The sequence below is a fragment of the Haliotis rubra genome, unplaced genomic scaffold (genome assembly GCF_003918875.1).
Source record: "Haliotis rubra isolate DU_JTF1 unplaced genomic scaffold, ASM391887v1 Scf387, whole genome shotgun sequence".
Classification (NCBI taxonomy): domain Eukaryota; kingdom Metazoa; phylum Mollusca; class Gastropoda; order Lepetellida; family Haliotidae; genus Haliotis; species Haliotis rubra.
The window spans coordinates 9,138-80,471 of NW_025767065.1; the positions used below are offsets into that span (position 1 = coordinate 9,138).

At 41.1% G+C, this 71,334-nt stretch overlaps 2 protein-coding genes across 2 annotated transcripts; both read right to left on the minus strand.

Annotated features, from left to right (window-relative positions):
• Positions 1-24,381: 24,381 nt before the first annotated feature.
• Positions 24,382-38,941, minus strand: LOC124286574. The gene is made up of 12 exons (XM_046722942.1): positions 38,887-38,941; positions 37,659-37,709; positions 37,125-37,210; positions 36,837-37,057; positions 35,865-36,041; positions 35,181-35,306; positions 32,171-32,222; positions 31,758-31,898; positions 31,280-31,360; positions 27,712-27,796; positions 25,903-25,994; positions 24,382-24,907 (listed from the first exon to the last, which is right to left on the minus strand). Exons 1-12 carry the CDS (start codon positions 38,939-38,941, stop codon positions 24,731-24,733), a joined length of 1,344 nt encoding a protein of 447 aa, XP_046578898.1. The 3' UTR covers positions 24,382-24,730.
• Positions 38,942-54,330: 15,389 nt separating this feature from the next.
• On the minus strand, positions 54,331-57,885 carry LOC124286575 (X-box-binding protein 1-like). The gene is given in 5 exon segments (XM_046722943.1): positions 54,331-54,768; positions 54,869-55,133; positions 55,136-55,268; positions 56,032-56,373; positions 57,582-57,885. Coding segments are annotated over 5 exon segments (1,152 nt in total). The 5' UTR covers positions 57,743-57,885; the 3' UTR covers positions 54,331-54,517.
• Between the last annotated feature and the right edge of the window lie 13,449 nt (positions 57,886-71,334).

Sequence of the window (71,334 nt, forward strand, 5' to 3'; positions counted from 1 at the left end):
AGCGGACCGATATGACATTGCCGCCAGACAGAGTGGCGAGCGTCTCAAGACCATGTCCGACCCAAACAGCGCGTGGGTGCTGGAGCCAATACAGTATCAAGTAACAGAGGAGCAGACGGACTTTTGTTTGTATTGGGACAGCACTATAATTGCCATTGGTTTGGCACAAGGTCAAATAAGGCAATAGCTTCGTTCCTCCTATACCGTATATCCCTACTCGCCCCTGTCAGATCGTCTCTATATATACTGCATCACCCAAATCTGTGTCATTCTCTTCTGTCTCTGACGAAATGTCAAGGGATACTTTGTGTCACGTTTCAAAGCATATCTGAGATAAACGTGCTCACGCTCCAGTTCTCTTGAAACATGCCGTCGAATATCCACAGTCTTCCACGTTGGACCAGACCGCCGTACTTCCAGGTCGTACGCGGTGACGCTGTGGGGGTTGAGGATCTTCTGGAGCAACACGACTGCGGTGCGATGTCCAGGTGCTCCGTCTGACACTTGGCGTCACTTCCTGGATCTGGAAAGAAGCTGAATCAATAAGTATCCATGCAAGTGTGTACTTATATATCATCTGAATTCATGCTTTTACCAAAATATCCAACAACAGACCCCGTAAGTCATGAGAGCAGTGACCCCTGTGATAATCCCAGTTAGAAGTGGTCTTCGGCAACCCATGCTTGTCGTAAGAGGCGGCTAACTTGATTAAAACACCACTAAACGTCAAACGATACTTTACCCTCCTACCTTTATGAATTACTGAAAAACTATCAAAGATATGTTAGAAGGTATTAGTTTACAAGAAAGCTTAACAACACAGGTTTATTCAAATCACGAAAAGAAATTCTCAAACGCATTCATATTTAAGTGAAATGTATCTTTTTCAGAAGAGTTAAATTGTCCTATTTTTCGACCTTGCCGAAATAAACCAATAACAGTGATTTAGATGTACAAAAGAAAGGTTGAAATAAAATTCTGCTTTGAGACAAAGATAAACCATTAAAAGTCACCATTTTTCAACTACATGTATTAAAACAAAGAAACAACTGTTGTAGAGTGTGTAAAATTGTAAAAGAATCGTTTCTAGGATTCCAGTTTTAAAGACATTTTCTCCTGAATTGCATAAGTGAAAACAAGTAAAACGTGTCTTTGATATTGTGAAAAAGTGTTTAGGAGCACCTAGAATTATCTTTGTTAACATTTTTGCTTTGCAAAGTAACATTTTCCATTTCTGTTTACACATAGCAATATCAATCATAAAACGTAGCAATATTCAAGCGAGTATTTGCATCAATTTCATCTGTAGAATGATTCTATAGGGTATAAAGAGGCCTAGAATGCATGATATGATACACAGAAGTACGAAATATGCCACGATGAACAACTGAAGAGAGGGAAAGAGCCATTGGGATGTTGCAGATGGGGTCGACATACAATGCTGTTGCCAGTTAAACCCTCGGATGCCACCGTATCACGGTTATAAGACTTATTCAGCGCTACGAGACAGACAAACAGACCAAGAAGTGGACGTCCACGCATCACAATGCAGCGAGACAGTTTCATCTTCACTTGAGTAGATTTTAAGACATTCATTAAGGAAGGAGAGTAATTTCTGTTGGCGTTTTAGTGTATGTCATCGTATACCATTCGATCGGTGCTCATGCTGTTGATCATTGTATTGTCTGGTCCAGACTCGATTATTCACAAACCGCCATCATATAGCTGGAATATTGCTGAGTACGGCGTTAAACAACAAACAAACAAACAAACATGTGAACCGCGAGTCTCTGGTTCTGGCAATTCACTGGCGTCAACAAGACTACTACTCGCGCCAACAGGACTGCACTGTGTGAAGCCAACCTTCCATGATATGGTTGGATATTGCATACCAGCGTAAACGCATTCACTCGTAATAACATGGCTTGGCGATAAATAATGTATATACAAGTGATTTATGCCGCTTTAGCAAAAAACCAAAAGCAAAAGCAAGTGGCAGAACCGGCGTAAACTATATTCAGTCATAATAAGACATGACGTTTTGTGCATACTCTTTAAAAAAGTAGGGGAACTTCATGTTAAATTTACGATTGAAAAAGTCTGAGATATATATCAATCAATGTTGATATGATTATAATGAATGTTTTGAGAGTGCATCACCACTTATAATGCATGATGATTGTCAAAATTAATGGTTTACAGTGATTTATCGACCTTCTTGAAAACCGTCAACATCAAGAATGACACCCCATGCACGTGTCTGGGGCTACTGCCTAGTGCACGTGCATTACATGCGTTGTGTTTAGGGGTGATAAAGTGAAATGGTTTTGCATTCATAAGATACCTGTCTGCCAACTGAAAAGTTCGTTAACGCTTATAGTTCCTATCAAAATTGAAAGCTGAGGTTCCCCTACTTTTTTATATGAGGTATATTCATTCAGTCGTAATAAGACACTGACGTTTTAATATGTAAAGTTGCTGCAAGTCTTTCAGCGAATCCGCCGTTTTGTGTATTACCACAAACCAAAGATCAAAACCAGGGTGGATACAGGAATCAAACTCTTTACCAGCTTTAACGTCGTACTTGAGAATATTTCGCCCATGTGACGACGACCAGCATGCGTGTGTATGTGTATGTGCGGCTGCTTGTACCTAGCCCAGACTGAAGCTGGTTTTATAGTGCTAGCCCACTGAGATGCCATGCCGCAGTGAAGCATGAATACCCCACTCAGACACATTATGCTGACTCCGAGCCGACCAGTCCTTGATGTACCTATTAATGCCGAGCGCCAGGCAGGGACCAACAAATTACATTATTTTAACGTATTTTGGTATGACGCGGTTGGGGATCAGAACCCGCGTCCTTGCGCTCGCCGGGCGGACGCTCTAACCACTACACCACGGAGGCGGTCTTGAGCGCGGTAGCTCACTGAGATACCATGGCACAGTTTACGTGGATATTTCTCTGCCAGAAACAGTAGACTGACTGTCCTTGTTATATCGCCAGGTAGGGAGACAACAAAGTACCATCTGTTAAGGTCTTTATTATGGCTCGACCGAGTATCAAACCACCGCCTTTCCGCTCTCCAGGTAGAAGCTCCATCCACTAGACCAAAGGGGGTTGGTGGGGTAGCCTCGTGGTTAAAAGCGCTAGACCCTGGTTCGATCCACATGGGTACTATGTGTGTGAAGCCCATTTCTGGTGTCCCCGGCCGTGATATTGCTGGAATATTGCTAAAAGCGGCGTAAAACCATACTCACTCACTCACTCACCACTGGACCAGGGATCTCATCACTACTGTCGGAGAATATAAATGGTCTCTGCACAGAAAAACCTTCTACTCAAACTATCATCTCCCAAGACGAACACATGATAATAAAATATCAAAATATCACTTCTACAGCCCCTGGAAGCCAAATGTAGCGTCAGTTTATTATTATACATCTGGGGCCTGCTGGCATGGACCAATAACGGTAATCTAATTGCTTATGGGAATGAAAGTTAAAAGGACAGGTGAAATTGACGAGCTGTACCGAAATAGAGTATTTTTGCCCTGGTCACAAAGACTAAGATGAAATATTGAACGATTTATCTTTTTGGCAAAGAGTCCGTTTGAAAAACGTTTAACCTTCTAGTGAGTGATTATGGTTTTACGCCGCTTTTAGCAATATTCCAGCAATATCACGGCGGGGGACACCAGAAATGGGCTTCACACATTGTACCCATGTTTAACATTCAAAGGAAGGCGGGTGTGTTGTTACATTTGCCATTTCCCCTTCAATAACACAATAGGAAGCAAACAAATGTCTCTATCTGCAATTCCATCAGACAATCGTCTTCAAAATATTGTCTCTGAGAACCGAGCTAAGGCCTTATCGTTATATAAACATGACAGCGGAAGTAAATGAGATTTTGTGCTGATGGGGCGGTAAATATCAATATCTTGATTTGTAATGGGTCCGTTATCTGTAATTGATTTAGTCAGTGCCGATCTATAAAAGGATACACTACAGCAATCGCTGTCGTAACTCCCAACATGAATTTAGTAAACTACCCTAACACCACAAAAGTTGACTTAACGGTATATGGAATTAGCCAGAGACGTTCCTTACACACAAGTTGACCCATTGCACACAAGAAATCCCAGTTCCAAAACAGAAGAAAAGACAGATCACTGTACTGAATAGTAATAAATATGACTAGGTATTTCGAAGAGACACGCATATCTGCACAGCGAATTGGAACCCTGTGTTTGCCAAAGGCTTTCATTTAGTGAATGAGTATGCTTTTAAACCGCTTTTAAACCTATCCCAGGGCCCGTATTTTCAAAACTTTCGTAGGCTTAAGAATTCTTAGCTTTGATCGTAGCCAATGTGTTAAGAATGGGATTAAGAAGTCCGTAGGGGCTACAAACCTTTCCAGAATAAGAGCCCAGGGTATCTCGGGACGCACGAAGTGGGCTTAACACATTGTACCATTGTGGGAAATCAGATCCGGGTCTTTGCACTGACAAGCAGATGCTTTAACCTCTAGGCCACCACACCAGACCGACTTTATAACAATATGATGAAACACACGTTATTATTCGGGGTTACGCTTTTTCAGTGAATGTACAGATTCTGGCACGTTTTAGGGCTTGGTTGACATAATTATGTCATCGTATCCCAATACTCATGAGGTTAATCAATGAATTGTCAGGTCAGACTCAATTATTTACAGACCACCGTCATATAGCTGGAATATTGCTGGGTACGGCTGTTATCAACAAACAAAAAGGTTCTTTTAGGGTTGAGTCCAATGTCGGATTCGACCCACACTCTCTGAGTATGGCGAAAGTTCGAAGACTAAAACTCCTCTGTAAGGTAAGATGATGAAACAGTACCTACCACAGCTCGGCAGTATCCTGGGCGCGGGACGTAGTAGCTCCCTGGAGACTCTGATGGTGGTGGAGATTGCGCTCCGCTAATATCACCAGATCGGCTTCATGGAGTCTGATTTACAGATGGCATTGACAGCCCATCATATTGTAATCGACGCCACTTATCCGTCGTGTTAGAACATGAGATGGTCATATGTCTCGCAATAACAGCCCGTTGTTAATGTTTGCACAAGTTCTTGATGTCGTCTGCTGCCGAGCAAATTGAAGAGAGCAAACGACTGGATCGGCACGTGCGACGCGCGTGAAATAGTGTTTTGTGTTTGTCTTTGGCAGTTATAGTTCCAAAGATGACAGGGAGTGTATTTTGTAAGCAGTCAGGTGTCGGTAATTGAATTCTTGGGCTCTCGCTAAGAACCTCATGAGTAACGTCTTTTAAATAAACTCGACGCGTGGTTTAAGAGTTAACCGGTCTTAGGCAATCGATCACGTTTCTATATAAAGAGGTTGCTCATTTACTGATGTGAATGTTGTTTGAAACAAGTCAACATTTTTTATCCAAGGTGCCCGTAAATAAATCGAGTCTGAATGAGACATACCAGTGGTTGATAGACGGAGCAACGGTCCTTGACGTCGTGTCGTATGACAATAAGGAGTATAAGGGTCTGTTCTGTGAACGGATACATGGAAGTGACGCGGGAATCTTTTCTGTCACTAAATGCCGCTGGAAGGCAAACGTTACCAGAGGCTGTACATGGATCTAGTTTCTGCCGGTATCCCAAAAGTGAGTGAGTTTAGTTTTACGCCGCACTCAGCAATATTCCAACTATATGGCGGCGGACAGTAAATGATCGAGTCTGGACCAAACAATCCTGTGATCATCAGCATGAGCATCGATCTACGCAATTGGGATACGATGACATGTGTCAACCAAGTCAGCGAGCCTGACCACCCGATCCCGTTAGTCGCCTCTTACGACAAGCATGGGTTGCCGAAGACCAATTCTTCCTCGGATCTTCGTGGGTCGGTATCCCAAAAGGACGCAAAAGTCATCAGTGGGAACTAGGGATATATTCTGTTCCGGTGTCTTCATATATATAGGGACTATAGGGACCTATTTTACCCCCGAAATCGACAGTTCTGTACAAACCCGAATTATATCAGAAGTTAGAAGAGCTCGACTGACCAATATGAGAGGAATCGACATACGGTTCCCCATTGGTAAATGCATGTTTCAACACAGTACAGTGGAAAAATGCGGGGTTTTCACGAAATGTATAGAGTATTTTATTTGTAGGAGCTCATCTGTTGTAATTTGTGGATCTATCAGTAAAATAGAAAAATCAGTCTAATAATTAGGTTACATTTCAGTATGGGAACATTTTGATGGTGTTGGGTTTAGGGGCTTCTATCTATCAACTCGTCATCTACAGCTGTCGGTCGGTTGGTCGGCCCTTAACTACACGCTGACAACACGTTGTAGGAAGATAGTATCGCTTGCCGTCCACGATCACTGTTATGACATAAGGCATGTCACACAACTCATTGTAGCTATTGTCCATCATGGACTCCTATAGTTATCATCAAGATGACTTCATGGATGCCAGGTCAATCGCGACCTCGGGGTTGTATGCGGTGACTCACTCTCCCAGTATAGTATGACCAGAAATTATTGAGAATTTTAGGAATATGTTCAATTGGTTTTCTAGTATAAACAACCTTGACCAGCTATCAAGTGCTTGGTTTCATTCAAGAGAGACAACTCCGTTAATCCTTTTTCATTTGTTTGTGAAGAGTTATCCCCCTTTGTTTACTTGCTAGCAGACGACATTTTCAGTGATCCTCAGTATGGATGATTTAAAGAAGAGGAAGTTGATTTTAGAGTATTATAACAAGGACATCAGATCAGCTAAAGTGATTTCAAGTAGAACAGGCATCCCTTTGTCCACTGTTTATCGTGTTTTGAAAAATATTGCAAATGGATATGGCATTGAGCACCAGGAAGGCGCGGGTAGGCCCAGAAAATTGACTGTCGGTGACAGGAGGCGGCTTGGTATTCTTGTTTCTAAAAGCAAACGAAGGAGTTTAGAAAACTTAAGGCTGGATATGATTGATAGAGGAATTGTGGCTGTCTGTAGGGAGACAATTAGAACTGAGCTGCATGCAATGGGTTGGCAGAAAAGTCGAGGAATTCCATTACCGATCGCGATAATGAAACCCTGAACAAAAGGAGCGAAGGTTGAACTGGTGTTTACAGCATAGAAATTTTAACTGGGACAATGTGATTTTCTAAGATGAAAGTTCTGTGTGGCTGTTTCCTAAAACACTGAAATTCTGGACCAAACAAACTGAAAACCTTTGTATCAGCGCCCAAAGTACAGTCCGAAATTTAACGTGTGGGGTGGCATATCTGTGTTAGGGGCAACGCCCCTCTGTGTATTTGAAGGGAATATGAACAGTGAGCGGTACACAGATATTCTCGAGGGACATTTACTTCCATCTGCTCACGTGTTCTATGGAAATTTTTGGATTTTCCAGAAGGACAACGACCCAAAACATTGTTCAAAGCATTCACAGGCCTGGTTTCGGACCAAAATATGACATTATTAAATTGGCCAAGCTATAAGCTGACCTAAATCCAATAGAAAATGTTTGGGGACTTATGAAGGAAAGTGTCAATAAGGAAAAATCTGACAAATATTGCTGAAAGGAAAGAAGAGGTGGTCCGATATTGGGACAGCATGGACCACGACTTTCTAACTTCTTTGATCAGTAGTATACGTAACACAAATTCCTGAAAAGGCATTTAAGTATTATTCTATTCTATTCTATTCTATTCTATTCTATTCTATTTCTATTCTATTCTATTCTATTCTATTCTATTCTATTCTATTTCTATTCTATTCTATTCTATTCTATTCTATTCTATTCTATTCTATTCTATTCTATTTTACCCCGCCGCATCAGAAGCCTGCATTGCTGCCCATGGTGACTTGACAAAATACTAACTGTTCACCTGTCTTTGAATCTGGGTTATGTTCTGCTAATATTCACATTTAATACGTCAGTAATGAGTGAAAAAAAGGAATTTACAATCTTTAAATTCTCAATAATTTCTGGTTGTACTGTATTCTGTAGAAAGGGGCGTTCTGTTAAACCTTACTTTGTCTGCTAGCACTAAACTTAATGGCAGAGAGAAAATGTCACGTTACTCACAGGGCAACAACCTTGAGACAGGACTGTGGGTCAAAGTCAGTCCACAACTATATATACTACTTACACTTTGATAAGGATCACAAAAATTCACAACTTTACTTAAACGTAGATCTTTAATTTGAAATTGTATCCATTTAAAATGGATAAATAATGATATGGTAACCCCTCTTTAGGCAAGCAGCCACTTTAGTCTAACCTTATGCACTTGATATATGAGTAACCATAAAAATGGTTTTCATGGTACCAACCAACCATTTTGCAAATCATGGAACGAGTCATTGACAAGTACACAACACCTGTCAATAGCAGGTATGGATCCACAAGATGCAATGACAAACTGAAACATAGGATCCATGCTTACAATAAACTTAGATATTTAAACCAACTTTGACCCCACATCATAGTTTTCTGTTAATCCATGATTTGATCCTTAGCAAAGTGTGAATAGTATATTTATATGGAACAACATTAAGCTTTATGCCAGCATTAGGATCCTTCAGTTGTATGCCCCATCGTATGACCCGCACTGCTCTGTGAAATCAGCAACTTTTCCCGATTCGCCAAGGCATCGTAACTCCCATACTTTAACATAGACTTACGACTGTCGTAGCACTACGATCGCTTTAGGGACCAGGGCCTAGATTTACGAGCTCTCTTAGCGCTAAGATAGTCGTAAGTGCCATAAATTAACATTAACTTACGACTATCGTAGCGCTACGATCGCTTTGAGGGCCCAGGTGTCATCGTCGATTTTTAGTGGTCCATTCATGTAACTTTCACTGCTATTTTGTCCTTCGTGTCAAATTGATTTTGTCTTGCACTTGCGTTACATATATTCATTCCTTTTAACTGACAACGGGGCGGTGTGGTAGCCTGGTGGTAAAAGCGTCCGCTCGTCACGCCGAAGACCCGGGTTCGATCCTGTTGAATCCCATTGCTGGTGTCCTCCGCGTGATTTTGCTGAAATACTAAACTCACCCACTCAACTGAAAGCGCTCTTACAACCTTCAAATCATGACCCTCTTCGACCCTTTAACTGCAAGACCCGTCTTCGGCTGTACGAGGCTTCAACTGGCATAGACCAACAGAAGATTTAAATATTCTAACATAGCCGAACTCGACAACTATGGAGGAGCATCAAACTTGATCGTGGGTTGGATCGGTATACCTGGTATCCGACTTCAACGTCATGGGCGATAACACACGGTCACATTGTACCCGAGTAGTTGTTTCATACTTAGGACCTTGGGAGACCTTGGACTGAATAAGAGTTGCACATATGGAACGAGCTGCAGGTTGCCTTCACACGATGCCAGGTGTTTCCAGAAAGTGAGGTGAGGTGAAATTGGGTTTTACGTCGTGTTCCAGAAAGTCCACAGGAACTCGGCAACGCTCTTACTGAAGAGTGGAACAATCTCTCTTTGGCAGCCACCCAGACACTTCCTGGGAGCTTTACACAACTCTGCCATTGTGTGATCGCATCACAAACCTGCTACTGAGAACTGAGAACAATTGGATTACATATACCAGGACTGAACTACTTCATATTGGGCTAAGGATCTATCAATACCAAGCTGCTGATCTACTCTCACCAATTTATTTCATCAAACCTCCCAATCACAGACACCGCCGTCCTTTCAGGCGAGGGACAAGGGCAGGTAGAAATAAACAACGACCAATCAGTGTGATTAGTGAGTATCCCAGATGCAAGTCAACCAATCAGAGGTCGATGAATGCAAATAATCTGATCTACATCACGCCCCCTAAGATACCAACAAACATTAAAGTGTCCATACTCAATATACGCTCGGCGTGCAATAAATGTGAAGAAATATCTGACAGAGATATTGACGTTTTGGTTTTAACTGAGACGTGGCTCCGACCATCAGGACATGAATCCAAAATAGCCTCAGCGACACCATCAGGCTATGAACTTAAACACAAGTCACGTCCATCACGTGGTGGGGGCGTGGCCATTGTTTACAAGTCGCATCTCGACGTGAAAATACTTGACGATGCTTCTTCAGTCTTCTCTTTTGAAAGTATTGATTTTGTCGGCTGGCAAAACTGCAACAAATGTTGTTGCCTTGTATCGACCACCTCCCTCTTCCAGAAATAAACTTTCCTTTCAACAATTCTATGACGAATTCTCCGTATTGCTGGAAACAAAGTGTATCACGCATTCAAGATTCATTGCCCTTGGAGATTTTAATGTTGACTTTAATAATGAAGGCAATGTGCAATGCCTCAAAAGGAGAAAACTCCAAGAATCCCTGCAGTGCATACAGTTGGTAACAGTTCCAACCCACAAGAGTGGGCACAATCTGGATTGGGTTGTGTCCATTAAGGATGTGCGCTGTGTTGTGGACACAATTGTAATTGACCTCCAAATATCTGACCACTATCTGGTTTCCTTCTTCTTGGACACAGTGAAGCCTCCTCTTCCAAAGAAGCTCATAAAGTACAGAAACATAAAGGGTATTGACCACTCAGCTTTCAGTGGTGATTTATCGGCCGGCAGCCTCGTGCTGTGTCCGCCCACTGATCCGAATGAACTCGCAAATCTGTACAACTCTGTGCTTTGTGAGACCTTGGATAAACATGCACCAGTTAAGGACAAATGGATAACAGACAGACCTGTTATGCCATGGACGATGACAACAGAAGTACTAGCTGTTAACAGAGGCGTCGCCGTGCTGAGAGAGCTTGGAGACGTTCACGCCTTGAAGTGGACAGGCAAATATTTGGTGAAGCCAGAAACAAGGTCACCTCTGAAATATGGCGAGCTAAACAAGCATCCCTCAATAGTGAAATCACTGCATCAATGCACGATTCTAAATCATTACACAGACTTATGTCCCGTCTTCTTGGCAAGGTTTCCACGCACCCTCTTCCGTCATCTCATGCCCCTGAGGCTCTTCCACAGCGCTTCCAGCAGTTTTTCATGAACAAAATCCAAAAGATCCGTGACTCTATAGCAGATGGAAACAACATGTCTGTGTCTGACCCTAGTGAAGTTGATCTTGAAGCTATCAGTCGGTCCAGAGACAGTAGTGTTTGTAATCAGCAGAAGCTCACTAAATTCAGATCTTTCAGTGAGGAGGAAGTACACAAGCTGATCAAGAGATATAAACCCACATCATGTGCTCTATGCACTCATTGCAATAAAGAAGTTGACTTTCCTTCATCTTCACAACTTCTAAAATGCCTCTCAAAGAACCAAAATCTCCAGTCTGCATATCGTGGTCACCACAGCACTGATACGGCACTAGTCAAGGTCCTCGATGATCTGAGGCGTGGTGTTGATGAACACAAAGTTGGTATATTAACCCTTCTCGATTTAAGCAGTGCCCTTGATACCATCGACCATGACAAACTCATCCATCGTCTCAGGGGTGATTTCTCCATTGACGGAACAGCTCTTACTTGGTTCCAGTCGTATCTGTCGGGTCGTGTTCAGACCGTCATCATTGATGGTCATTACTCTGACTCGGCCAGCATCAAGTATGGTGTTCCACAGGGGTCGGTCCTAGGACCAGTCCAGTCCACATTGTACATAACAGAGCTCGGAGGCGTAACTGATGAGCACCGAATGAATCGTCATCACCATGCAGATGATGCACAGGTGTACAGATGCTTCACTCCTGACAAGGAACAAACAGATATTGCCTCGAGAGACATATCCCAATGCTGTGTCAGTATCACATCCTGGATGCTAGTAAATAAACTGCAATTGAACAGCAGCAAGACCGAATCTATTCTCCTGGGTCCAGTGAAACGGAGGATCTGTGTGCTATTGATTCCTTCGAGTTCGACAACTCACATATTCCTTTCGCAGATCCAGTCAGAGATATTGGTGTAATCCTAGACTCAAATTTGTCACTTGACAATCATGTCTCTAATCTAGTTAAGACCTGCTTCATCTCACTCCGGAACATTGGCAGTATCCGTCAATACCTGACAACTGAAACACCAACAACTCTTGTTCGATCCCTTGTCATGAGCAGAATTGACTATTGCAACTGTCTGTTGACCGGTGCCAACAAGTCTCAGATACGAAAGCTACAAAGAGTCCAGAATGTAGCAGCCCGCATTGTGACAAGATCAGGAAGAATGATCATATTACTCCTCTTCTATACTTTCTACACTGGTAGCCCGTGGATTTCAGAATTTAGTTTAAACTTCTCTGCCTGGTCTTCCGCTGTCTGTCTGGGACTGACCCTACATATTTATCCAGCCTTCTTTCTCTGTACAAGCCTTCTCGTTCGCTCCGTTCACAAGATAAAGTCTTCTTCTTGTCCCTAAAACTAGAACAGTGCAGTATGGAAACAGATCCTTTGCCTGCAGCACCAGAGGCTCGGAACAAACTTCCACAGAATCTCAGGGACTGTACTGACTTTGTCACTTTCAAATCCTAGTTAAAACACATTTGTTCAGGACAGCCTTTTCAACTGTAACTGTGTAATTTGTTACATTCTATCTGCGCTTTGAGCATGGACTGCATGGATACCAGCGCATTACAAATGTGTTATGATGATGATGATGATGATGATCGCTTGGACAATGAGTTTCGTTGTCGTGATTTTGTTGACGATTCAGTTTTTATCAGATACTCTTAGTTTGACGGGTGATCTGACTTATAATTCGTCACATACTGTTTGGCACATCACAGCAGACTTTAGTTAACGTCTTCACCTAAAAGTGTCTTTGACAATTCATCAGAAGCACACAACCTGAGAAGTACCTGTTAAGTCATGATTTTAACAAACTAGTACAGAAGCCCCTACTAAATGCTGGCTGTATTGTTAGCCAACAGAGATACCATGACATGGTCTAACATGGAGGTGAGGTGAAATGGTGTCGTCGCTCATATGACGACGTGCATGCATATGCCAGGCTGCTTGTACTAGCCCAGACTTCAGTTGGTTTTATAGTGCTAGCTAACTGATATACCATGCCGCAGTGAAGCATGAATACCCCATTCACATTTATACCGACTCCGAGCCGACCAGTCCTTGTTGTGCCCATTAATGCCGAGCGCCAGGTAGGGACCAACAAGTACCATATTTTAACGTCTTTCGGTATGACGAGGCCGGGGATGGAACGCGCGACCTTCAGCTCTCCGCGCTGACGCTCTAACCACACCATGGAGGCGGTCGGTTTAACATGGATGGCCAAAGACACAGTATGCCGATTCAACGGTTGTCTCCCAAAACCCCTACAGCCCTGTACCCCTACAATTAGTTAAAACAACACACGGCATTTACCTGTCGGGCATAATGAACTGATCCAAAGGAGAGATTACAGAGTGGAGTATACAGTATGAGATTACGCTACAGAGAGTATACAGATGAGAAGGGAATAAGATTGTGCTATTGTTGGTAGGGTTTTAATAATTAATTTTTAATAAATTGAGATGATTTAAATGTTGAACTAGGTTTTCTTAACTTCCTGATGTACATAGTAAGTAGACATATTGCAAATCATAATAATATCAGTTGTAATAGTGTTGGAGATAGTAGACTGAGATAAATAATTTCAGATGATTTGGGCTGGTATATACGAGGGGCGTTCAAAAAGTAGAAAAGCCATATCCAAGATTTCACACATGTCGGTAATGTGGTTAACGAGATATTAGTCATCACAACACATTGGGACATAATATGTCTCTAAAAAATTGCAGAAAATGAAAAACAATCTGACATTTGGTACCTCTTGGATAATGGTATGCTCTGAGATAATATATAAAATATGTTCAGTATAATATTGCATGACTAGGCTCCCCGTCATAATCAACATTCACAGATTTGGATTGCTTGATTTACATTTAGACTGGGGCTGTTTTTCAAGGACACCCTCATTTTAATATTTCAAAAATATTGAGTCCAGATATTCAAGCTGGCACTGTTCACAATATATTGAGATCTGACACTTGTGTGACCATTGCTTATTTTATGCACTTTAATGTCTAAGTTTGATTCTAGCGCACTTCTGCCTATCTCAAACACACAAAGTGTTTCTTTCATATTCTGTTTCCTGAAGTTTGTGATGCACTTATTGCAGATTTTGCAATTTACCAAGATAAAAAGTGAAACAAAACGGGGATCGTGAGGCTGGAACATGGCAAAACCAATTTGCTTGAGGTTGACAGATAATATGTAGAAAAATACAACATAAAAACATTTACTATGTTATGACTATGATATTTAATGAAGTTAATTAAACCTCAAGTTCCATATTATTGAACTTTTGTTAAAATATTGTTGGTATCTTCCATTCAAACCATTATCTCAAACTCTTAGTTTGGTTATTGGTAAATCCTTCTCTTAATATCCAAGTGTTTGGCCTGGTCCATTGTATGAAATAGGTAACAGGCTGGAGACTAGCAGTGCATTGGACCATGAACTTTGTTGTTATAAGCTGCAGGGGTTATGGGCTGTAGAAGTTTTGGGAGGTTACCAATTCAACCATTGTATCAGCCCTTGTTAGTTCAACAGGGTGACAAGGACCATCTTTCAACTAACGCTTAGTCTCTAAACATATATATTGAAAAGAAGCCCCAGTGAGAAGGGAGATTCAGAGCCTGAAGAAATCTAGACTTGCTTTATTTAGAGCTTTAGCATTGCAGAAAGGGCTATACAAAAGTGAAAATTATGCAGTTCAGACCGACTACAGATTTTGATATCAAACAACCAACCATTCACTCTCAGGGCAGATACTATTAATTCGACCACAGAGGCAGTCGTGGCCTTTGGCCCCTTCATTTGTAATTTCATGTTTCCCAGCCTTTCGAGACCATGCATGACCTCCAGGATTTCACACAGATGGGTGCGGTGGGGTAGCCTAGTGGTTAATACATTCATTCCCCACATGGGTACAATGTGTGAAGCCCATTTCTGGTGTCCCCTGCCATGATATTGCTGGAATATTGCTAAAAGCAGCGTAAAACCAAACTCACTCACACACAAATGGTACACTCCAGGATTTCACCAACATGGTCAAGAATCAACATATAGCGTTCTTTCCAGCTGACACACCGTGATATACATATTGTATGTTGTTTTACGCCGCAATATTCCAGGTAAGGTGGCAGTATGAAAATAATCTGGACCTAACAATCCAGTGATTGATATCATGAGCACTGACCTACCTTATTGGGATAGTGTGATCTCCATTAACCTATGCTTGTTGTAAGAGGTGACTAACGGGATCGCAGACTTGGCTGACACATATCATCGTATCCCAATTGCGTAGATCAAGGCTCATGCTATTGATCACCGGACTGTCTGGTCCAGGCTCGATGATTTACAGACCGCCGCCATATAGCTGGAATATTGCTGAGTGTGGTGAAAAACTAAACTCACTCACTAGTGTGACTGTATTAACCAAGCCAGCAAGTCTGACCCCCAGATCTTCTTAGTCCCCCTTATAAGCATGGGTTGTTGAAGTCCAGTTCTAACCCGGATCTTCACGTTTGATATACTAGTACATGTAATTGATACTCACACAACCAATCACAAGCCAACACTACATGGTAAATAACTTTTATTGTGGAAGACGGTGGGTGCATCATAAACTGCTCAATAACAAATGTAATCTTCCATGTAGACTGGTAAATATAAATACATTGTACTAATAGGTGTCGGGTGGAAGTGGAACATTGGTCACATGTAGACTTCCCATAGTCACTCCTAAACAGCCAAACTAAAGCAGAATCAAGGTGAGGTGAAATTGGGTTTAACGTCGTAAAGCAGAATCAAAGTTATAGACGTTTTTCTCCTGGTGTGACGAGCAACCACTTTACCCGCTAGGCTACCCAGCCACCCCAGGATTAATATTGGCCTCTGACAGGATCCAGATAAATCAATGTATGACCATACAACATACATGAACTCTCTCACAGGTTCAGTATGACAGTATAAAATCAGTATGACACACATGCAAGTGTAATAGTTACTTTAATACCTGTTATTTCTGATCCTTTTAAGGTCCAACTTAGAAAAATACAAGGACCTGGCTGCTGTCATGGAAACAGTTGTGGAATGACATTTTAAGTCTTCATCTCTGATGATGCTGTGATGCCTTTCCAACAAGATTCAAAAGACATTAGCAATGCTGCCAGCATGGTGTAGACAATACACTTGTATATGTATAGTGACGTTTGATTTGTGCACATATACTTATTATGAACTTACCCAACCTACAGATAATAAAATGTAATATCCACTATTACTGCATATATAAAATATATTGCCATTTTCCCAAATAAATATTTCAACACTTTGAAAATACAATTCTACAAAATCTCCATATTTTTATGAAATTTACCATTAATAACCCTGAACGAAAACCAGGGGTAAGTGTACTGTTGCTCTCCTCACACTTAGTGAACAGTTACAAATATATAAAAAGCTGTCAGCATTACTATTCCCTGCATTAATTGTGAGGCCAAAATTATGCAACAATAAACATACCATTTTCAAATATTATCTTGATGAGCAACACTTTAATTTACTTTTTACAAAGTTCTAGTCAAAGCCTTTCAGTATCGTGGTGTGTTTCACCATCAGTTCTGAATCTTCATTCTAATGCCAAATACATTAAAAACATTTTTATTCTCCATTTCTAAGCAAGATTTTTATAGTATAAACAAAGTCAAAATGAAAAGTTCAAACAAACGTCAAAATTTGAAATATTGTGTAAAACATAATGTCATATCAAACTTCATAGCGTTCTGGCCACAACGTTCAAGTACTGGCAACAAATATAATCATAAACATGCCATGGCAGTCATATTGAAAATTTGATCTACGCAACTAAACAAATTCAGGCATAAACACTGAGAAAACAAGCATGGAATTTTCTGCTTCATTGGTCCAGTAGTGAGTGAGTATGGCTTTAAGCCACTTTTAGCAATATTCCAGCAATATAACAGCGGGGACACCAGAAAAAGGCTTCACACATTGTACCCATGGCCATCTGGGGAATCTAATCCGGGTCTTCGGCATGACTGGGCTAACCCCCTGTCCCAATAGTCTCTGAGGGAAATTTGTTGACAGACATTGAACAAAGTGAGCAAAGGTGTGTAAAATAGTATAGTGCTGTTCTACTGCTGAATAACAGTTGGGCATTCATGACCCACTAGTGTGATTCCAAGACAAGCCTTGTTGGAGGTTACAGAAAGAGACGAGTGTTGACTAATTACCAGTTGCCATTTACACCCTGTAAGGCTGGTGTTCGGTCTGGTGTGGCCACTCAGTCGATTAACACCATCAAATCTGACTTGTCAGAACTACCGGTACTTCGTTCCAGTGATGTTCAAAACCTGGAGACTCTTCTGGTTTCTTAAAATGGGTAGTTGACCAATACATGTACCTGCTAAAGGCCATAGTTTTGCCAGGAGTGAGTGAGTGAGTGAGTGAGTTTAGTTAGGTTTTACGCCACTTTTAGCAACAAATGAACTATAAAACTTTATGGATGACAACTTCTGGTTTATTTGCGTTGAGCGACGTTTCGATGTAGATTCTTACATCGTTATCAAGCCAAGTTTCGACGTAGATTCTCACATATAATCTACATCGAAACGTCGCTCAACACAAATAAACCAGAAGTTGTCATCCATAAAGTTGTATGTTTCATTTGTTGACTCACCAACTTCTAGAATGCCGATCAAACACTTTTAGCAATATTTCAGCTAAATCACTGCAGAGGACACCAGAAATGGGCTTAACCCATTGTACCCATGTGGGGAATCGAACCCGGGTCTTTGGCGTGACGAGCTAATGCTTTAACCACTAGGCTACCCCCACCCCAGTTTGGCCAGGAATCAGTCACATGACAGTACAAATTTATTTATTAAAATATCCACAAAAATTTCTCCAAATCATTCTGGCTGCATTTTCATAGTGTAAAATATTCAGTAGACCTGAATACTCCAGGTCTACAATATAAATAGAACTATCATTATATTTCTACAAGAACTAGCACTACAGTATAAGCAATATCATTACTGGAAATTGCATATAGAGAGACGAGTAGAAAAGTGACAAACGTTCATCTTGAGCATGCAAATATATAAAACATGTTCAAATATTGTACCTAAACTCTTTAGAAAATATTCTAAAATGAACATATTGCAAGAACAATGAAAATGTCAATTCTTTCCATTAAATAATATCAATTGAAATGTAAGGAATTGAGCAAAAAATTGCATAGGGCAGTTGTGTTCTAAACAAAGGAGAACATTAAAGAAACAAATACACTACCGTCGCCATGTAGCTAAAATATTGCTGAGAACGGCATTAACATGATTAAACAGCCAACCAACCAGCTGTTGGCATGACAGATTAACTACAGTGATATTAATGAATTGGGAGGTCCTTAACTTCTATTGAGTAGTCTAAGAAGATATACTTTTGCATGCCATATGTAAGTGTCTCGGGGGAATATCATAACTGGCTCACAAAGGTTTGAATAAATGGAAGAATACATGCAAGGACATTGGCCAAGCTGGTCAATCAATTTTTAATCTGCCTCCTCTGCAACCAGATTATATGACCCAATTTCATTCATATTCATTCAGATTTTAAAAAACTTCATGTACAACTCCAGGAAAAATGAAATCTGAAAAATAAGTAAAACTGAAATGCAGTTTCATTTTATTTTAGTAAAATGTTTTAAAAACCTAATGTATTTACTGTTTATATCAAAATATATAAATTCTAAAGAATGAAACATTTAACTTCAAAACCACAAATCATGATGGATCAGTGTCTATAACAAAAGGGAGGTAACTCTAAACTTGCTTCTTTCCCTATTTCTCTCATCCTAACCTTTCCCCTAATCTAACACTGAGAAAACCCTCAACAAATAATTGGAATTGGAATAGTATATTTCCCCTGACCATGTGAATTTGTTCACTCAAAACGCATATACCAAACAAGAAAATACATTGTCTTTCAGTTTCCATGAAACAATGGATAAGTTAAGACTGCCGACTTCTTTTCTTTTCCACTATTATCATCAGATTTTCATTCCCACTCGTCTCACCATTAAATGTGCATCACATCATCGTAACCATCAAACTGAGTGTGACTGACATTCATTACACTCACTCCAATCCGCTCTGCACAGACTAGAGTGAGTGAGTGAGTGCGTGTGGATTTACACCACCTTTAGCAATATTCCAGCAACGTCATGGTGTTGGTGTGTGGGGGGGGAAGGGGAAAGAGAGAAGGGAGGGAAACACCAGAAATGGGCTTCACACATTGTTTCACCCTTTAAGGGAATAGAACCGGGTCTTGGGCGAGATAAGTGTATGCTTTAACCACGAGGCTAACCCCACCTCCACCATTACACACACCACATACAAAGGTATACATGAAGTTAATGTGCACAGATGTTTTGAACTATCTTGTCGTACTCCAGGTATAATGCCATATTGTAACATATGCTATATTTGGGAATACACTTTCTTGGTAACATACAGATTCTAGTACTTTTTGAAGTTGCGGTGATTAGATCACAGACTTTATGGGCTAAATACAACTAACTACAGATGGATTACAAAATATAACCATATCAATAAAACTGGGAAATTCTGCTATACATTCTCATCATTACTGCTACCATACCTCGTCTATCTATTCTAAAACATGTTCTTCAAACATTGTTACTGTACATGGAGTTACCTTCTGCAAAAACAGAAAATGTAAATTAAAGAAATTATGAAAAAAAAAAGAAGAAGAAATGTCACACTGTGAGAGCAGCAAATGGGCTCGCTCCTCATCTTGTATCACACATTTCAATTCTCTCATTGCAGTCTTATCAATGTTTAGCACCTAACTCTGAAGGTCAAACACAAAGACGTATTGTCAAACCACAAAAAAACCACTGATGTCAACTTGACAATGACCATGGTTCGGTTGTTCAAAAAGGCTGTTACCCGTGAAGATCCAGGTAGAATAGGTCTTCAGCAACCCATGCTTGCCACAAAAGGCGACTTGCTCATACTGTTGATCACTGGACTGTCTGGTCCAGACTCAATTATTTACAGACCACTGCCATATAGCTGGAATATTGCTGAGTGCGGCATAAAACTAAACTCACCCACTCACTCAAAAAGCTGTTATTGCCACGTACTGTTAAACACTAACAGCCCATTAAATAGCTAACAAAAAGTTAGCCAACAGTCTGTTAAAATTTAACAGGCTTCTGAACAACCGGGCCCAGTACTGTAATCAAAGGTTGAACAATTTAACCAAGTCTGTTGTCAGTTAAACTCAAGTCCCCCTGCCCAATATGTCGATGAATCTAACAACTAATTCATTGTGACCAAGCAATATTGTATAGTGTAAGGATAACAGTATTGAAAAAATAACTAAGTACACTAGGGGATAACACATAGTATTGCACTGACAACTTTAGTGACTTGTCAATAAAATCTGAAGTACTCAGTGGAAGACTTGCAATATTGCATTTGTCAGCTGTCTTCATTAGTTCTTTCTCAAGACATTCTTCCACATATAATGATGTTTAAAGGGCATGTGCACCATGAGTGTCTCTGGTACAGCGTGTGTAAACACTAGATGTGTAATGATACAGAGATACGATATTGTATCCTGATACAGGCCCACCATCCAATACATCAATTTATACCCTGGTTCCTAATACATACAATGCATTACACACTATAGTCTGTTTGCAGTGAAAACGTTCCGATGAATTTCACTTTAAGCAAAAAAGTAAATCAAATAAAGTGAAATTAAGATTATGAATCTTCATAATTTTACCTTGCCAATTGAACATTTTTAAAATCTCAGAATGTTATTCAACTTAGGATAAAAGTTGTTTAACAAACGATCATAGTTTCAAATCGCTATTATTGGTTTGTATTACAAGGGGGTAAGCGCAGTAGTTGGAACAGTGAAACAAATGCACGTGCGGTACGTGATGAGCGTTAACTTAGACCAACCCTGCTTTTTCTCGGTGTTTCATGTAATGTGTAAACCCCCTTGTAATACAAACCAATAACAGCGATTTGAAACTATGATCATTTGTTAAACAACTTTTATCCTAAGTTGAATAACATTCAGAGATTTAAATGTTCAGTTGGCAAGGTAAAATTATGAGGATTCGTCATCTTAATTTCACTTTATTCAATTTACTTTTTTGTTAAAAGTGAAATTCATCGGTACGTTTTTAGTGCAAACAGACTATATATTGGCTGAAACTATGAAAAAACGAACAGAAACTGTTCAACAAGTCTAAGAATGATCCCCTTGTATTTCCTGATTAAAGGCACAATGTCACACATGTTCGGCAATATTTTGGCCTATATTATATATATATTTGGGCATATGCACTCACTTTAGCTTCCTATTGATGCAATAAAAGACTTATTATCCCTTACAACTTGCCTGAAATCGATAATTTGAAACTTCAAGGCAAACAGCTTCCAAACAGAGAACACTTGCCATATATGGAATGAAAACAATTGCTCCGTACATTGAAACAAACTGTCGCACGTGGTGTTGTCGGTGTTTGTTGAACTGATTTCACTCACAAGTTGTGCGTATGTTTTTGTCTAGGACTGAGTTCTCACTCCATAGGAGTTATAGGATATTCGTAAAGAGCCCTCCAAGGGACATAATTCTATGGGGTTCACCTAAAATAATGTTCGGCCAGTAGAGGGCGCAAGAGTCGATTTAATGCAATGTTGCATTAATTCTTTCAAACTTTTTAATTTATATTGTAATCAAAATATGTAATAAAAATTGGAATAAACTATATGGTAGCTTCCCTGAGGTCTGATAGTATTATTGAGAGAAATGCATTATTTATTTTTAGAGAAGTGTGGTGTGAAATAATGCCTTTAACTTTAAATGGAATAAAATATCACAGAGCCCTCCAATATATATGTGCCCTCTGATCAGTATGCTATTATCAACCTCTGTAAATTATACACAAATTATTCGGGGCCAAGGATATCAACTTTACAAATGAAGGTGCTGTATCAGGATACAAATCATATCACACCCATGGTGCCTGGAGATGCATCATATTGCGACCCCACCATATCGCAGGTCTGTCTCCAGATTCAGTTTACATGCAGTAACAGTGAACCATGTAAATAACAAATGATATCCCAACATTGCATAAACAATGTCTGGATGTTCTAACTCACAACAAACTTCAAACATAACATGGAAAAAAACATAATTTGTTAGGCCAGTCTTAAATATTTTCTCCTAGTAAGCGATCACAAAGCAGAAACATATTTTGTCTCTGATTTTTAAACTTTAATTCCTCCATTGTCAGATTATCTGGGATACATGTGAAACAAGAAATTAAAATGGCATGACCTCATGGCACATCAAAACATGGAAACTTAAAATACAACATTTAGGAAATTCAGGGGTGGTGCATGTAAGTAACCATGGTAACTGGAATATAAGGTGTGGGGGGAACACATGGAATGAATAGGAAGATAAATATGTGAAACAAAATAGAATATATTTCATAATTTTGTAACAAAAGACTTGATGAAATATGGTGCACTGAACATGCTGACAATATAGACATTTGATCATAAAAACATGGATATCAAACTGACCTCATTCTGAAGTGACTTCTTGCCAGTCTTATCTGAAACAACTTAAATACAAATAATCTATCGTAACAGGTCCTGTGTCACCAAGGAACTGACTGGCGTTTCAAGCTGCTCTGGTATAGGGATTCAAACCCCAGACATAGTCCAGACTAGTGAACACTTTAATGTCTTTAACCACTAGACTACCTTGTATTCAAAACAAAAAAACAAAAAAACAAATATCTTGTCACAGAGCAAAGCATCTACAAAATCCCTCTGAGAAGGAACCATTAATTCATCAACTCAGGACTAAAGCAGAAACTTACTCTAGTGTTTTCCTGATGCTTGTAAGCCCTGATTAGCATCTTTAATATCATTTGTTTGAGGTAACCATGGTAATGTCTAAGTTGGGACTAGAAATATTTTGATATAAAGTGCTCATTTATCATCAGTCTTATCAGTGAGTTGGAAAAAGTAATGCACTTACATCACGAAACATATCTTTCGTCAAAACAAAGAATAACTATAGTCCGTTTGGCTCAAAAGCGGACCGATGAATTGCAATCTAACTCGAAAACCAATAAACATAAAATACTCAATGAAACGCTGATCATAATTAAAACATCATACCACCTCTGTGAGGTTTTTTGCAGAATTTTTGTCCTAAAAATAAGAAAGTTGTATCATTAAAATATTGACACAGTTCACTATTTGTTACGAGGGAGGAGTGCAGAGAAAGGGACAGCCACTGGGGTAATAATGTCTATCATGTTGTGTGCGCCTAGAGCATGTCCCTACAGCGTGGAGCTCAGCGCTATATATGTGGCCAATTATTATTATTAAATACTATCATTGTATTTTCACATGCCAGCATTATTTAGTAGTCTCTGGCCAAGTGTGAATTTGGAAGGCTGATACAACATTTGCAGGACTATTCAAAGCAGCTACTGAGGTAGATGTTTCACAACATTAGTGAGTGAGTTTGGTTTTACACCGCTTTTAGCAATATTCAAGCAATATTGCAGCGGGGGACACCAGAAATGAGCTTCACACATTGTACCCATGTGGGGAATCGAACCCAGTCTTCGGCGTGACAAGCGACCGCTTTAACCACTGGGTTACCCCACTGCCCCTTCACAACATTAAAAACGGTCACTCTCTCCAGCTTCATCCGTCTGGCTGTTGTCAGGTTTACAGCCCAAATACAACCAATCACAGTAACAGACAGACACAGAAACTTGGACAACCACTGACGGGCCTCAACCTCTTTCTGTTGAGGCCAGTCTATGACTTATAAAATATGTACATGCACAGATTTGAAATAATTTGTGCTTGACAAACTCTGACAAAATTCTAGATCTTACTGTAGTTCTCAAAAATATCTTATTGCAAATATCATAACTTCAAAAACTTGTTTGCAGATGCAAAGAATTTGTAAACACATAGGCAGTATATCTTTGTCATATTCTCCTCAGACACAACCCTTGGTGCCTGATGAAAAGTTTCTCAGAAAAAATGTTACCACACATACTGATAAAGGCACAGGTCACCAACAAGCACACATTATTTGTGGCTTGACCAATGGTCAAATGTTCATCAAGTTGATTAAATTGCTGGTAAGTATAGAAAGGAAACCTTGGTATAGTTTGTGTAAACTGAAAGTTATCTGGGGTACATTTGTGTACAGAGAAAGTTTACATTTCTGTGGCACCAGAGCTGATGCCACCAAAAGCTATAGATTTGAACCAAGACCAGCACATGCAGCTGATTCAGGAAGATTGTGAAATCAAGTATGAAAACTGAAATCCATGTAGCAGGTAAAATGAAAAGAGTGACTATTTGTGACAGTCAATCTCTAGCCAGCCATTCTTGGCCTGGTAAGCTAAAAAGATAAACCAAAACAAAACTAGCTGTAATCTGATGCAATACAATGATAGAAATATTATAAAATGTGACCCAAGGCACTGTAAAAAATTATGGCAAGTAACTCAATAGAGTTATTTTGTTATGTCTATATTATATGACCTTCAGTTAAGGGAGATAACTCTCAGCAGAACTCCTCGTTGCTGTCTTGTGACTGTACACTGAGGTCAGCAAGGTCAGTGTTGATGATGTCAAGTAGCCACGCTGCCTCCTCCACCACAACACACATCAACTTGTCCAGGTAAGTCTTCTGTGTCGTCGCTTCCCTCACCGTCTCCCTCAATGCTTGCAACACCTCCTCCTGTTGATAGAGATGATTATAGGTCCTGCTTACTGGAAATATAGGTGGTTGACAGAGTTGTTAAAGGAGGGGAATTAAGGTGGTTAGTGTTGTTAAAGGAGGGGAAATACAGGTGTTAATCATGTAAGTGAACCATAGGTGGGTAATTGTGTAGGGGAAGTACAGGTGGTTAGTGATGGAGGTGAAATATATACAAAATTTCATCCAAGTGTCTATTGATATCAACAATATCAACACAAGTTGATAAAGTTGAAAGAGTTGATATAAATTTGATATCAGAAGACACTCTGGTTAGATTCTATTTTTATTCTCAAAAATCACTCTTCATTAGTTTTCAATGAAAAAATGTAGAATCTCACCCTCATTGTGAGTCATGTAATTGATATTCTGATATCAAATATATCAACACTCGCATTGGATGATAATAGTGAAAAATATACTAGGGTTGGGTACCTCATTGCAAGCTAGCATACACTCGCGATATTTGTATATTTGGCACAAAATAAAGAAACAAGGAATAGAACACTTTAACATCAACACAGTGGTTACTAGTTTGAACTAGTTTCTCCACTCTTTCAAAAAGCCCTGAGATTTTAGACAGCAACTTGACCTGGTCAGGACATATCAGAGATCACTGGTCATTAATGAGTAATATTTAAAACATTCAGATCCAAAACATTGCTAAACACTTGAACAAAAATTAAGAACACTTCAAACCAAACTTGACTTCCGGTGTGAAAAACAGAAATATCCGAAGATTTCCGAGTGTTACAAAGTTTTCCGAACGCATGTCGAAATACCGGTTTTCGATCAGCGTATCGACAATACCTATCGATTTCATGTCTGAACCAGTAAATACCACTAAACCGGTTATATTGCGCAGCCCTAAAATATACGTGGTTAATGGTGTAGGGGAAATTACGATAGTTAACCCTGGAGGGGAATGTAGAAAAAATAAATCAGGGCACTTAACGGAATGCTACTGCAGACCTCACCTTGGACGTAGTCTCCTGGTCCAGATGCTGTATCAGCTCTTCATACAGACCCACACCTACACTGTCTGGGTCTGGTGGCATGGGGCCAGAGTCTGAAATACCACACTCACTTCATGTTGTGTTGCCATGGTTACAGATCACTTGAAAATATGGGTACTTTCATCTAGTGTTACTATAGTAACAGATATCATGCTACCCCTTCAATACACTGGCCATTTCATCTGGTGTTACCATGGTTACAGACATCACCCAACCCCTTCAATACATTGATCCCATTATTTCGTGTTACAGATATTCTTAACAGCCATGGTGCCTACTGCTTGAGCTAGTGACCTGATCAATCTGGTATTATTAAACATAATGGCTATGAGTACAGTCTAATCCGACACTTGTAGTTACAGAGAAATATGTCGGATTAACGAAAATGTCGGATTAATGAAAATGTCGGAAAATATCAGAAATTGTAGATCTGGTTATATCGTCTTACGTTTGTTTTACCAGTCGATACGCTATGTAACTCTCAGCAGCCATTATGACCCAGGATGTCAGATGGAGTCACTGTTTACATACAACTAGTTCCACACTAACATATGGATGTCTGGTATGTCTAACATATGGAGTTTCCTGTAAAATATCGGACGTCTTCAGTAGCTTAGCAGGTGGTGTACTCGTGACAGACATCTTGTCGTGATGAATGCTCAGATTCGGTTGTAAACATTTTATACAGCTCGCTCTTTTGTTATTTCTTGATTAAATCGCCTCAATTAATTATCTTTTGTTTCCTAATTAACAAGTGTGATGTTCACGAAGTGGGTGTTAAGCAGCCAGTAAAGGTTGCTAGATTGGTGTGTCGGTCGAATCGCGAGAATGTCGGATTAAGCGAGGTAATTATCACTGTTTTAAATGGTTCCCTATTTTTTGTCGGATTAACGTGATTGTCCGGATTAATGAGTGTCGGATTAACGAGAGCTGACTGTACTAGGAATATGACACATGAGGATTCAAACCTGAATGAGTAAATGCACTATCCACGCACCTAACCTGTTTACAAGCTGAAACATCTTACAGGTTGTAAAGGTAAGTTCAGATATTGGGGAAATGATGGTTCTGATGACAATGATGATGATGATAGTGATGATGATGTAGGATAAAAAATCTGAATATGACAAAGTGAGTGAGTGAGTGAGTTTAGTTTTACGCCGCACTCAGCAATATTCCAGCTATATGGCGGCAGTCTGTAAATAATCAAGTCTGGACCAGACAATCCAGGGATCAACAGTATGAACATCAATCTACACAACTGGGAACTGATGACATGTGTCAACCAAGTCAGCGAGCCTGACCACCATCCCGTTAGTCACCTCGTACGACAAGCATGGGTTACTGAAGATCAATTCTAACCCGGACCTTCACGGGTTGTATATGACAATGTCTCTGATGATAAGATGAAGAAAGTCACTGACAAAGATGGTATCACTGATGACAGTAACGGTGAAGATGATGCTGATGACAACATTGATGATGACCACGGTGGTGGTGGTAGTTGTGGTAATGATGATGAAGATGGTAGCAATGACAAGGGCTACGGTAATGATACCAATGATGATTCTGATGACAACACTGATGACGACCATATTAGTGGAGGTGATGAAGATGGTAGGGGTGATGAGGGCTACAGTAATGATAATGATACTGATGATGATTCTGATGACAACATTAATAATGACCATATTAGTGGAGGTGATGAAGATAGTAGCAGTGATGAGGTCAACTGTGATGAAGATGATGAAGACGACATTGAGGACATACTCTTGCCTGACTTGGTCAGTGTTATTGCTTCTAGTTTTGCCAAGACAGCATCTCTCTGTCTCTCCACATCAAGTAAAGCACCAGCCTGAAGTAGACAAAGAAATCTGAAAGACCTCCATGAAATCATCAGTACAAATGATATAAAATCAATACAAATAATAACATTAGTACATATGATAATACCACACATATAAGACACCTACATCAAACGCATCACACATAACAGCTCCATCACACATATGACAGCCGCATCAAACATGTAACACAGCTGCAAAACACATATAACACAGCTGCATCACACACATGACGCATCTGCATCACACACATATAACACAGCTGCATCACACACATATAACACAGCTGCAACACATATAACACAGCTGCATCACACATATTACACAGCTGCATCACACATATAACTCAGCTGCATCACACATATAACACAGCTGCATCACACATGACACAGCTGCATCACACATATAACACAGCTGCATCACACATATAACACAGCTGCATCACACATATAACACAGCTGCAACATCACATATAACACAGCTGCAGCCACACACACATAACACAGCTGCATCATAAAACAGCTGCATCACACATATAACACAGCTGCATCACACATATAACACAGCTGCATCACACATATAACACAGCTGCATCACACATATAACAGCTGCATCACACATATAACACAGCTGCATCACACATATAACACAGCTGCATCACACATATAACACAGCTGCATCACACATATATAACACAGCTGCATCACACATATAACACACAGCTGCACACACACACATATAACACAGCTGCATCACACATATAACACAGCTGCATCACACATATAACACAGCTGCATCACATATAACAGCTGCATCACACATAACTCAGCTGCATCACACATAACACAGCTGCAACACACATATAACACAGCTGCATCACACATATAACAGCTGCAACACACATATAACACAGCTGCATCACACACATAACACAGCTGCATCACACATATAACAGCTGCATCACACATATAACACAGCTGCATCACACATATAACACAGCTGCATCACACATATAACACAGCTGCATCACACATATAACTCAGCTGCATCACACATGTAACAGCTGCATCACACATATAACACAGCTGCATCACATATAACTCAGCTGCATCACACATATAACTCAGCTGCATCACACATACAACACACATCACACATATAACACAGCTGCATCCATCACACATATAACAGCTGCATCACACATATAACACAGCTGCATCACACATATAACTCAGCTGCATCACACATATAACACAGCTGCATCACACATATAACTCAGCTGCATCACACATATAACACAGCTGCATCACACATATAACAGCTGCATCACACATATAACACAGCTGCATCACACATATAACACAGCTGCATCACACATATAACACAGCTGCATCACACATATAACACAGCTGCATCACACATATAACACAGCTGCATCATACATATAACACAGCTGCATCACACATATAACACAGCTGCATCATACATATAACAGCTGCATCACACATATAACACAGCTGCATCACACATATAACAGCTGCATCACATATAACACAGCTGCATCACACATATAACACAGCTGCATCACACACATATAACAGCTGCATCACACACATATAACACAGCTGCACAACACATATAACACAGCTGCATCACACATGCATAACACAGCTGCATCACACATATAACACAGCTGCATCACACATATAACACAGCTGCATCACACATATAACAGCCAACACTGCATGCACAGCTGCACATATAACACAGCTGCATCACACATATAACACAGCTGCATCACACACATATAAACACAGCTGCATCACACATATAACACAGCTGCATCACACATATACAACAGCTGCAACAAACATATAACAAAGCTGCATCACACATATAACACACAGCTGCATCACACACATATAACACTGCTGCATCACACATTTACACAGCTGCAAACAAACATATAACACTGCTGCATCACACATATAACACAGCTGCATCACACATATAACACTGCTGCATCACACATATAACACAGCTGCATCACACATATAACACTGCTGCATCACACATATAACACTGCTGCATCACACATATAACACAGCTGCATCACACATATAACACAGCTGCATCACACATATAACACTGCTGCATCATCACATATAACACAGCTGCATCACACACATATAACACAGCTGCATCACACATATAAACAGCTGCATCACACATATAACACAGCTGCATCACACACATATAACACAGCTGCATCACACACATATAACACAGCTGCATCACACACATATAACACAGCTGCATCACACATATAAGACAGCTGCAACTCACATATAACACAGCTGCATCACACATATATAACAGCTGCATTACACATATAACAGCTGCATCACACATTTAACTCAGCTGCATCAAACATAACACTGCTGCTGCATCACACATATAACACAGCTGCATCACACACATAACACTGCTGCATCACACATATAAAACTGCTGCATCACACACATATAACACTGCTGCATCACACATATATAATAGCTGCATCACACATATAACACAGCTGCATTACACACATATAACACAGCTGCATCATTATCACACATATAACACTGCTGCATCACACATATAATAGCTGCATCACACATATAACACAGCTGCAACACACACATATAACAGCTGCATCACACATAACACTGCTGCATCACACATATAACACAGCTGCATCACACATATAACACAGCTGCATCACACATATAACACAGCTGCATCACACATATAACACTGCTGCATCACACATGACACAGCTGCATCACACATATAACACAGCTGCATCACACATATAACACAGCTGCATCACACATATAACACAGCTGCATCACACACATATAACACAGCTGCATCACACATATAACACAGCTGCATCACACACATATAACACAGCTGCATCACACACATATAACACAGCTACATCACATATAACACAGCACATAACAGCTGCATCAGATATAACACAGCTGCATCACACACATATAACAGCTGCATCACACATATTTAACTCAGCTGCAAACACACATAACACTGCTGCATCACACATAACACACAGCTGCATCACACATAACACAGCTGCATCACACATATAACACAGCTGCATCACACATAACACAGCTGCATCACACACATATAACACAGCTGCAACATACATATAACACAGCTGCATCACACATATAACACTGCTGCATCACACATATAACACAGCTGCATCACACATATAACACAGCTGCATCACACATATAACACAGCTGCATCACACATATAACACAGCTGCAACAAACATATAAAACAGCTGCAAAACACAACACAGCTGCATCACACAACACAGCTGCATCACATACACATATAACAGCTGTATCACACACAACACAGCTGTATCACACATATATAACATATGCTTCACTGACATAACCCAGAATACTCACCTTGACTTCAAGTGCTTTCTCAAGGTCGCTAACCTTCATAGTATGGCCAGACAGGGCTTCTTGCAGTTGTTGTACCTCTTCCTGGAAAAATAGTTCCAACAAAAATAGAAAACGGAATTGTTTTTTCACAAAATGCTTCTATCAAATCCCTTCTCTTCCCTACGTGGCTCCAAAAAGGCTATTAACCAGCCAAGATACCTGGATTATCTGATCAGCAGATATATTTATAGGTATGAACAGACAAAGGGAAAGAACTCTTCATAGCAAATGCAGATTCTAACCTAACAAGATCATAATGTTTGTTGCTCAATATAGCACTTAGCTGTATTGAAGCTATATCATCATGGCCTATATGTATATTTTAGTCGGGACCAAACAAACCAGTGATTGATATTACAGCAATCAATCCATACCTTAAAGGTAAAATCTACCAAAATATATATACATGACCATAGCTTTGTAAAATAGGACCCTGTACCTGGAGGGCAATGTTGTCCTTCACATCATTGATGTGCTCAGCTGATGTATTCTTGATCACCTGATTCGGATCTACATTCTCGGACTTGAGGTCGACCAGAAAATCCCTCAGCTGCTGCCATCGGTGCTCCGATGAACTCAACTGGAACAATGATATTGTCAATAACCAGAAGCTCTAATAACCAATCTCAATCATTACATTCTCAGTGTATAGTAAATGAATGGATCGTGGAGCTTGTGTTGTGGACCTCGTATCATGATACAACAGTATCATTACACCACTAATTCTAACCCCAAATCCTGAAAGTGTGATAATGTACAGACACAAACTCCACACATGGACACAGGCCTGGGTACCAATGGAAATCACAGAATACTGACATACAATAGACACGAGATCACTAGTATACCCACCTTAAAACTGAGGTCTGTGTTTTGTTGGTCGTAGCATTCCGTCACAGAACTCCTGCAAAACAGTTTCATCAGCATAAACAAAACCTGTAAACATCAATTATTGCACATTATGACACTTACCAACAAAGGATCATCTGGCTATAGGATTGAGCTCTATCATATTTACTAAGAAAGGTGGGATACTGTATGGTTGACAACTTCTTCATCATAGTATTATTACTGATATTATATAATAAAGAAGATGTCATCCATACAGTAACCTCCTGCCTTTCTTATTACTCATCAACTTCTAAATGCCAATCAAACAGATAATATTTACTGAGTGAGTGAGTGAGTGGGGCCACTTTTAGCAATATTCCAGCAATATCACGATAGGGGACACCAGAAATGGGCTTCACTTATTGTACCCATGTGGGGAATCAAACCCGGGTCTTCGGCATGAGGTCCGAATGCTTTAACCACTAGGCTACACCACCGCCCCGATAATATTTACTGACTCCTACATCAAGCATGCAGTACTGTAACACTACACCTCAATACCCACATGATGGTTGTTTTGTTTCATCAAGTAGCTGTTAAATTCAAGCAGGTCTACTGACCGAGACTCATAAATTGTACTGAGGACAGGTTGAAATTCAATAATGGTAGTCCTCCTTGACTAATAAAATTTCAGGGCTATGATTCTGAACCAGTTTTAAATGTCCAAGATATTTTTTATGGATTAAACTTCTTTTTTAATTTCTCTCACAACGTTTCGAGACCATTCCAGGTCCCTTCATCAGGTGAACTGGCAGTTAGGACTATGACGTCGTCACTATGACGTCATTACTGAGTTATGACGTCACAATGCAAGTGACATCACAGTACACTAGGGAGAGTACTGTATAAGTGAGTTAGTTACATAATGATGAAATTCATGCTAAATAATAGAGTTGAAAGTTGAATTGTCAATACACAACAACTGCTAATTACACAAAGGTTACTTGATAGCAGGCTTTCCAAAAGAATAGTAGACTCGTTTTTCTTGTATCTAAAGTTCATCTAAAGTTCATCAAAAAGTTAATCAAGAGGTCCCGTTATTTCTTCGCACTTGGCAGGTATACACCTTGATCACGATTAATTGCTGGTTTATGTCTCCTTATCTCGACTTCCAGCTTCCTGTAGTTTTCTCCGACGCCAGTCATTGTTATTTCTCGAAATCACCTAATATCATTCCACATGATTACATGACTTGGGTTATTTGCCTTGTGCTCCGATATAGCTGACTTATCAGCATACTGATCCGTGTGAGTTGGCTTCCTGATACTCACACGGATCAGTATATCAATTACAACTCCTGTCACCACCCACAGATCAAACAAGCAATTATTGCTACTCTCACTAGAAGAGCCAAGTCGATCTGTCACCCAGATAATTTAAACAGTGAAATTGATTACCTCAAGAGAACCTTTACCGTCCTCAATGGCTACCCAGCCCGTCTTGTCTCCAGGACTATCACCAAAACGCTTGAAGTATCAGAACCGGCCTCAAGCCTGAACCATCCCGATCAGGATCACAATACCCTAAATTGGGACCAGTCAGCCATCAAATAGCCCGACTAATCAAGAGCAAAGTGGGCTTTGATATAACTTTCTCTAGCGGTACAGCAATTAAGACACTCCTCTGGGAAAATGGTAGAGGATCTTGCAATGGAAGCCCCAACCCTAGAGGATGTGTATACCAAGTACCATGCAGCTGTGGCGATCAATATATAGGCCGAGACTCTCAGGCCCATTAACACCCGGGTTGCTGAACACAAGTCATCAGTATGCAAACAAAATGATAAGTCAGCTATATCCAGACACAAGGCAAATAACCCAAGTCATGTAATCATGTGGAATGATATTAGGGTGATTTCGAGAAATAACAATGACTGGCGTCGGAGAAAACTACAGGAAGCTGTCGAGATAAGGAGACATAAACCAGCAATTAATGCGTGATCAAGGTGTATACCTGCCAAGTCGTGGGACCTCTTTTGATGAACTTTAGATGAACTTTAGATACAAGAAAAAACGAGTCTACTATTCTTTTGGAAAGCCTGCTATCAAGTAACCTTTGTGTAATTAGCAGTTGTTGTGTATTGACAATTCAACTTTCAACTCTATTATTTAGCATGAATTTCATCATTATGTAACTAACTCACTTACACAGTACTCTCCCTAGTGTACTGTGATGTCACTTGCATTGTGACGTCATAACTCAGTAATGACGTCATAGTGACGACGTCATAGTCCTAACTGCCAGTTCACCTGATGAAGGGACCTGGAATGGTCTCGAAACGTTGAGAGAGAAATTAAAAAAGAAGTTTAATCCATAAAAAATATCTTGGACATCAATGTACAACTTCTAAATGCCACTGAAAGACATCAGTTTTAAATGTTTCAATATATCTACAAACAGTCAATCTCACATAAAATGTAAACATGCTAAACATTTTTGCCTTGCTCAGGTGTGACAGGCTACAAACTATTACGACAACTGAATTAAGGTTCCCACAAGTGAGCTGGTCAGAAACAAATTTGTAAGGCTTACCATGACATATCAGATAGTGATTCAAGTTTCAATGGACCTAAATAACAGTGACCTGATAAACAATTCAGATTTAACTTGACAACTAGTGCTACACGTCAGGGACGAGGATCCATACCATCAGGATATAATACTATGAACTTGGCGAGCTCACATACTATAACCCCTGACCAAGCTACATATATTCTTCTCTGTAATCTCTTTACCAAAACATGCATGGTTACCATGGTTACTGGGGACCTGTTCAGTGCCAAACAAGTGTAGTGTATACGTACAATGTCCAGAACACTTGGGCCACATCAAAAGATAAATTATGTAAACATCCGAAGGTACAATAATCACATAATCACAGGTAAATTGTGAGTGAAATTGTTTTGTTCTTCATAATTCTTCACAGAGTTCTGTTAATGTGACAGACAGACATTTTGGCATCCTTCATTACCTTCTGTGTTGCCTAGCAACCACCATTTGCAGTTGATCAGACTTGAGCATCAATCGTTCAAGTAAAAGTTCTGTAGATGAACAGTTATCTCCCCTGATAAGTGATATCCCATTAACTTCCAATATTCTGAAATGGAAATATCAGTCTTAGATATAACAGTAATAGAGTAACAACACAGCTTACGAAACCGAAAATAATGACATCCTGCTTATGGCAATCTGTCAAAATATTTCTGTGTTCTCCAACTCTGTTTTCCCAAAGGGATATACATCATGTATATTTACCGGTATACTAGTGTATATGTTTCTGTCCCGAGCCCTGACTAAGACTTGACTTACAATGCTCTTTCACTGAGATAAATGTCACAGATTTAATCACACAGACACAGTATACCGGCTCTGGCCAACCATTCCTTGTTCTGTCTCCTTAATGCCAAGCACAAGGCAGGGTGTCGGTCACTTCCTTTGGAGTGAGTGAGTGAGTTTAGTCTTACACCGCTTTTACCAATAATCCAGCAATATCACGGCAGGAGACACCAGAAATGGGCTTCACACATTGTACCCATGTGGGGAATCGAACCCGGGTCTTCGGCGTGACGAGCGAACGCTTTAACCACTAGGCTACCCACCGCCCCTCTTTAAATGTCACAAAAACTTTATTATCACAATGGTGTCAAGTACTCACAAATCTGCAACTCTCAAGGGTGATGTTTCGGAGACGCTCCTGACGACAACTGTGCCTTGACTGGAAACGTCGCACACAAAGTCGTATCCGTCCTGTCCCCGCTTGATGATGAAACACTGAACACACTGTGGCCCACTGGCTCGGAACACATCAAACAGGGCCGGTCGTCTTGACAACCTGTACAAAAACAAACCTCTTCCCCAATCAACAGGACCAATGGCACGGAAGAAGTGAGTGAGTCAGGATTTACATCACAACACTCTCAGTTGTCGGATGTACCTATTACAAGCACCAACATGTGATTTGAATGTGATTGTGTTTTCATTGTAAGTTTTGTCAGCATTATCAGGTCCTTCTTTGATTGGCATTCTAGAAAGGCAAAAGGCATCAAAACATGCTAATACATTCATATTTTGAGCAAGTGAGTAAATATTGTGTTTTGCAACAGTTAGCTGTATCGTAGTATCGTAGACAATAGAAATGGCTTCCAACATGTGATCATGTGGAACTTTCAGCATAACAAGCAAACATTTTCACAAGTTGTTATAAGGAAGCTACCTCATCAATCTACACTATTGACATGCGAACCCAACTGCTCGCCTCTTACAAGCATTAACTGCTGAAGAACAAATTATAACCCATATTTTCATGAGTCAGTAACGACATGATTGTGTCTCCAGGGTAACTGGCAGAGATATTTCCTCCTGACTACCGGATCGTGTTAGTCGTCTGTTACGACAAGCATGGGTTCCTGAAGATCAATTCCAACCCCGATCTTCATGTTGAACTGAATGGGTAAGTTAGGTTTAATGCAACTTTGAACAGTATTCCTGTAATATCAAGGCAGGGGACAACAGAAATGGGTTGCTGATGGCCAATTCTCATGATTCTAACCCTGATCTTCACAGGTATGAAAGTGAAAGGTAATTATGTAAATAAACATCTAAACTAAGAAAGTAACCCATTACTTACCCCTTAGCAGCCAACAGAGCATTAGGGGTGGACTTCCTCTTCAGATACTTCCTGGCGGGTGAAGCAGTTGGAGTAGAGTCCGACCACATCCCATCCACCCCAGACTCTGACCTTGACCTTGCTTTTCCTGCAGGAACTGAGAGGACAGAGGCGCCCCCCTGGTGAGGGACTCCGTGAGAATACAACCAGGGAGGGGGAACTACTTCTATCCCGACATCGAGCTATACGCATAGCTGCGGCATACTTTTCCTGGTCCTGAGCGTTACTGTAGCGAGTCTTTCTCTCTACTTTCCCAGCCATCTGGCTGGGCGACACAAGGTCGTATACTTCAGACAGCAATTCTTCTCGATCCATTGGAAGGACATCACTGTCATCTTCAACAATAAACATCAATTCAGAAGACATTCTGTTACATACACCCTCAGATATATATATTATTCCATATATAACACTGAATGTAAAGGAATTCAGTGTTCTTTATAGTATATTTTGACAATACAGTGGAACCAAGTTTATCCTGACACTTTATTGTGAGAACTGAGAATGAACATGCAATTTATGTGTTGCATAATGACTAGCATTTCGTCGAAAAATAATTTTGAACTGCAGTCATTAACAGTTTTAAATTGCAATTCAATAATTGCAATTCTGTAAAAGATAAACATTTTTTTTAATTTCAATCATTCTACCAAACATTTCATAATTGCTCATCCTGAAACTTGAAAAATACATATTTACAGATACAAAAATTTGCAGTGAGTTACATTAGCAACATTACATAACTTATGCCTATAATTCTATCTATCAAAACAAAGCACTTACATACAAAGTTGAGATTCAAATGTATCAGGTCATTTCCTGTCACTTTATACTCTGAAACAAAATCCCACATATCAGATAACTGAATCATGTCCAACAGTCGGTACAAGGACACAGGGTGACTGCAAACACTACCAATTAATTATATTTAATTTTAATTTGGGCTTCCCCCAGTATGGTGAGATTTTAGATTTTTCTGTCTCATTGTGACACCCACTTCAAGCCAGCATGTAAAGCCTCATTCAAGACACGTAACATTTTCTGCTGTCATTTATGCAGGAGCAAGGACTGTACTACGGCTATGCATATTTTGGCTAATTTAGTTCTAAACTTTGGAACAGTGAGTTCAGTTCTATGCCGCTTTTAGCAATATTCCACCAATATCAACATGGGGGACACCAGTGGGCTTCACACATTGTACCAACTTGAGGAAAGAAATCCAGGTCTACAGCATAATGAGCGAACACTTTGACCACTGGGCTACCCCACCACCCCTAATTTGGAAAGAAGGTAGGGGTGAAACAGTATGCTCTTACCACAGTACGGTACGTATTGCGGTACAAGGTCTTCGGTTTGGTCTGGTTCGGTTCGGTACATCAGATATGATCATAATGCAGAAAATTGACTGAGCCAAGACAACAGCCAAACCGTGACAGATTTTGACAAAATGATTCGTTTTCTAGGAAAGCTTTAAAAAGGTTAATAAACTGATTGCGCGAAAACCGAAAATACAGAATTTTTGGATTGCATTACGGTATACCGAACTGAAGGCAAAATACCACAGTTCTACTAATACCGCTGATATATACCATTTTACCCCTAGAAGAAAGGGCTGAAACATAAACATACACCAATAGCCATCTTTAAAATCAGACTGACCAGTCAAATACAACAGTGATTATTGTGACGTTAACATTTATACAAATAAATTTCAAATTTTTAAGTCACAAAAGTTTCAAAAGAGGTATTGGATCGGAGTGAAGGATCTTTTAATGGCATCAAATTTAATCCACAATATTAGCATTAAAGGACAGCTATAAGTCATAATACGTGGCTATTTTAGTCCTATTTTTCTTAACTGTATCATCAAAAGAATTAATAAATCCGACATATTCTGATATATTTGAGCACATGCCCCCTGCAGACACTTACTGTTCACCGCAGGGATGAACTTGTGCAGGTGTTTCGACCTGACCCACTGCTCCACGTCATGGACGTCCCATGTACTGACCTGCAACGTCACCATACAGCATCACCATCGACACACCAACATCAGACACAGGCATTATATTAGACACCACAGGTTATGAAACTACTTCCTCACTGAGTGAAGAGGAAGACCTGTTCACATGATATATCTCCTAGATCACATTATTATCATGTACACCACTGACCAAATGTTTCTGTGATATGTTTCATCTTGGAGCATCCTTGAATATATATTGCAGGGATAGAAACATTAACTAGTCTGTTAGTCCCAAGACTAGTTGGTTCACACCCAAATCCTGTTTCCTGTTTAATGCCACACTCAGCAATATTCCAGCTATATTGCAGCGGTTTGTATATAATCGAATCTGGACCAGTCAATCCAGTGATCAACAGCATGAGCATCGAACTACACAATTTCCAAATCTTGTTCTGTTACAGACACTGGCTGACTGGCTGAGTATGGTTTTACGCCGCTTTTAGCAATATTCCAGCAATATCACGGCGGGGGACACCAGAAATGGGCTTCACAAGTTATACCCATGTGGGGAATCGAACCTGGGCCTTCGGCGTGACGAGCGAACGCTTTAACCACTAGGCTACCCCACTGCCCTACAGACACTACTAATCCGAAATAACCAGAGGACAAGTTAGATATGACCAATGGGTTCTGCTCCTGCAGTGTGCTGTATCTCCATTCCAATTGGATAAATACCCTGGATGAATTCACCACCACAATTTCATGTCTGTTATTGGTTTGTTTGTTGTTTAAAGCTGCACTAAGCAATATCCCAACTCCATGACCATCTGTAAATAATCAAATCTGGCCAAGACATCGTCAATGAACATCGATCCACACAATTTGGATATGATGTCATCATCTAAATCTTTCCTATCGCTAGATCAGTGATGACATTTGCTCTCTCATGAGCATAATTTGATATAAGATGGTGATATAATAATATATAATGGTGATATATCATAAAATAATGGAAACATCAAGGATGAAACAATGAAAGTGCATGACTACTTTTCTGTGACTTCTTGCTGAACAAATCACGAATCTCTGCAACTCTACCTTGGCCATTAAGGAAGTGACTTAAGTTGTCAATGGTAACTGTGAACTAATTATTCTATTTGTTAGGGACTAAGAGTTTTACCTTTACCCATATGGTTTGGTTTTCTTGTCTGTGTTTTGTTTAACATTGCAATCAGCAATTTTCACCATGTGGTTTCCAACGATAGCAAGTTTACAAGAGATACTGATACATGTCATTGTCAACAAACAAGCCAAAACACATACTTACTTACTTCAGATAAATTTTCACTTTGCGAGTGGTCTGCGAGCATGGACAAAGTATCAACTAAGACTGTGCAATGTCTGCAAATGGCGCCTGATTTTCAGGGTATCCTCAATAAACGGAAGAGTTCACTTTCTTGAGTTATATTGGCGCTGTGGTGATACTTACAAGCTTTTCCTGGCTTAAGTTTTCCCTTGTCTGTCGAACTTGCAGAGAACTCGGGCCTTGAAGTGGAAGTAAAATACAAGATCATAAAAACAAAAACAAAGCTTGAAATTCATAAAGATGTTATTGTCGAGTAAGTGAGTGAGTGAGTGAGTGGGTGGGTGGCCGGGCAAGCGAGCGAGGGCACAACAGAATTGTGGTAAAGTGAGTGAGTGAGTGAGTGAGTGAGTATGGTTTTACGCCGCTTTTAGCAATATTCCAGCAATATCACGGCGGGGGACACCAGAAATGGGCTTCACACATTGTGCCCATGTGGGGATTCGAACCCTGGTCTTTGGCGTGACGAGCGGACGCTTTAACCACTAGGCTACCCCACCACCCCGAATTGTGGTAAAGACATCATACCCATGTGAGGAATCAATCATGGGTCTTCAGCATGACAAGTGGATGCTTTAATCATTAGGTTACCGTACCAGCCTCACAGATGTAAGAGAAACACAATGAACACAACAGGTATGGGTGGTCTGGCTTGCTGACTTGGTTGACACATGTCATCATATCCCAACTCCGTAGATCGATGCTCATAATGTTGATCACTGGATTGTCTGGTCCAGAATCGATTATTTACAGACCGCCTCCATATTGCTGGAATATTGCAGAGTGAGGTGATAAACAATGAACAAACCATCTGTGGAGGTGTCCTCTGATATTCACTAAGAGTGAGTGAGTTTGGTTTTACGCCGCTTTTAGCAATATTCCAGCAATATCACGGCGGGGGGACACCAGAAATGGGCTTCACACAATGTACCCATGTGGGGATTTGAACCCGGGTCTTCGGCGTGACGAGCGAACGCTTTAACCACTAGGCTACCCCACTCGCCCCATTCACTAAGAGAGGTATCATATCAGATGTGAGAGATGTGCTTTGAAAAGATATCTTTTAAGCCAAGTTGTACATACTTTTAGATCTCCTCCTCAAATCAGCCCTGTGAGGCGACAGTGCAAGCTGTGTGGGTTTACTGGTGCATGTCGGGCTATGAGACGGGGTCAGCAACTGATGAAGAGGTTTATCACCCGACATCACATCACCTCAGGTCGATATATCCTGTATCATCACCATGTACCATATCATCCACGATGCTGAAACACACACATATACAGTACAACCAGAAATTATTGAGAATTTAAAGATTGTAATATTTTTTTTTTCACTCATTACTCACGTATTAAATGTGAATATTAGCAGAACATAACTCCAGATTCAAAGACAGGTGAACAGTTAGTATTTTGTCAAGTCACCATGGGCAGCCATGCAGGCTTCAATGCGGCGGGGCATATTACTGATCAAAGAAGTTAGAAAGTCGTGGTCCATGCTGTCCCAATATCAGACCACCACTTCTTTCATTTCAGCAATATTTGTCAGATTTGTCTTATTGACACTTTCCTTCATAAGTCCCCAAACATTTTCTATTGGATTTAGGTCAGGGCTATAGCTTGGCCAATCTAATAATGTCATATTTTGGATCCGAAACCAGGCCTGTGAATGCTTTGAACGATGTTTTTGGTTGTTGTCCTTCTGGAAAATCCAAAAATTTCCATAGAACACATGAGCAGATGGAAGTAAATGTCCCTCGAGAATATCTGTGTACGGCTCACTGTTCATATTCCCTTCAAATACACAGAGGGGCGTTGCCCTAACACAGATATGCCACCCCACACGTTAAATTTCAGACTGTACTTTGGGCGCTGATACAAAGGTTTTTCAGTTTGTTTGGTCCAGAATTTCAGTGTATTAGGAAACAGCCACACAGAACTTTCATCTGAGAAAATCACATTGTCCTAGTTAAAATTTCTATGTTGTAAGCACCAGTTCAACCTTCGCTCCTTTTGTTCAGGTTTCATGATCGGTGATGGAATTCCTCGACTTTTCTGCCAACCCATTGCATGCAGCTCAGTTCTAATTGTCTCCTTACAGACAGCCACAGTTCCTCTATCAATCATATCCAGCCTTAAGTTTTCTAAACTCCTTCGTTTGTTTTTAGAAACAAGAATACCAAGCCGCCTCCTGTCACCGACAGTCAATTATCTGGGCCTACCTGCGCCTCCCTGGTCCTCAATGCCATATCCATTTGCAATATTTTTCAAAACACGATAAACAGTGGACAAAGGGATGCCTGTTCTACTTGAAATCACTTTAGCTGATCTGATGTCCTTGTTATAATACTCTAAAATCAACTTCCTCTTCTCTAAATCATCCATACTGAGAATCACTGAAAATGTCGTCTGCTAACAAGTAAACAAAGGGGATAACTCTTCACAAACTAATGAAAAAGGATTAAGAGAGTCTCTCTTGAATGAAACCAAGCACTTGATAGCTGGTCAAGGTTGTTTATACTAGAAATCCAATTAAACATATTCCTAAAATTCTCAATAATTTCTGGTCATACTATATATATATATGTATACAATACAATACATTTGTACAGTGCTGAACATCCACCTCAAAGATGTTCAGTGGCGTTAAGGACAAATTCAGTCTAAGTAAACTTAGGCTCAGTATTATTCGTTACACTGCTATACTGAGTCTAACAAAACCTTGTGGAAGGTCGTGTCAGGTAATCTTTGAGCGACCTATGACCGTCCAATCAAACACGAGACGGCCGAACGGATTTAACCAGTCAGACAACAGCTACTATTTAGTGTTTCGACAAAATGTATTTTCTCTTCCCCGGTCGCCAACACTGATCTCACAACAAATGAAAACCCACATAAAACATAGATATATGACCTGCAGAATATACGCTTTTTTTGGTTTCTGCTGACATGGTTATCATTAGCTAATATTTCTGAAAGCTGACATCCTTGAATACTGACAAAAGCTATTTTCAGCGACTGTTTACTCACAGTTGTGGCGTGCTCCATGTGCATCACTCAGAAGCGATCGACACGGAAAATAGCATTCGGAATCGTTCGGGTACAAAACTTTTTCGAGGTAAAAGTTTAAAAGGTATGTGCGAATGTTAACTTTCGCGATTTGGTAAGCTGTGTTCTGATTGGTCAATTGAAAAGGTTACCTGACGCGACCTTCCACAAGGTTTTGTTAGACTCAGTATAGCAGTGTAATGAATAATACTGACCCTAAGTTTACTGAGGACAAATTATGCGCAAAGCGTAGACATTATTACCCTGAATAACAGTGTTTGCCCTTAACCCTGAAAAGCTGCAGGCACTAAGGACCCAGAACCATAAAAAGTAGTGGGTCCTGATCAGAAAGTGTGGGCCATATATTTTAATATGGAAACAATACTCTTAGTTATTCTGGATGAAAAAGCTGTCGGCAATAAGGACCTGCAAAACACAAAAGCAGTGGATCTGAGTGGTTTTCAGTGGGCTTCGGGCATAAGGACCAATGTTAATTTCGAACGTTGTTGAATAACCCAAGCTGCCTGTGAGGCACTGGAAGTTAACAGTCATATGACCATCTTATCCAACCTGGTACCCATTCACTGCTGGTTGCACAGAGGCAATTCGCTCATACTCATCGCATTTACATTACCATTTGATTACAACTGCACAGCATCATGGCATACCACAACATGATTTTCAAATGATATCTATTGCAATATTATTTCTGAGAACTGCCATGTTGGGTATGAAGTTTAGTGATTAGCGCAATGGTTAAGTTAAAACCTACACAAACTTTCATTCACAACTGATATTTCCCTTCTTAGTGCATTGACAAAGCATCATACTTTAAAGACATGTACTATAAAGTGTATAAACAAGAAAACAGAATTCTAAATACTTTCGTGATTGCTGTTATTAGACCATAATAAATAGTTTTAGGGCCTTAGCATTTAGAAAAAGTATCTGCGTACACAGTGTCACTCTCTGTCAAACACTTTAGATACCAATATATCGCAATCCGTATACGGGTATCTAAATTGCAATACAACATATTTGTCAATACACAGCCCTGGTGTTGCTACATAAGCAGTTACAATGGTTCACACAGACATGCTCCTATGTCGATATTCAGCCCTCAGTTGAATGCTGGTACAATTCCCCAAATATTTATTACCCTTCCCCATTGAATCTATTTAAGTTACAATTCTGGTAACATGGCAGACATTAACATTGCAGACATTATAACGTTACTGAGAAAGTGTAATTCCAAATATAACATATGTAACATTTACAGGACCAAAATACTTTGAGTCAACCAGGTTTGACACAATCCCAAAATAATAAGCAGGGACCAAGCTTTTACTTTGAGACAACCGCAATTTTGACACAATAGTGTTTGACTGTAATTTAAGAAAACAAAAACTTTAACCAAATCTCTTTTTTTTTATAAAATAATATTTCTGAATTTACCAGCTAGCAATTCTAGATTAATCCCTTGATTAATTGCTTTCACCAAGCCTGTATAGTTACCACTTGGTGAAAACCAGTAGGCCAGGTATTAGGGCTGGCTGGCTATCAATAATAGTCATAGAGTTTGCTAATCGTTAATTAAATATTGATTGACTACCAATAAATATCGGATAAGTAAGTTTGAGCCAAAATGCCAAAATATGTCTGAAAGAAATTAATATATTTCCCACCACTGGTGAGCAGCGACATGTTTATGCATTAGTTACTAACAAAACATTGTCCTGAACAGAATTTAGAAACATCCCAAGATTAAATTCCTAACTTTGTGTATTGTGTGAGTAAATTAAAACTTTATTCTATCACAAAATTTTACGTACAATATTATCGATGACACTATTTCAGACTGATAATCTTTCATAATTGTTCTTATCGACAATATTTCCGATTATTGATCCTTTTAGCCAACCCTATGGCTCAGACAAACCATGCATCAGGACAAATCTGAGATTTGAACCCATCATTAGCGATTACCAAGGGGCACAACTCTGCAAAGTTTGTCAAGTGTGTTTCACTATTCTGATTAGACTGACCTGGTCCTTATAAAGCATAAGGTGAGGTGAGGTGAAATTGGGTTTAACGTCGTGCTTGAGAATATTTCGCTCATATGATGACGTGCATGCGTGTGTATGTGTATGTGCGGCTGCTTGTACTAGCCCAGACTTAAGCTGGTTTTATAGTGCTAGCCCACTGAGATACCATGCCACAGTGAAGCATGAATACCCCACTCAGACACATTATACTGACTCCAAGCCGACCAGTCCTTGTTGTACCCATTAATGCCGAGCGCCAGGCAGGGACCAACAAGTACCATATTTTAACGTCTTTTGGTATGACGCGGTCGGGGATCGAACCCGCGACCTTCCGCTCTCCGGGCGGACGCTCTAACCACTACACCACGGAGACGGTCTAAAGCATAAGGTATTAGAAAGTGAACATTATTGAGAATCCCACAGGATATGATCATTCTGTTTCAAATTTTGTCCACATTATTTTGATAACCCAGACCTACTAAAATTACTTTCATAATCCATGGCTTGTAATTAGAATAAACGGAGACTGATTTTGGGGAAATTTAAGGCATTGTCTACAGTTAGATCTACACTTTTACATCACAACAGTCTGTAAGGTTACATTGTTCAATGTTAGCCCTCGTCCTCATCCAATCATATTTTATGAGTGAGTGAGTGAGTATGGTTTTACGCCCGCTTTTAGCAATATTCCAGCAATATCACAGCGGGGGACACCAGAAATGGGTTTCACACATTGTACCCATGTGGGGAATCGAACCCGAGTCTTCGGTGTGACGAGCGAACGCTTTAACCACTAGGCTACCCCACCGCCCCCATCATTTATGAAACCCTAAAGGGGAGAAAAGACAGCAGTAAATAGTAATAATTTACCAAACTATCTGCTTATCCTTGTAATACCAAACTTGTTTTGCAAGAACTATAGTACTAGTGCAAATTTCTATCCGTGACAGAGCGCCTGTAGAGTATGGGGGACGTCTAACGAAGGGTACCCCTTACACACCACAGCAGCTCTCGAGAGTTTCATTATAACAGCTGATCGACGAGTGTTGTTATATCGAGGGTCTGGCCCCCCTACTTTAAGAGGACTTCCACGGACATATATATTGCACAGATGATGACACAGTATAATCGAAACTGTTTAGAATCTCATCCAAATAAAATGTTTGAAATTTCCGAATACTTCACGGCTATTTTTTTTTCGATTCGACTGACGAAATTCACATTAAATACGTGTACAAACACGAGTAGGTAAATATTTTCAGTTATCTAAACTATGGAACATCTCTACGCCAACAAAAAACTAAAGCTGTTACTTACCCGGCGTTTCGTGGTGTGTACGTTTGTTTGAAGTTCCACATGTGTTGGTTCTCAAACACCTGTTGAGTTTGTTGTCATGTTCATCCGGGCTACCAGGGAGCAGTCATTGACGAAGAGTGAATTTGTTGCTCCCTCGCAAGCTTGATAGAATAGTAGTAGATGGTCTTCTGTATGGTTACCCCCTTGTAATTCAAATCAATAATAGCGATTTGAAACTATGATCGTTTATTAAACAACTTTTATCCTAAGCTGAATAAAATTCGGAAATTTAAATGTTCAATTGGCAAGGTAAAATTATGAGGATTCGCAATCTTAATTTCACTTTATGTGATTTACTTTGAAACTAATCGGTACTTTTTCGCTGCAAACTAGACTATTTACTGTTTAGCAAGCGTAAAACTTACGCGCCACAGACAGTTCACAATTCACTCAGCGTATGTAATATATATATATATACATATACATATATATATATAATACCAATACTTTACTTGCTACTTGTATGTAGTAAACAGGAACATATCCATAGGCGGACGGATCAAGGTATTTCGGAGAGGGGGTGTGGGGTGTAGGGGTGGTTGAGTTTGGGTTCCGCCAATGCAAAACATAAACTTCAATGTGGTCTTCAGTCATGTCCCTGGAACACGCACACACGCACGCACGCTTGGATCCGCCAATGATATTTACAGCAGTATATGAAATAAGGCCCGTCCGACCGCCCTAGACGGGCTAGATTTCTGCGGTCTATTTGACAACTAGCCAGCCCGATGGACGGGTGGAAAAAAATTCAGATTACATGTCCATTGGCACTGTCTACTTAGTATTTAAGAAGGACTGGTTAAATTTCTTCTGGGCTGGTAAGTTTTTGGAGTTACCAGCCCAGATGTCTGTCTGGGCTTTTGGCGTATATTTCATACGTTGGTTACAGTTGTAAGAACTTCGTCGCTCGGAACTTTTGGTTAGCATGCTTTTTCAGTCTGGGTTGACGCCACGCAATATGATGGAGGGGTACACCGTCACACATTCTATCATGTTGCAACGGGTGCCGTCGATATCACCGTCACAAACATGATCAGACTTCCAGTTGGAAGCCTTGTCAGCTAGATTGGTTTGATCGCTTATATTTATATATCCTTGTGGAAAGAGTTCGATCTTACGTACACCCAGCCCATTGGCGGATCCAGAGAAGTGGGGGTTCGACCCCCTTTTGAAAATGACTTAAGACCACATTGAAGATATTTTGTTTGGCGTTTGCGGAGCCAATGGGGGGTTCAGGGTGTTCGAACCAACCCCCCACCCCTCCGAAATTCCTGGATCCGCCCATGCAGCCTATTTTATAAAGTACTTTTCATTAGTTGTATATTTTTGTATTTTCTGAAAAAAATAGGTGGGGGGTACGTAAGGAACTCTTGCCATACGTTGTGTGTTGGCGATTAAGTACCTATATCTGAGAGCGTGGTTCAGATCCCGGATAGGACTCACCCCATATTCTCCAACTATACTGGCCACATAAAGAAACTGTGCACACAGAAATTTTAAAGATAGGCAGACAGCGTCTTTATACATAAATAAGGCGTGAACATAGCAAGTATTGGAGACAATCGAACGCTCATGCAGGTGCCAGGCGACGTGACGTCATTGATGGTGGCCTATGGACTTTCAATGTGTTACTGCACGTGCAGCCCGTGCAGCTGCACACAACATGTGAAACTCAGAAATTGTTGTCACTGTCGAAAGCTTGATCTTTGGTCATTCAAACGTTCACAAATTCACATGAGAAGTCACATGCACATCATGCCAAGATTAACATCTGCTCAACGTCATGAAGCCATTGGAATGGTTCGAGCAGGCATGAGCCAACAACAGGTGGCAGAACATTTCCAATACCATCGTAACACGATATCTGCATTGGTCAGGCGTTATGGAAACAGTAATTAATGACGTCGCCGACCACCCACGTTCTGGGCGTCCCCGAGTAACGACGCCAAGACAGGACAGATGGATTCGGGTGATTCATCTCAGACACGGCAGTGACCACGTCCCAAACCATTCCCCAGGCCTTCAATGCTCATTAGGTAGCCTCTATGCGTCGTCAATGCACTGCTGTGCTTAACGCGCATGATGGTCATACCCGTTATTGAGTTTGTGACTTCGACGTGTGGCCCCCAACTCAATTTTTAACTTCTGACGTCATCGTTACGGATATTGTTTATGTTCTTGTTGTTGTGGCCCGATACTTCAGCTTATAAAGTGTCTACATCATTTCGTCTTTTCTGTGTTGTATTCCAATTCTGAAGGAATTTTCTGTGTGCACAGTTTCTTTATGTGGCTAGTATACCTGGGCCAGAATGCAGTGGAAAGACCCATGTGATTGTTGTACCCTAGCTGTAGTACCTTCCAGAAGGGGCCTGTAATCTAAACTAAGGCAGATGATTCACTAGCTCCTTTTACCACTTTCCAGATATTTCTGTCTAAATATAACACTAGTCCAAATACAGCACACGACCTCCCTATAATTTACAAATACAACTAATTACACTTGAAACATTGTTACATAATGAATAACACTGTCACATATACATACATACATACATACGCACGCACGCACGCACGCACGCACGCACACACACACATATACATGCATACACACATACATACATACATACATACATACATACATACATACATACATACATACATACATACATACATACATACATACATACATACATACATACATACATACATACATGCATGCATGTACCCAATATAGCCCAAGCAAGTCTACAATATGTGACAAGTCGAGATTACCACATCTTCTGTATAAGAAAGTTTAAGGGCTCTTTTTTATTATATTTTATGATTGTAATTTATTAAATTTTGGTTCTGTAAAATATGTTCATTTCAGAGACTAAATGTTAGTCTAGGTAAATAGGTGCGAGACCTAATAGTTACCGTATATGTAGTATGGGAGTAAGATCATATTAGTGCTAAGGTCGCTTTGTGGAACGGGACTGTGATGAAATTACGAAAATATTTAGTACTGCTAAACAAACTGGAGAAAAGAATGATCCGTGCAGTCGATCCTGGCAGGAACATGGTGGTGGGTCCAGCTTGTTGGTTGTACGGCGTCTGTCGCCTTGCTGTGGACCCGCTGTATAAGGAGCCACATGTCAACAGGATAACGCGTGTACACTATGATACACAGTTTCGATTTTGCACAGTGAAATGGAAAGTTGTTGATTTGACAACCTTCAGTGCAGGTGTTGAGTCGAGGAGCACGGAATTCACGTGCATGACGCCACACACTGCCGCAGTCTCCAGTCCAGGGCCTGTTTTTCATTTTCACATATCGAGACAACCTCCTTCACCTAAACGTGATCTTCACCCAGATGGAATTATGTCCCCTAATACGACCTCAAGAAACATTGTTAAGCCTTATAGTCGCCGTTTAAAGTTTCAATGTCCAGTCTGAAAGTGTATCGAGATGTATTTATACCGTATTTCCTCTGTAAGACGTCTGGATACTAATATGAGAGATACGCACTCTCCACAACAGACGCCTGGTCCATCATTAGTTGTAATTAATCACCTCGATCATATTAAGTTACGGCCTCTAATTATTACACCAGTCACTTAATAATGACTGTCTCCCAAACATAAATCTTTGGCAGTTGTGGATTCGGTCAGGATGTGACTTGTCACCGTGTCAGCCTGAAACAAAACAAGTCGGCCTCTGAAACAGACGCGAAATTCATAGAAGACCGACTGTCTATTGTAGGAAATGCGGTACGTAAAGACTGCTATTGACCAGTCATGTGTATTTGCTCCAAAGAGATTCATTTCTGAAGGACAAATATCCTTCAAGCTTTCTTCCGAACTGGGGCGGTGGGGTAGCCAAGTGGTTAAAGCGTCCACTCGTCATGCCGAAGACTGGGTTCGATTCCCCAGGTGGGTACAATGTGTGAAGCCCATTTCTGGTGTCCCCGCCGTGATATTGCTGGCATATTGCGACATTGCAAGCAGCGTAAAACCATACTCACTCACCCCTAACTGGCGACTATACCAATATGCCTAACAAGCACGCAGTCCACGGCACTTTTACTGAAAGCACGATTTGCACGTTTATTGCAATGATTATGAGCATTATATAGCGATTTCACCATTTGAGACAGTTGTTTCACACTGGTAATGCAGCAGGGCGTGGCCATCTGTATAGTTCTACATCCCTGATCGTGCCGATAGCATCAACACGTGGAGAGCGCCACCTAGGACAATATACACAGTATATACTTAATAGTCGGAGGTTGAATGTCACTGTCATGTGCACCTGCTAAGCTTTTCCCACCGTAGTGGTATTTCACACACAATGTCAGCTGGTAGAGTAACTTGCCCCAAGTCTGTACTGAATGACAGTCCGTGGATGTATACAGTAATTCTGTACCCATACACTCGATACACTCTCACTCATTTCTCAAAAACAAAAAGTAACTAAAGTATACGAGGTAGGTCAATGTTTTTTTCTTACAAAATTTGTGCATCACCATGTGTGAATTTAAAGAAAGCTGGTCACCGAATCCAGATGTTATTATTGATCCTCACAAGTTGATAAACAGGATTAAACGAATTTCGTTTGTTTTATATTCAACCCCACACTTAGCAAAATTCCATCTTTATGACAGCGACCTGCAACCACACCATCCAGTGATTGACATCATGGGCGTCGATCTAGGGGGTACATATACACAAAGAACTTAGTTAAGCACCCCCTGACATATCTCACGATTGAATGAGGCCCGATCTTTGGAGTATATCTGGGACATGGTTGTCGTTGTGTGCAACAAAGGGATCCTCCTGTACAGAACCTGGCCCACTTGGAAGCTACTTTAAATTTGATGCTATGACTTTTTTTGCTTTTAAATGACAATGTAATGAATATATGTTTTTGAAATAAAACTCATTCCGAGTATGTACTTACAATGTTTATTAATGCAAACTTGTTCTCGTCACTATATGGCTGGAACTCAACTCAACCCTTCAGAGGATCAGGAAGCTGACGGGGGTATGAGGAGGAGGGTACTGACTGTCATACAGTCACAGTCGCTACTGACACGTGTAAGACACGCAAAAGGACATTTTGATTGTTCACATTAACCAATAAATTCAACATTCCAGGGCCTTACTTGAACTGACATGGTTTTGAATGAAAATCATTGGGGTTTTATCATCAATTATTATCATAAAATCAACATGGATCACGGGTCAGAAAAAGTCATGTTTTTCCATCCTGGTCACCACGAGAAGTTTTATGTACGTGTTGAAAATCTATTATTGGAAAAATACAGTGGGTGCGTAATTACGTTCTTTGTGTATATATAGATCGTCATATTAGTGCATTTGGACCTAACGTATATTTGAAAGAGAAGACGCCAAGGTTGGAGAGTTCAAACAACGAGTTCAAAGACCTCTGTTGCCTCCTACGAGTGTTTGGTAAATTCCGGTTATTACCCTTCATTGGTCCGTTAAATAGGATCCTACAGATTCTGAGAAATCTGTCTGACCCATACCTTAAATATCAGCTAAGTGAGTCGTGGCACATTGTACACGTTGCAGATCAATACAACGCAGCTGTTACCAACGATATATTCCCAACCGATACGTCCTAAATATATTTGATTATTATCGTATATTTATCCACCCACTCGACATTGAAACTGATGGTGCAAATTAATGACAGGTTGGGGTGAATGTTGCATGTGCAACATATGTTGTATTTAGGATTACACTGTTTTAGTAAAGTACAAATTCTAGTACTTTTTAGGGTTGAGTCCCACCCGGGATTCGAACCCACACCCTCAGGGATTCGAAGCCCGGATGGGACTCAACCCTAAAAAGTACTAGAATTTGTACTTTACTAAAACAGTGTAATCCCAAATATAACATATGTTGTATTTGACCACATTCTAAATGGCATTGTGTAATCACGAATGTTGCATGTGTGGTATAAAAATCACGTATTTCAGCAAAAAGATGATGGTCAAATGTATCGCACGTGTGACAGATTCCAGATATACTCATGGAAACAAATAAAGGAACACACGAAAGGACACGTGTTCCTTGATGCTTTCCCGGCTTTCCCCCAACAGTGCAATACAAAGCATGCGAAGAAACCTAGAAAAGAAGAAAGGAACACTTTTGCTTTCATGTTTTCCCTTATTTGTTTCCATGAGTATATTAACTTTATTTTAGCTAACTGACAACACAGGATAAAATCAGGCCTCGTTTGTTGTTTAACGTCGCACTCAGCAATATTCCCGCTATATGACGGCGGTCTGTCAATAATCGACAATCAAGTGATCGACATCATCGGCATCGATCTCAGCAACAGGGATACAATGCATCAGTCGAGTCAGCGAGGCAGGCCAACAGCTCGCTTCGTACAAGCACTGTTCGCCGAAGAACAATTCTAACTCGGAATTAAGTTAGTCAGTTACAACATGGCTGCGACCACAGGGTAACAGACGGAGATACTTCCGCACGACTGTGAAAGCCACAGGTGACCAGGTTTCACCAGGTGTAATGTTCGTCCACCTCATTCCACCTGGGCACACACGTCAAATTGTTCAGGCCATGCACTATTAGAACCTTAACCTCAAACTTCACAACTGTCTCCATTTTTTTACTTTACATACAAAGATATTCACATATTATTTATTCGTTTGAAATTTCTTGACATTGTTTCTGACATATAAGGATGTGAGCGTTCAGAATCTTGGGTATAAGAAACCAGAGCTATTTGGGCGCGGACAAAGGTTCACAATCTGAGAATGATTTTGCGCAGCTTTTAGCAATTTTACTACAGGGGGACACCAGAAATTGACTTCACACACCACCCCTGTGAGGAAAAGAACGCTTTAGCTTACCCCACTGCCCCTCTCAGTCTGAGGGATGATACCTTCACGTGAACACCCAGTAGAGGCTTCACATTGAGAAGGAAACTGAAGGCCTCACAACTATAAATTGCACGATCACCTCATACAAATGTAGCAAAACTAGCCTAACTAAAGGTTATGCATGATTACAAAGGATGGAAGTATCATTTAACTGCAGCACGTTATCAGCTGGAAAATTCATTCAAACCTGTTGTTTCTATTTCAAGGTGTTCTTTTCCATTTGATCACAGAAACACAATCTGAATGTATATGTCGTCACAAGTAAACGAAGTTAGCCCTACTACATTGGGGAGAGAGAGAGAGAGAGAGAGAGAGAAAAAGAAGAGGTGTTGCAGGGGTGCTGCATCCGCCCTGCACTATATATTATGTCTTAGTGGGGTTCAGTTAATTGACAGTGAAGGGGAAGCTTGAAATTTCTTACAACTCTTGGGCAAGTGAGGGCATACAACCTAATATTTCTTATTTCCTAACAGGTTATTTATCATAAGTAAACAGTAGATGTTCCATCTGTTACAGGTTACAATTAAATAATGTGAACAGTGAAAAGCGACCCCAGCCCACCCCTGAAAATTTCTGGATCTGCCTATGGTTAATAAGGTGAGCATTTGCGGCGAAGTCATGATCTAATTCCTCCCTCCAGCTCTAACCTAATATGTGATCAGTTCCTTTACCATATGTGATTTTAATCACAAATATTTTTAGACTTCTCCCTTGACATTGGCTTGATCAAAGATTACAGTGAGAAAAAGAAAAAGCAACAAATCAATGGAACCCAAATTCCTTTCACTTTATTAGGGGGGATGAGTGAATGAGAATGAAAACAATATACAAGTGGGGCCAGTCACTGCTGTCTCTATCACATAGAAGCGTCTCTGACCACAAGGCAACAACTCCAGGCTCTAGCGAGTCCATCTGGAACACCCTGGAACACTCCAGGTGAACACACACACTCATTACAGCAGATCCGGGAAGAGTTCTGAGAATGATTCATGCCAAGATTCGTCACCAAGAGACGATGACATGTCACTCGATGGAGATGGAACATCACTGATCCCGGAATCACTGAAATACTCCTGCAGATGGTCATCAACTGAGAGATTGTCTAGAGACATGGAGTTGCTACTTGAATCAGAGTGCTTCCTTTTCTGGCCTCGTGATTTGCTGCAATTGTTTTCCTGCTCAATCTCCACACTCCCCCGAAGTCAAGCTTGCGGGATCCAGATCTGCAAAGTCAAGCAGTTCCTCAGACTGAAGCAGGCTTTCGATATCCTCAAGAAGCTGCAGTCCTGTTTCATCCTCAATACTTGAGTCATCATCAATGCAAATGGTTGGGATGTTCTTTGCTACATTAGCCTCACTATCACTGTCTGTTGTCATGGGAACACATAGTTCCTGTTTGACCTCTTCTTTGACAGACGAGACAGGGCACACAGCCACTGGGACCTCTGTGGCTGTCTGAGAAGCATGACTGGTCTTGGCAACAGTCTGGCTACCGGGTTCCACCTTGTAGTATATGTGGTCAAACTTAATCAGTTCATTGATGGATTCCAGCTCTGCTGGTGACGCCCCCACCACTGGTCGCTTGGGCGTGGCTGTTCCGGAAGCACAGACGGACAGCGGGCTGGATGTGCTTGTTTTCTTTTGCGACTTGATGCCTGTTGATTCGTCTTGGAGTTGTTCGAGCAGACCAAGCAGAACATCAGGCTGTTAAGTAAAATACACGCAATAAGAACACGATAATTACACCCAAGCTGTGACGAGAAGTGTTACCTGTTAATGTTCAGTTCACTTTATCATAATTGTAAGGTTTGACAAATGGTTGTGTCAACTGGAAACATTTTGCCCATCCTTAAATACCAAGCTAATGACACTCCTGTTAATAATGAGAAACATCAAAGTGAACTGTATAAATAATTATGCCCGTATATAACTACACATTGACATTATTATTGACTTATATATTGACTTAGTACATGCAGCCATGAAAACCATGAAAGGTCTAGTCTAATTTTTCCTCATATGATACCGGTGTGTGATGTTTGTTATTTTAAACTGGACTTGGTTATATTCCAGCTGTGACGACAATCTGTAATAAGAGTCTGAACCAGATAACCTGTGGATCTGTATCACAGGGAACAATCCACATCACCTGAGACACCAACCACAAAGTCCCCAATTCTGACCACCCTTTCCAATATGCCACCTCATACACTGACTGACTGAGTTTGGTTTTACGCCACTTGTAGCAATATTCCAGCAATATTACTGCGGGGGACACCAGAAATGGTCTTCACTCATTGTACCCATGTGGGGATTTGAACCCGGGTCTTCGGAGTGACAAGCCAACGCTTTAACCACTAGACTACCCCACCGCCCCGGCACCTCACACAACCAACCTAGGTTGCAAAGAACCTATTACACGAGGAATTGAAACAGGTTCAATATACTATGAAGGAAATGTGCCTACCTGAGAGTTAGGGAGAATGCTGCGTAGTGCATCATGAGGACGTGGGAGAGAGCCTGTATCTGTTCCTTCGGCAGAGGATCAGCAGGTGCTGCAGACCTGGGGGGTTCAGACTTGCTCACACGCCCACACGACACACTGACAGATGGCTTTATCTGTCCAAGACGCTCCTTCAGCGCTGTGTTCTCCTTCACAAGGGATGTGGAACTTGTTTTCAGCAATTTATTTTCTGTTAGCAACTTCTTATTTTCGGCTTCCAACTTAGCAATCTTTATTTCAAGATCACTCATTTGTGCCTTTTTTCTGTCACGGGCTGTTTGTGCTGCGACTCTGTTTTTCAATTTCCTGGAAAAGAAAATGATAAACATTGACGATATTGTATAAAAAACAAATTACATTAACTCGAAATTCATGACCACAATGAACTTGATAGTGAAAGAAATAATATAAGAGAAAATGTGGGGATCCTACACATGTATTGTTATATTTGGATCTTGGTAACCAATTAATACATACTTCATATTACTTTAACCCAACAAATACTTCACTTTCATTCACGATTTCATGAAAATACATGACATGACGAAAGGGTTCAAAGTTTAAGTTTTTTAACACTTAATACGGTATCCCGGTGTCAGGGGTTTTCGACGATGTAAGACCAAAAAAGGATTTTTTATCTGTAATATCATTTAAAGTTTGTATTTTACTAAGCTTGAGTGATAAAGGATATATTCATCTATTTCACACAAAAATATCAAGTGTTCCCTACAAAAATAGCGTTGATGAAATCGTATCGGCGAAACTGTTGCCGCTCGTAACATCCGGGTATTTTGTATGGGTTTTCGACGATGAGCCATACTTTTTTTGCTCCGCACTGCGAGGGAGTGTTGTGATCACGTGGCTTCCTATTTATATATTGCCTGTCACCAGCAGACGACTGATCTAACTGAATTCTCGCTTGCTATTTTTTGTTATAAAGGGAACTGATTTTGCATCGTAAGTTGTATTAACGATCTCGGGTAAATAATATTGATGTTTATTTGCTTTTTATATAACTTTACTTCCCGATTTCCATTGTCAATAAAACTTCTCAGGACAGCGACTGGGCACCCGCCCTACCAGTGAAACTGTTTGTGCACTCGATCCGATCGCACACGTACTCCCCCGATATAGCGCGTGCAATGCAATCGTCGAAATCACCAGAACGTCGAATTCAGCTCGTGTTGGGATAACTGATTCAGTGCCACGCCCTTTTGTACATAATATTCCTGGCCTATGACAGCTGCCTTCTACTTGTTGTAACATATGGCACGTTGACTTCGGAAGTACACATTTAATACGTCAACAGCGACAATTGTTATCAATATGTTCCAGAAAATCAGTGACGTCGGCAAGTAGATCTATATTGCCAACACGACAGCCGGTTATCAAACTCAATGGCGCATACGCCACCCAAATCCTACTATTGACGATCGGCCATAACGACCAATGTAAACAAACCTTGAACATCAGATAGTCACAACTACATGATTAACTGTTTCCTAAAAACCTACCTTCGCAACATTTTTTCTTCAACTGACAAATGTGTCAAGCGTCGTCGTTTTTTCGGTGCCCCTTCTTCGTCCATGTTGTCCGAGAGAGCCATGGAGCGATAGGCGGGCTGTTTGCCCGGCATCGTGGTGATCACGATAGTTTTAGGGCTTAGCAGAGACATTATTCGTAGTCGGTGTACAATATCCTTGGGTCGGAAATGGATCGGTTCAACATCTAAGGGTAGTTTTCAAGGCTTGTTACTGTCAACTCATTTTCAACGTCTTGTCTCTTCCATGGCTTAGGTGCGAGTGCTGATGTGGTCAAACTGCATTGGTTAAAACCGACAGCTGACTTGCGCGAGCTGGTTTCTAATTGGCTGTTGTGCCTGATGCAAGCCGTGGCTAAAAATAGCCTATGACGTTACGTGGGAACGTGGGGTGTAAACATGGAACAGACCGGTTGCATCAGCGATTTGGGAAAACACAACGAACTTTCGTTTTGTGTATTTTATAGTTACTGAAAACAACTGGCTTATTCTTGTAAATAGTCGTGGTGTATTATTCATAAAATAAGTTATGGTGTCATTAAAGTTGCATGGGGTATTATAGTAAAGCACAAAAACATTAGATAGGCCGTCATATGTTGAGTGTGTGTGTGGGTGGGGGGGTGGTGGTTTTGTTTTTTTGCGCACGCAAAAGAAATGATTTATTCAATAAAATGCGTCATATTTTGTGGTTTGCATCTATATTTGTGACATATGAAATAGTGGATAATCCGCATCTGAAGTTTGCCACAGAATAGTTAACTTATGACTTATTCAATATCCAAACTAAACAGGAAAATTCCAACCCTATATAATTTATATTGGCCTGAAAATCAGGTTTTTCAACATATGGAAGGTTCGTCCAATATATGAACAAGTGATATTGGGCACTTTAAACTTCACCACAATTCCAAGATACACACATATAGAAACATTTCACTGATGTGGCATAAGTTGATTTCCTACCTGAAGTCTTGAAACAATATGTTATACACAAAAAATGAGCATGTATTTACAAAACCCAACATCTCTATATATACACACACAATCAGCCGTGAGGGCATCTGCAAATGAACCAGCCGTTACACTTGAGTGCACACCCAACCGCTCTGACTGGGTTCGGTATCCCGGCTGCTTCGTTTCTTGGGAAGTAAACCGAAGTACACAATATTGCACTTTTGATTTGCGATTGTACGCTTATAATTTTGTTTATATGTTTTTTCATAACCAGCAATGTATATTATATGTCATGAATAAGTGATAATTGTGTTTTAATTATGTTTGATTTTTTGGTTGCATGTGACCTTTAAGGAGGAAATGTAATAAATTAAAAAACTTTATCTCTTCAATAAACAAATTTGGTTGGATATGCAGTCCTTCAAAATGTGATGTCATATCGTCATTCTTCTGTACATCTTAGGGACAGTTCATAATTTATGGCTAGGGGGTATGATGATGATTTTAAGGGGGAGAGGGGTGTCACCCATTTTGTTCTGGGGAGGTAGGGATCATCAATTTTGTACACATGTTTCTAGGGGTCATCAATTTTGTACATAAAAATACTACTAAAAAATTGTGCTTTAAAATCTGGAAAGGGGAGGGTCATTGACTTTGTACATGACATGCGGGGGTGTCACTTACTTTGTACATAACTTCTAGGGGGGTCATTCAAATTGTACATGCTAGTCCATAAAAATCATCATCACCACCATTTCAGCAATATTCCAGTAATATCACGGCGAGGACACCAGAAATGCGCTTCACACATTGTACCCATGTCGTGATTCGAACCTGGGACTTCGGCGTGACGTCGACGAGCCAACTCTTTCATCACTAGGCTTCCCCACCATTCCGTCGTCACTTGGACGTAGAGCCAGTCTAAACAAGGGAATTCTGTAAAAATATGTTACCCGTATATCCTACGCGCCCAAAGGACTCGCTTTAATAATCAGGGTCACTGAAACCAGGGAGACTATATATGTTGTAGAGTATCCCTGCTGAAAGATATGTTCTTTTGTGGCCGAGCCTTCGATCTCATTGGAGACAAGGGTCAGTAAAAACATGTTTTTGTTCAGTTACGAACATCTTATTTAGACACCGGGCTTTGTATAATTTCACGGAAGGAAACTTATGTAGTGCATACTGCTGAGAGACGCGTCTACAAACAAAACCGCAAACAACTCGACATGTTAAGTCAACGTGCTGGTTTCTGATTGGCTGTGAGGTGGCTGATGAAATCTAGCTGGTCCCCTCCGCGATATCATCGTGCGACCCGGCGGTTAACCTTGCTGCAAGGCTGTACTGAATGCTGAGCCCATGGAAGCGGACAGTCTGTTAAAATTAGGCCAGTCTGTTAGAGTAATATTTATATTTTTTAGAAATTATCATTTAAAGTATTAATTATTACCGTTGAGACTTGTCCAAGTCTACACGGCGGTGTGCCGGTAGCTGGTATGTATATAAACTCAGAGCTGGATTTCAGTGCTGCGGAGCTCCGAAAAGTCACACACGAGACACACACGTGTTGCGAGAACCAGTGTGGGTGTAAGCATGTACAACTGACACCGAATACAGCTGGCGCCAGACTGACTCTCAGAGTCTGAATATATATAATTATGATAGAAACAAACATTTCCTCTTAATGAGTGAGTTAAGTTTTACGCCGCACTCAGCAATATTCCAGTTAAATGGCGGCGGTCTGTAAATAATCGAGTCTGGACCAGACAATCCAGTGATCAACAACGTCAACATCGATCTGTGCAACTGGGAACCGATGACATGTGTCAACCAAGTCAGCGAGCCTAACCACCCGATCCCGTTAGTCGCCTCTTAAAAGCATAGGTTACTGAAGATCAATATTCTAACCCGGACCTTCACGGGTACATTTCCTCTTGAACTGAATGGGAGCCCCATTGAGATAGGAGATTCAAACCTGAGAAAATTTAGACTTGCTTTATTAAGGGCTTTTAAGCATTTCACTAAGCAGGCAGAAGGGAAATAATGTGGTTCAAGGACTGTGAGACAGATCGAGCTGACAGCTTCAGTGAAACTGTGTAATGTCAAACAAACTTAAATTAGATATGTAATTAAAATCCTTTACCAACAAACACATGAGGCCTCATATTAGCGCCATATTAAAGGGCCCATCTAAACTTTAGTACAGAATCTTTGTCAGAGGCCATGTCGCGAGTTTCTTCGTATATGGTGTTACTTATAGGCCTTATTTGCGAGGTATTTTTAGAATTTAATATTTGTGAGAAGCCTTGTTGCGAGTATATTATTGTATTATATTAAAGGCCAGGACGGTGGGATAGCTTATATACGTCACGCTGAAGGCCCAGGTTCGATTCCCCACATGGGTACAATGTGTGCTGCCCATTTCTGGTGTCCCCGCCGTGATATTGCTGGATTATTGCTAAAGGCGGCGTTAAAACACACTCACTCACTCATGTTAGCTCGGGGCCTCGTCTAAAAGTGTGTTGATGTAGAATATTTGTTACATAGTCCTATGGACCAGAGACCATATTATGGACCAACAGAATTGCGAATCCGACAAAGTGTATATATACTATAGGCCGCTTCTTTCTTTGTTCGATGAGCGAGCAAATATACCAGCCCAGAGGACAAAACAGTGATTGAGAGCTTGAACATTGACCAATAAGAGATCAGTCAGTTTTGCCTAATCGAGTGTTTGTGAAGCGTCATCATATATTGGAAAATGAATGTTGAAAATCTATTGTAAATCACGGTGAAGGTGAAGTTGTGATGAACTGTTCTGATTAACTATGATATGTGGCATTTTGTAATATTTTGACAGTGAAACAATGTTCCAAGGGCGGGTAGGAATAAATGGAAATAACTGATTAACTGTACATTTGATACGGGTTGTAGAAACGAGGGGCAGTGGTGTGCTATATTTTTGACTTATGTTATATTTTGACAGATAAATATCTGGAAAGTGATGTAACTGTGTGTTACGTCAATTATGAAGAAAAGACAAGATATTAAGGAGCTAGTGAATCATCTACTGCCTTAGTTTAGATTACAGGCCCGTAGCAAGCCAATTTTTTCGTGTAAGCCCGATAAGTTGCAAAGCTTTATATATAGATAGTATTGAGGACTTGCCCAACCGTTTTACCTACAGTCATGTGTAAGCCCGGGCTTTGGTTTATAATGGTAGCTATACGGATTATCTTGCATTTTGGTCTTAGGTATATAAGGGGAGTTAACTCTTGCCTCTCATTTGACGTGATGTGTCATCATTTTACCCTGCTATGCTGACGGCCGATTGTGTGATGAGCTGATGAGTGTGTGGTTCAATGGGGTTGAGAGTATGATGGTCTGGGGTGGAATAAGTTACAATCACAGTACTGCCTTTCATGTCTGTCATGGGAGAGTTAATGCCCTTTACTACCGTGACCAGATTCTTCGGAATCACGTCGTACCATTCTTCAATCAACACCAAGATGTCCATACTTTTCAATAGGTCAACGCATGGGCACACACAGCTAGACTTTCCATGCAGTATCTGACCCAGCAACACATCCCCGCAATTCATTGGCCAGCACTGTCGCCAGATTTATCCCCTATTGAGCACTGGTGGGACGAAATTGGTCAACGTCTTTCGCGGCGGCGACAACAGATGCGAAACATCCGGGAACTTGAGGCTGCACTTCTACAGGAGTAGAATGCCATCCCCCGGAACACACGCGATATTGACTTTTTGATTTGACCCCACGTGTGTTTGATCCTTTCTAACTGTGAAACAAGTAATTGAATGAACGATTTTTCCGCGTTGTTTTTGGGAGTCATCCATCCATCATTATCCACTAAAACATCAGTTGCTTACACGTGCTTTTTAAAAAGTGATCTCAACTTGTGTATATAAACGGTGCGTTTTTAATGCTGGCGAGTACATTTTGAATGCTATGCTTCACGCACATGCACGCACGCGCACATATATATCGACTACAAACCTGATGGTCAGATAAATGGGGCTTAAATGTACAAAACAATATATTCATTTATCATAACCTATGCAAATACTTAGGCCTCGATCCAGTTGATGCAGCTTTTTCTTGGGACAATACATTATGGTACTGCCGCTATATGCGCTGTACGGTCGCTTTATGCCGTGCAATGGAATCGATACAAATGTCAGCCAGTCGAGGTTTATCGAAGCACAGGGCCTATATACAACTAAATGTAATCAAAGTTCAAAAATATCTCCCCTGTGCTCTGTAAGCTTGTACCCCATAAACCCTTAATTACTGATTTTAAACTTGGGACTACTTTAATCGCGATTTAAAATAACCACTTCCGCCAGGGAAAAGTGAAAATTGCTTAAATTATATTGAAATTGCACAAAACTGAAACTGGCAAGTTTAACCATCTAAACACATTTATCAGGAAGCATTTTCGATTCGTTGAGTATTTCAAAGTCTTAACTGAATGAACAGATTAAAGAGTAATTTCCTTTCATGTGATTAGAAGCTTTCCTTTTATCATGGGGTAATTTAACTGCGTTGGCTTCAACAAGCTGTGTGGTTCCACTGTTCAGAGTTCGAGGTTGTTGGGCACCGTCCAATCCTGACTTTAATATTTTCTGGAAAAGTTCAGTCTGTTGTATAGAGCCACACAGCAATGGTACAGCTATATGGCGGCGTCTGTAAATAACCATGACGGTACCAACTATATATTCCGTTCTTTTCCATTAGAACAGCGAAATTTCCTGTGTTTAATCACTATTAGGGACCAAATTCAGGTTTTACTTAAATGTTCGGTGTTCGACGAGTGGCGTATAAGTTTTAGGATTCATTACCGGATATTTTATGTTGATTATGAAAATCTTTGAGCTGAAAGTAAATTTTAATATCCTTTGGAAGTTATGTTGCCAAAACCATCTGTCTTCTCGTAGTTGAACCTTGTATAGCAGTGGGACAAAGTAGCTTGTTTCATATAAACAGGTGGTAATATTGAGTTGAAAATATACTAGCCACAAACTGTGCATTGGCAAAATATTATCCCAGTTGATAAGTACGATAACAATGTCAAAGGTACATATAAACGTTATATGGTGGGATCATGAGACCATAACAAGTCGGGAGAATGTCAATTGAAAAGTCAATCACAATGACGTCACGAGTCCACAAGTGGGACAGGGGTCAAACGACCATGTCACAAGCTCAATAACGGGTATGTCCACCATCGGATTTGAGAACAGCAGTGCATCGATGACGCATAGAGCCTATCAAACGTGCAAGGAAGGCTTGTGGGATGTCACGCCAGATTCTCTCAAGTTCTGTTGCAAGGTCAAGGACGTTATCTGGCGGATGAGGAAGACGGCGTAGACGTCGATCTATCTCGTCCCAAACATGCTCTATCGTGGAGAGATCCGGTGAATTTGCAGGCCAAGGCAGTTAGTCAACGTTGTGGTGTTGCAAGAAATCCATAGCAACCCTTGCCGTATGAGGGCGGGCATTGTCCTGTTGGAATCTTAACCCAGGGCCATGACGTTGCAGAAAAGGAATTGCCACAGGTCGAAGAATCTGATCCCTGTAGCCCACACCAGTTAAGTTGCCCTGAACAATCACCAAAGGAGTTCTTTGGCGTGCTGTTATTCCACCCCAAATCACCACATTCGGCGAGCTTGTCGATGACGTTGTGTCAGGATAGGCCGTATTGCGGGACGTCGTGGTCTGATCCCGTGATGACGTACACGTTATCGAACTGTGTTGGGGTGGATACAGCGAAGTCCTGGGATGGTTCGGGCAGTCATCACTGCAGTCTGAAACCTGTGGCGAAGATGGTCACCCTTATCCATATGTCCTGTCTTGGCGTTGTTACACGTGGACGTCCAGAACGTGGCCGATCGATGACGTCATTTGTGTTCTGGTAGCGTCTCAGTGCAGAAATGGTGTTCCGGTGGCAGTGGAAATGTGCAGGCACTTGTCATCGAGACATTCCCAACGGACCATCCCGACGGCCTCATGACGTTGTGCAGACGTGAGCCTTGGCATGCTATGCGTTTTAATAGCCGTTGAATGTTTTGAACGATCGCAAGGGCAGGGGTTGAGCTTTCCAAAGTGACAGTATTGTGTGGCATTCATTTGCTCTGTTTCTCTTTCCCGGAATGCACGTGCAACAACGTATTGCACGTCTCAAGGACGAACCCACTGACGTCACGGAACGTGGGACGTGCATGCATGCTGGATGCATGTCACTAATCTCTTGAGTTTAAATCCTTGTGTCTACACAGGTTTGATAAATTTAGATTTTAAATTTTTGTATGCACAGTTTCTTTATGTGCCTAGTATATTATTTGGTCATTTGTCACAATGGTACAAAGAGACAGTGACCTGACCTGACCTGACCTGACCTGACCTGAATGAATGAGCAAGTGGGTTACGCTTTACGCCGCTTTTAGCAATATAAGGGCGGGTGACACCAGAAATGGGTTATATACATTGTACCCATGTGAGGAATCGAACCCGGGTCTTCGGCGTGACGAGCGAAGGCTACCCTATTGCCCCGACAGGACCTGAAAGACGGCTGGTATACCAACTCACTGTAAAATGTCAACGTCGGACGTGTTTGAAAAAATAGTCCGTTTTGCTCAAAATTACCCCAACGATTTTCTAAGCCAGTGTTAACGGCTGGTTCTGCTCCTGTCGCGTGTCTCTCCGTCTCGTTCCAGACATGTTCTGTTGCGGAAAGGTACAAGAAACAGCTGGCCATGGCAGTCCAGAAATGTTTTGCAAAGGTTATGGGCGAGGTCCTCGATATTACCTTGCCGAATACCCGAATACCATAACCGAGGAGAAGGGCGTTGTCACGCCTAAAGCCGTCACCATTCAGGTCCGTTAATTACAGTAACGCCGAGTTTCCATGTGCGCGCAGTGTGTAATGCGAATACAACACTTTATACTAAAATAGTTATAGCGGTTTCCATGCACGCTCGTGACGTCATATGTGACTAGGCTCCGCCATATTGCCAAAGAACAAGCGCAACAGTAATAGAGACCCTGAAATATATCCAATACAGCTCATGCAGGTCTCGAATGTGTAGCAAGTATACATTACCACAGTCACGAAAATAAATTCCCGGGGGGTCCTTTTCATTTTATTTAATAAACATAACTTGAGAACCATGTTTTCTGTAAAATGTGTCCATTTCAGAGACTAAATGCTAGTCTAGGTAGAACCGCGAAGCCTCACGAGACTAATAAACAGTAAAGTGAAAAGCTACAGACGCGCTTGTTGTGTTAATACAAGGATCTGTAAATAGATCTACAGCCTTACAGCTCTTTTCACAACTTGTACAATAAATTGCGAGTATACAACTGCTGACAGATCAAAACATTTACTCGCTAGGTATACTTATCGAAACTCGGTAATATATCATAAATTCACCATTGATATTTTGACTATGCACTATCATAGGGATATAATTTCGAACTTAATTAAATCCGAGGTTACTCATACATTTCAGTAAGAGTGTTGGACAGGAAGCGAATGTTTTCTGCTTGACACCGCTGAAGAAAGTGAAGGGAGATGTGTTTTTCACGTGTGCCAGTTGCTCACAACAGCTCAAAAGGGGCAGTTAAAACATCCGACACTCCTGCTTCAAGCATGTTTGGATGAACAGTCGATTTGTGAACAGGAAACCTGAACTTAAAATCCAAAATCTAATACTTGTCATGGAGCAATCGGAAATAATGAATGAGGTTTAGCAATATTACGGCGGGGGTACACCAGACATGTGCAAAACACATTGTAACCATGTGGGGAATCGAACCCGGCCTTCAGCGTGATGAGCAGATGCTTTAACCACTAGGCTACCCCACCGGCGTTGAAGGAAAGCCCCACACTATGTTGGTCATAGACGTTTACCTCTCAGATATAATCCACGATTACGGTTGTGGTGCTTATAAACCGAGGCTACCCCACTGCCCCTCGGCGTCTCCGTCGTCAACCATTTTGCACAAGTCTCCGAGGTGATTATAGTTTAAATAATGTTTTAAAAATATCCCTCTTAACAGACTGGCGTCCTTAAACCCTTATATAAACTTTTCTCTTTAAAGGCTAGAATTATTTTTTGTGTGTGTGTGTGTGTGTGTGTGTGTGTGTGTGTGTGTGTGTGTGTGTGCGTGCGTGCGTGCGTGCGTGCGTGCGGGTGCGTGCGGTGGTTAAAACGTTGGCTCGTCATGCCGAAGACCCGGGTGCGAATCCCCCACATGGGTACAATGAGTGAAGCCCCATTTCTGGTGTCCCCCGCCGTGATATTGCTTGAATATTGCTAAAAGCGGCGTAAATCCAAAGTCAGTCAGTCGTCCGTGGGCTTAGCCTTCAGTATACAGCCTTGGAGCAAGGCATATATGTGACTTGACGCTGGGACAGGTTCCTCGCCGTTTGCTTTATTATTTACACTTTCTTTGACAATCATGTATAGCTGTTCATTTAACCATCGTACACTTGCAGGCTCACTGGGATGCTGCCTCGGTCTGATGATTTCCGAACACCCGCAGCTGAATACTTCTATTTTTTGTCTAACAAAACTTCTTGACCCCTCGAAACGGACCAACTCGATATATATATATTCCAACTGTTTGTCGCTATTATCCTGAAGAAATGTGACTTTTCTTGTTGCCATCTTCAGGCATGTCACCACGTATATACCAGCGGTAATCCTTGAACATGTCTTCATTTGTCAAAGCTATGCTGACCAGGGAGTCGTGGACGTCTTTTGGTCCATGAAAGAAATCTGGTACCTGCCGGCAACAGATCGTGCCTTATTAACGTCAGCCAACTTCATCCAGGACGCAACTAAAGGTCCTTGGGCATGGCCAAGTTGAATAATTCCACAAGACCGATTCCCATCACCGGGCACAGACGTCGGTTTGGATACATTGCCTTGGCCCGGTCGAGGATGTTCATTACCTCCAGGCTCCGTGTACCCCTTTTGGACAACACGGGTGGCGGTTGTCTTGATTTATCTCTAAATTCTGCAGGCTTGCTTGTTCGCGGATATGAACATATCAATTCATCTTCAATAATGTAACAGAATTGACATAATCTTCGAGGGGTTGTTTTCCATAGAAAAATATCTTCTACGGTTAATTAATAAATCATTAAGGCCTAATCTAAAACGTATAAAAGCATTGCGAACATTTCTGTAGCGAATGAGTGAGCGAGTTTAGTTTTACGCCGCACTCAGCAATATTCCAGCTATATGGCGGCGGTCTGTAAATAGAGTCTGGACCAGACAATCCAGTGATCAACTGCACGAGCATCGATCTGTGCAATTGGGAACCGATGACATGCGTCAACCAAGTAAGCGAGCCTGACCACCCGATCCCGTTAGTCGCCTCTTACGACAAGCATAGTCGCCTTTTGTGGCAAGCATGGGTTTCTGAAGACCTATTCTACCCAAGATTTTCACGGGTGGAGTAGCAGTATAAGTAGAGTTGGGAAGTGGTTACACTCTAATTGATGGGTTCAGTACCACCGACCAATCATCGAAAATAATTGGTTAGCGTCATCTATCACATTTTCCTGTTATGTTTGTTTATGCACAAAAACTAAAGAAAAAAACATGCATTTCTTTGGGATCTTTCGCAAATTGCACAAAATGCAATTGCAAATTTAACATCTTTAAAAGAGGACCAGTATGTTAGGAACATAAATGTCCTAGAGGCTTTCAAGATAAATGACCTGCCAAGAGCTCATATTGCTTAGGAAATGTAAATTTAAATGGCACAGATAAAACCAACCTTGTGAAAAATATTGTTAACGCAAACAAGTGTTTCAAAATTGTTGAATTAGATTATGAAGAGCGTTTATCCGAGCAATGAATTGTTAGGATATTTTATTAAATGCCAGACGCCTTTGTAGTACATTTTACACCTGACAAACGCCCGATGTGCGTGGAAGGCACACCGACAAGGAACAAAGTTATTTGTACTGTGTTTGAGGTCTTACAGCAAGCTTCATCTAAGTGCTCAAAATGTATTCTCGCCATATATGGAAATGCATGTTTTCAAAAGTTATTACATAAGACACTCGGAGATACGCGTCACCAAAATTTTGCAGCCTTTTTCAGAATATCTGTTAAATATTGCCGAAACCCTAATGTGTAAGGTTAGCTCTGACTGGGGCATTTTGGTAAATATATGGGGTACCTTTTCTGGTGGACATGCCTACCAGTACGGGTACCCGATCTGGCCACTGTTGAAATTGTCTTGAGGTGCATCCTCTCTTTGTATTAGCATGACCAAAATGTTTTAGTGCCCTAGTGGGATCAGGTATCTTGGTTTTGTTGATGGTGTATGTAACATAAAATGCTAACAAGGCTGTCATTAATACAACCCGAGTAGGTGCATAAGCCTCATGTTTGCGGTGATTTTAAGGAATTTGTGAAATGAAAATTCAACAAAGGAGAAATGGAATTTGCAGTTAATTTTCTGCTCTGACCGACAGTCGTCTATCATATTGATATTCTAAGAAAGAAATTTAACCAAACCTGAAGAGGTTTTCAATTCTTCGAAAAGAGTCGTCCTTGGGGTACATATTATGCATTTTCCGGCTGAAAAATGTCCTGTGACAGTTGTATCAATGTTTTTTGAATAAAAAGATTGAACAATAAATACTCTTTTATTTATTATACGGCCCCTACCTCACGGAGTTACCTCCCGTTGCGCATGCGCACCAACTGGGTAGGCTCCTAGACCCGTATCATCATTCCTTCTGCTGAATATATCAGTGAACAGAATTGCGGGGAGGCGGGAGGCCCTACCCCAAGGACGACTCTTTTCGAAGAATTGAAAACCTCTTCAGGTTTGGTTAATTCTTCTTCAAAGAGATCGTCCTTGGGGTACATATTATGCATAAACACAGACTCCCAAAGACCGGAGGCCAGGGAGGAGGGAATTCTGTCCAAGCACACACACAAATATAGCGATCGTATCATGGAAAAAAATTGAACAGACGCCATAACACTCACCTGTCACTTGTCCCAGTTTCGCTTCCGCGAGAGGCATTATGGGAGGGGAACTGACAGGGAGGATTTGTGCTCAAAGAACATTGTGCTCAAAGACGACCTCCATGCGAATGTCAACAAAGCCCCACCCACCATGTGTCTATTAGTGAGCACCGTAGGGGGGAATGTAAATACCGCTCACAATCGACAAATAACTCCGGAGAGAATCGAAAGGGGTACATGTAGTTAGCTCACAGTAGCAGATATGTCAATAATACACAATTATTGTACAGCAGCGTCAAAAACAAACCAATAAACCAAGACTCACTCGGTCAGGGTGGCAGGACACTGTCCACTGGAGAGAACAGAACGGCCAAAGCTCGCACGATTACGGGAATGCGTATCGAGCTGATAGTGCCGTATAAACGTGCTTGGCCGGCTCCAAATAGCGGCAGAGCAGATCTCTTCAATGGGGAGTGCCGATGCAAAAGCTTTTGATGCGGCTACTGCCCTGACCGAGTGAGCCTTCAACCCCTCAGGGGGAGGCTTGCCCTTAGCCTGATAAGCGGCACAAATACACGAAACTAGCCAGCGAGACAGTCTCCTTGCTCGCTGGCACACCAGCCTTCCCGCCACCGTAACAACAGAACAGCTGGGTACCCGTACGGATTCCCTGCGTTCGTTTGATATAGACTTTGAGTGTCTTACGGACATCCAACGGGTGAGTGCTCGTAGGAGTGGTCCCCGATGTGGAAGGCTGGGTAAGAGTGGGAAGTTCGATAGGAGCTGTCACATGGAAAGCGTGATCGACCTTCGGTCGGTAAGTATCTGGGAGGCGAATACTGACACGATCCGTGTGAAACACAGTCAGCGCCGGGTCGGACGACATAGCATGTAAATCGCCGACCCTACGTCCAGATGTTACCGCCACCAGAAAAACAGCTTTCCAAGTTAACAACTGAATGGAAATAGCCGATAGGTGTGAGAAAGTTGGACCGGACAGCCAATCTAGCACAATTGACAAATCCCAAGGTGGACTGGTTCGCCTGAGCGCAGGTCGAATCCGCTCCGCGCCAGCAAGAAAGCGCTGTACGAGAGGGTGCTGCCCCAGAAGAGCACCATCGACAGGGGTGTGAAAAGTGGAAATAGAGGTGGAGTAGCCACGAATGGTCGAAGCCGCCAGGCCTTCTTGTAAACGAGCTTGCAAAAACTCCAATACTCGGACTAAATCCGCAGAAAAGGGATCTGCAATGCCCCTATCTGAACACCAGCGCGCATAGCGGACCACCTATCCTCGTACTGAACGTTTGTCGAATCCCTCCTCGAAGCCAGAATTGTGTCTGCAACTGCTGCAGGAATTCCAGCGTGCCTCGAGGTTAGACCTGACAGAGGCCAAGCCACCCACTGAATCCGTGGATTTGGGTGGAAGCTCCGTTCGAGTGAGAATGTCCGTTCGTTAAAGGTAATAGAACAGGAGGCTGAGCCAGAAACCTGAGAATTACCGGAAACCAGCTCTGTGACGGCCAAAGCGGTGCCAGTAGCACAAGTAGCCGAGCTGGCTGGGTGGACAGCTGTGAAAGGACACGGGGAATGAGTGGTAACGGCGGGAACGCCCAGAGCACTTTGCCCGTCCAATCCAGCAGGAAGCGTCGGCAGCCAACGCCCCTGGGTCCGTATCCGAGAGCAGAACACGGTGTCTGATGCGTCCCGCCGGGCGCAAACAGATCCACCTGGAGCGACCCGTACAACTGGG

What these genes read in the sequence shown, in the direction of transcription:
- LOC124286574 (XM_046722942.1), bottom strand. Translation starts at nt 38,941, where the DNA reads ATGCCTGTGTCTGATGTTGGTGTGTCGATGGTGATGCTGTATGGTGAC. An exon ending in CCCTTGAGAGTTGCAGATTT is followed by an intron (nt 35,307 to 35,864) that starts GTGAGTACTTGA and finishes TTTCCATTTCAG; the next exon opens with AATATTGGAAGTTAATGGGA. An exon ending in ACCAGGAGACTACGTCCAAG is followed by an intron (nt 24,908 to 25,902) that starts GTGAGGTCTGCA and finishes CTCTATCAACAG; the next exon opens with GAGGAGGTGTTGCAAGCATT.